This window comes from Hyaena hyaena, unplaced genomic scaffold, assembly GCF_003009895.1.
Source record: "Hyaena hyaena isolate Hyena2069 unplaced genomic scaffold, ASM300989v1 scaffold_909, whole genome shotgun sequence".
Lineage (NCBI taxonomy): Eukaryota > Metazoa > Chordata > Mammalia > Carnivora > Hyaenidae > Hyaena > Hyaena hyaena.
Genome location: NW_024081534.1, coordinates 23,205 through 84,152, shown reverse-complemented (window position 1 = coordinate 84,152; position 60,948 = coordinate 23,205). Strand labels below are relative to the sequence as shown.

Below are 60,948 nucleotides of genomic sequence, written 5' to 3'. Positions count from 1 at the left end.
TCTTTCATCTATTAAGAAGGGTATATAAGCTCCTAAGTCTAACAGCTACTTTGAGTTTTACTTTTCTGTGAACTCTCATACAAATAAATATTAATAAAACTGTATGCCTTTTCTCCTGTTTATTTTTTTGTTAGTTTAATTCACGGGCCCCCATTAAGAGAGTAAAAATTTTTCCTCAACAGTAAATTCATTAACTAAACTCATTAGCATATAAACTCATTAACTCAATTGTGAGTTAATAAAGATGTGATGTATGTTGAATAAAAAAATAGTGATTTAGACGCACTGGTGATGACAAAAATATATTGGGTTACCAAATATATTGGGTCATATATTATCTAATAATAATAGATCATACTATGTGTCTGATATTGTATGAAATAATTTATAAATATTGCATTTATTTCCAACAATGACTGGCTGTTATTCCCATTCTTCAAAAAGAAAATCAAGACTGAGAGAAGGTACATTATTTGCCCTAAATTGCATGCTAATGGTCTAAACTGGTGGATTCTATGTTATTGTCAACTTTATGCTACTCAAGGATGAGGGTGGGGGTGTATCCCTTTCTTTTGATGGAAATGCTCGATGGAATACTGAGCAAACTAATCAATATGGTAATTTAAAAAAATTTTTTAAGGCTTATTTATTTATTATTGAGAGACAGAGAAAGACAGAGCATGAGCATGGAGGGGCAGAGAGAGGCAGAGACACAGAATCTGAAGCAGCTCCAGGCTCTGAGCTGTCAGCACAGAGTCCTATGTGGGGCTTGAACTCACAAACCGAGAGATCATGACCTGGGCCAAAGTCTGACATTTAACAGATTGAGCCACTCAGGTGCCCCTCAATTTGGAGCTCTAATTTGTACTCTAAAGACAGGAAGTGGGGTGGGTGTACTAGAGGAAAAAGTTTTCTTTAACCCTTTTAGGGTTCCTGGCTGAGCCTGAAAATTAAATTGACATAGACAGATTAACAGGAGAAAAGCATACAAATTGTTTAAAAATGATTAAAGAGGTCACCTGGGTGATGGCTCACTCAGTTGAATGTTCAACTTTGGCTCAGGTCATATTCTCACAGTTTGTGGGTTCGAGCCCCATGTCGGCCTCTGTGCTGACAGCTCAGAGCCTGGAGTCTGCTTCAGGTTCTGTGTCTCCCTCTCTCTCTCTCTGCCCCTCCCCAATTCATACTTTCTGTACCCAACTCATACTCGTCTCTTTCTGTCTCCCCAAAATAAATAAGCGGTAAAGCAAAAAACAAAAAACGATTAAAGAAGACAATTTAGCTTATACAAACAAACTTTATTCAACACTTTACGAAAGTGGACAGTTTCCATTCAGAGAACTGCAAAATGCGGCAGAAGGCAGGAAGCTTTTAGAGGATAAAGAATAAAAGAACAAAGTGAGTATAGAGCCCACAGTTGGCTTAGTGTTTGGGGATTGGCTGATTGGATGTACTGAGTTTTTGGCCTAGGGAAGCATTTACAGGGCCATGAAATTTATCTAAAGTTTCAGTTTGCTGACCCAGCATTCCTGGGCAAGAAGAGACTCCATCTTGCCTAGAAATCTATTCCAACAAAAAAAATTTTTCTTTAATTTTTTTTAACTTTTTTAATTTATTTCTGAGAGAGAGAGACAGCATGAGCGGGGAGGGTCAGAGAGAGAGGGGGATACGGAATCTGAAATAGGCTCCAGGCTCTGAGCTGGCTGTCAGCACAGAGCCCGACGTGGGGCTTGAACCCACGAACTGTGAGATCATGACCTGAGCCAAAGTCGGACACTTACCCGACTGAGCCACCCAGGCGCCCCTATTCCAACAAAATTTATTTACTTAATGTAATTTCGATGTGACATGGGAGTCTTCATCCGAAAATGAAGATCCAAAGAAATAGAATGGTGTGTTTTTATCCGAGGTTTGATAAAGAGTGAACAGTTGTAGAGGAATATCCTAAGGAGTATGCGGTCCTTATTATACATTGGGAGAAATTTAGCAAGGCCTGTTTGTGAGGATTCTTCTTGGTGTCCTTTACTCTTCAGAGATATGGATACTCCTTTCGGCCCAGGGCACCTCTCACATGAGGGCTTTATGACCTGTTTTAGTGAAGGAAGAGGGAAGGTGTTTAGAATTACTTTCCTGCTCCCTCCATTTTCTCAAACTCCTTCAGTTTGAAAACTCAATATACCAGGTACTATATTTTGGGACAGTGTATCCTGAGAAGTCGATCATGGGTACTAGCAGTGAGGAATAAGAGGTATTTTTGTCTTTTAGTTTTGTATATATTTTTTTCAGTTGACAGAAGGGCAACATCTAGGAAATTAATTCAGTAAATCATTATTTATCTTCTATTTGGTAGGGATTATGAAATGTCCCTCTTCTACATTCAACTTCCAGCCTCCAATTTTCCCCAGTTAAAGTTGAGGGCCTTAGATAATGTTAAAGTTCTTTTTTGCTTTACAAATCTAAGAGTCATCAATCCTTTTAACCTTCATTTCATGTTCTCCCAATTAGACCGTATTTATCTATCTATCATCTATCTATCTATCTATCTATCTATCTATCTATCTATCTATCTATCTATCCATCCATCCATCCATCTATCTATTGCCTGTAGGTCACCAAGGGCCATTTATTTTGTCGCTTAGTAACATTTCCTGCAAATTAAAAAGAAAAGTCACATTGGACATGGTAAAAGCATTGGTCTCTGCCTTCTGACCTTTTTTTTCCTTTTCAAATTTTCATTTAAATTCTACTTAGTTAACCTATAATGTAATACTGGTTTCAGGAGTAGAATTTCATGATTCATCACTTACAACACCCAGTCCTCAACACAAGTGTCCTCCTTAATACCCATCACCCATCTAGCCCATCCGCCTTCTCCCAACTAGACCTTAAAAAATTGGCTGGGGGTGTGTGATGTGTATGGTGGTTCGCATCTAGTTGGTAGTGTTTAGAGTAAAAGTTATGATTTCCTTTTTCCCCTACTTCATCCAGTCCAGTTTTGCATAGAAGCTGATCACACCTGCTTACTCACCTGGTTTCTTGTAAATAGATACATTCCGATGATGCTAACACCTCTAGGGTTAAGGGCCTTCTCCTCCTCCACAATTCATCGTGCAAAGCTGGGCTTAGCAGGGCTGAAGAATGCTTATTCTAGGTTCAGTTGATATGCAAAATTAAACTGGCCTGCCGATTCTTCTATTCGCTTTAAGCTGCTGCCAAAGAGGTGAGCTCCTTTCAAAACCTGATTTTCCTTATTTAGGTGTGTTTTCAGGGGGAGGGCTTCGGCTTCTACACAACAGACACGACAGATAGAATGCATTTCCTTTTCACCTGTTTATGCTAATGACTTTCAATGTTATGCAGAGTAAAGAAATTATTTAGCCTCTATTCAGGAGAACGCTTTGGTTTGAAAAGGAAAACACTAATTCCAGCAGAATCATTAAATGAAAATGAGAAAGCTTAGCAAAATTCAAAAAAAAAAAGAAGAAAAAAAGAAAAGTCAGTTAAGGATTTTCTAGGGATTACAGACTGTTTTGCTCCGTTTAGATAGAGACAAATTCTTCAGTACCTGTTCCCAATCTGATTTAGTCCATGAGAATGATTTTCATATGGACGGAGGTTTTCCTAATACTTCACTTTATTATTAACACATTTCTTTTTTATCCTGAAATTTCCTTTGGAAAATTGCTTACACCCATAACTCTGGAAGACTGGCCTGTCTTAGAGGGAAAGGAAGCTGAAAACAATTGTTGTGAAATATGGGGTACAAGCCTTTACATCAGAAAATTAAACTACTAGTTCATAATCAAGAACACATGGTCTGTGATAAGAGTATATTCCAGGCTAGATTTATAGCATTCCCCAAAATTACACATCGTCACTACCTTATTCCCTAAGATCTTCGGAATGTTTAACTTTTAGTAGCTGTAGGGGCTGGTGACCAGGGAAGACAAAAAAACCTTTAGCGGCGGAATGCATCTATCAGTAGTAGTACTGATTCTGCTTCACTTCTAACGGTGAATATACTTGGCATATATCACAGGCCTTCTTTGGACACTTAAAGGCACCAGTTCGCGAGGGAACTCGCGGAAGCACATGACTAGGGTTTCTGGACCTGAACGTCGTATCATCTGAAAACTGTCTCTGGATACAACGTTTTCACTTGTGCGGGAGATTCAGCTCGGGCCCCACACATGCACCGTAAGCCTCCGCAAGAAAGCTTTAAACTTCTTGGACGTGCCAGAAACCCGAGGTTGAATTAAATGACTAACGCTTTACCTAGTTTTTACCACTAGTTCTCTGCCAGAATCTTTTCAATTCATCCTCCGCCAAAGCCTGTCGACCGCCGACAACACATCCTTTCTCACACACACACACACACACACACACACACACACACACACACACACACCCACCCCACGCCTCGCGTCTTTGCCGTCCCAGGCCTTTGGCTGCCCTCCGGTTTCTTCCCTCACGTACTTGCCTGGCTGGTTCCTAGAAGCCTGGCAGAGATTTCCCTCTGACCTGAATCTGGCGGCCACAGATCGAGCCTGGGTCCCAACACCCCGCCCTCGGCGCAGACCTACACGGATCTCCTTTACGAACAAAGAGGACACCTCTCGTTTTTCCTCTGAAAACAAATCCTGCGTTGGCTTTTAAAAGCGTGGGTGGACAGAAAAAATAACAGACGGGGACAGAGGCTGGGAAAAGCGAAGAGGTAAAAACTGTTACTGGATCAGGATAACGCCCGAGGAAGCGCCAGCCTCCCGGCCTCTGTAAAGGTAACCGAGGCCACTTATCTTTGTTCTGTGCCCCGAAGTAACCCAAGTTTCCCAAACCGGAGGTGGCACATAGTAGGTGCTCTATTAATAGTAGCTGAATGTTCCCAAAACTAGGAGCATTAAACACTGACAAGCGGCTCTCAGACGGAAAATGACAAAGGCCACCGCCTCCTCCAGTGTTTGGCACCCCCCCAATACAGCCCATTGTTCTACTCGTGTGTGCCTTCCCTTCATGCCTCTTCCCTGGTTTCCGTCGTCCGCCTTCGCATATACAGCTAAACACAAGACCACAGGCGCACACAAAACCCCTGAAACTACGCACTTAAATGGGTCGTTCAAAGCAAGTGTTATCGGGTTGCTGCTTTTAAATGAATGTCAACTCCTAATGGGTTCAGTTTCTGGGCAGCACTCTTTCCCGCCTTCCCGGAGCGAGGTGAGGGTTAAACAATCCCGGTTCTCTCTCCGGGTCCTCGATCGCTTTCTCCCCTCCCCTCCCCTCTCCTCGGCTCCATCTCCTCGCCCCGTCCGGCGGGTCTCGAGGGTTGCTGCTGCGCTCCCTCCCTCTGCCCGGTCGTCCCTTTGATCCTTTCTTTCTAGCCCCTATTCCCAGAAGCTCCAGAAAATACCTCCTTTTTCCCCCTCGGCACGTCACTTCCCTCCCTTCTCCCATCTCCCGGTCGGGAGAGCGAGAGCGGGTTCCCCGCTAGAGGCCAGCACTTCCTCAGTCTCGTCCCTCCCACCGCCGAGCAGAACCCCGAGAGAAAGAAGGGAAAAAAAGAGGAGAAAGAGAGCGAAAGAGGGGGGAAAAAAAACCCACGACAACCCCGGGGCCTGGAGCGCAGAGGCCCGGGAGCGGCGTCGCCATGGCAACGGGCGCCGGCAGGAAACGAGGGACTCGAGCGAGGGAGGGAGGAGGGGGAGGAGGGCGCCGAGGGGAGGGGAGGGGCGGGGGAGGGGTCCGGCTGCCCCGGAAGCACCTCCCCGTCAGCCCCCTCCTCCGGCCCGGCCCGCAGCCCCCGGCCTGCAGCCCCCACCCTCTCGGCCCGGCAGGAAGTGACAGGCCCGGAGCGAGCCCCGGAGGCCTGGCGGAGCCGCGGCCGGGCCCGCACCCGGAGCGGCGGGAGGGGCGGGGAGCCGCGGCCGCGCCGGGCACCTCCCACCCCGCCCTCGGCGCCCCCGCCCCTCCAGGAAGGGGAGGAGGCGAGGGGAGCCCGCCGCGGAGACCGAGCGAGCCCCCCGCCCAGCCCGGCGACTGGGGACCCCGGCACATGAGGTGGACGCCCCCCGGGAGCGCTTAGGTGCGGAGCCGGGCGCGAAGGTAACCGGGCGGCCGCGGGCTGGGGAGGGGCAGGACCTGCGGGGGCTTGGCCGCGCGGGGATGTTTCTGAGCCACCTCCGTGCGCGTACCGCCCCAGGTACCTCCCCCGCGTCTCGCCCTCCCTGCCGCCGGCGCTCCGCTCTGCGGTCCTTCGGCTTTGCGGGTCCAAGTCTCCGTGCTATTCATTCCGCCGCGCTTCACGCCGTCTGCCCGTCACCCCAGTTGCTTCTGACTGCTCGTTTTCTCATTCATTTTTCCTTCCCCGACTTTGCCTCTCCCAGCCGAGCACGCTGTCTGGTGACCTCCCTGCTTCGGATGGTCCGCTTGGTGCCTCATCCGATTCCTTGACTTCTGTCTGTCTGTCCCTCTCCTGCCCGGCTCGCCGCGATCCGCGAGCACGTTTCGCCGCTCACTTGGGTCACTTCACTCCTGGCTCCGCTCCATCCGTTCGCCGCCCTCGGGGTCTTTGACTCCTCGTTGGAACCTCATTTTCGTCGAGGTTCTGTGTACGGCGAGGACCCGTGGGCGCTGACCATCCCCGTTCTCCGGATCACTTCCATTTCTTTGGCACAGTCTTCCCGCAGCCACCCCTTCTCCTGCCGCCCTTCCGATGCCCGTACTTTCTGTAAGACAGAGTTTTATGTTTAGGGAACTTTATTCCCTCCAACTCTTGGCTCAATGGGCCCACCATCAGGTCCACTTCACTGTCTTTTCTGGCTCCCTGCTAGAGGTCGGTGCTCCCAACCCAACCAACCCAACCCACCCCACCCCACCCCAACCCACCCCACGCCATGCCACCCCAACCCAAACCAACCCACCCCAATCCAACCCACCCCAACCCAACCCAACCCGTGCACACTCAACTACTACCATTCAGGGCGATCTCAGTGTAGCTATTGTGGGGACCTCTCACTCTTTTCCTTTTGGCATAATTCTGAAAATTTAGATTCACTGTGCCTCCCAAACTTTTTGTCGTTTTCATTTTCCATATTGAATTTTGCCATCCCAACATTGATCACAAATGGATAGATTTACGTGGCTGAGATCCGGGAATCCTAGTTTTGATGTCAGTTTCTCCTGATTTTATTACTTACGCTGGTCCCTTTCCATCTCCATTTTCATCTCACAATCTGAAAGAAAAAACATCAATATGACTTCCATTTTGGGGGAGATGAGGGATCATGCAGTTTATTAGCATTTCCCCCTATGAATGTAGGAATTAATGTCCCCTCCAGCTAGTAAGAGGGTCTCCTGCCTCTGAAGTCCAGTGAACTAAGTCCGTTGATCTATACAACTATGCCTCTAATCTTTACCCACTTTTTTTCTTCACATGCTGATAATGAGGATTCATGGGTCTGTATCTGCTTAGTGCTTTGATATTTTGGTGAAAGATGTGGGAGAAGATAACTAGAGTTTAAGCTGATATGATTTCTCCTCTGTACTTTTTGGGTCATAGCCATGTTTGCAGTCTCATGTGCTATACCTGCAGAGATGGGTAGGGTACTTGCGGGGTAATGATGTGATCAGATGATGCCCGGAATGGAATCGTAAGAAATCTCCACCACTCTGTTTCCAGGGCCAAACAGTTTGATTTTATTTACTTTGTTTTGGATGTCATCATTGTGATCAGTCCATTTTAATAAAACTGTTGACAGACCTTAGCAGAAATTCTGGTTGGATGTTTACATTCCGAAACCAAATAGTGCTTTGCTGACCTAATATTTCCAGGGACCCCGCGTGCCTCAAAAGTAGAGAATATAGTGTCGAGACTTAACAAAAGAGAGAGAAAAAGAATGAACAACCCCCCCCCATTGTCATTTAGTGCTGTTTGGAGGCATATTTCTTATTCCTCATCCCGTGTCTTGTTGCTTAGTTCTTAGCACTGTTTTCATGTGTTTGCAGATTTTATTGTAGATCCCAGCGCATAAATTCTGACTGATTAAGTGAATCAAAAAATTGAGTCTTAGTTTCTTGAAGATGTTCATTGGTGTGTATATAATATGTTTAATACGTGGGAGTCCTTTGTTAAAATGATACAGTACATTCAGCTGTGAAGGTTTTTCTGCAAATGTGGAAACTGAGGCATAAGCATGGAAAGTGACATGCACAGCATGTTATTAGTAGTGGCCCGAGCTGGAACCAGGCAGCTATTTGGGCTGTAGACTAGCTCTTTTACCTCCTCGTTTGTTTTAAGGTTTATTTATTGAAAGTAATCTCTGCACCCAGCATAAGGCTCCGAACTCATGACTTGATGCATGATGATTCAGGAGTCGCATGCTCTTCTGAGTGAGCCAGCTAGGGGCCCCTCTACCTTCCAGTTTTCTGACCTTCCATGATGCATTTAACATATCTGTATCTTAAGCCCCTCCTCTGTAAAATGAGAACAATGAATAGTCAAACCAAATGACACCGTCTTCATCACAGAATTGTTTGAGGAAGTAGCAACGTGTTAATGTAAAGACTTGATACTTACCAGGACAACTTGAACCTCAGAAAACCTTTCTACAATGATAATATAGGGATAATCCTGTGAAAAGTAATGGGGATGAAGAGCCTAGTAGGCAAGAGGAGGCCCCTGGTGGCTCTCAGTGCCTAGTGCCCATTGTTAAGAAGATGCTGATAATGATGTTGCAGATGGAAACAAAAAGGAGATAACTTTTAAGTGGGACTATTTTAAACTGTTAAAGAATGTTATGGGAATGTGAGGTAGCCTTAGCATTATGAGGCTTAAATTCTAGCCATTTGATATTTAATGACAGTCCCAAGGGAAGATGTAAAGGTTTCTTTTGAGACACCGCGTAGCTTCAGAAGATGGTATGGGGAACATAGGGTTGTAAGCGTGTGTGGCGTATTTGGTAATTCTAAACAAACCCAAGGAATCATGGCTAATGGAAAGAAGAGGAAGGGTCTTAGATGACAGAATGGAAACATGAAATCCTAGGGTGAGATCAGGTGTACATCTTCATCCTTCGCTACTCTCCTTTAGGTCTTGAGTCAGAGCCCAGACTTTGGGGACCCTGGACCAGTATCATGGAGACGGAGAGTGAGCAGATCTCCGGGTCCACCAACGGGGGCTCCAGCTCTGGGGGTAGCTCGCGGCCCCAGATAGCCCAGATGTCGCTGTATGAACGGCAAGCAGTGCAGGTGAGGCTCGGCTCGGAGGGGCTGGGATCTGGGAGTCTGGGCTTGCGGGAGGCACAGGTGCTGGGGGAGACTTGCTTTCAGTTCCCTTCCAGCAGACTGGGGTGGTTGGATTAGGTGATGACTAACGCCCCTACCAGCCCTGAGAACCTTAGGAGTTTATAACAGTTTGACCAAGCAACCAGAGAATGAAATTCAGTCTTTAAATAAAAAAATTTTTTTTCGTGTTTATTTATTTTTGAGACAGAGAGACAGAACATGAGTGGGGGATGGGCAGAGAGAGAGAGAGAGAGAGAGACACAGAATCTGAAACAGGCTCCAGGCTCTGAGCTGCCAGCACAGAGCCCGATGCGGGGTTCGAACTCAACAAACCGTGCGATCACAACCTGAGCTGACGTCAGACGCTTAACCAACTGAGCCGCCCAGGTGCCCCGAGATTTCAGTCTTTAAACTGTGGATTGTTTTATGTCATTCAGCTCATGAAGCTAGATTCTTACTACCCATTTCTCTTCACGGATGGTCAGGTTTTTAATCTCTGGTCTTTCTTGTAAATCACCCCAAGTAGTGGAAGTATAAAACCCCTCAGAGTTTTATTTTTAGGCAGATAGTAAATTCCACATTAAAAAAAAATCTGCTTGGGAACGGGGCATTTTACTTAAAATATCTTGGTTGCTAGAACAACTATGCACTTTGTAAAAATAGTTGTAATTATTAAAGAATAAGAACACCGTAAAACCCTAAAGTTAATACTAAAACTGCATTACCAGTATCATCCTTATAATGCCAGTTATTTGAAAATCTTACCTAATAGAATCTTTCCCAAGCCACCATTTACTCTATTTTTCATCATTTTCAACTGCTTGGAGCTCTGGCACCTTTACTGTGTCCCTAGAATATGGACTTTTTTTGTTTCTTCTCTTTATGTTTTCTTCCTTATTTTTATTTTATTTATTTATTTTAAAGTGTATTTATTTATTTGGGGGGGGAGAGCCGGGAAAGGAGAGAGAGAGAGAGAGAGAGGGAATCCCAAGCAAGCTCTGCACTACCAGAGCAGAGCCTGAGGCGGGGCTCGATCTCACGAACTGTGAGATCACAACCTGAGCCGAAACCAAGCATTGGATGTTCAGGCGACTGCGCCACCAGGTGCCCCTTTATTATTTTTTTACAGTAAGCTCTACACCCAATGTGGGGCTTGAACTCACAACCCTGAGACCAAGAGTTGTGTGCTCCAGCTACTGAGCCAGCCTGGTGCCTCTTCTTCTCTTTATATTAATTGGCATCCCATTTGTCTTCAGCTTGTCTAGCCCTAGTTCTTTTCCTTACTGTAGTGTGCATCTCCCCATTCCATTCTGGGAATTAAGAGTTCAAGGGAGTTACAGTGCTTTGCCACACTCCCCCTCTTCCTTTGTGTCTCTCCTTTCCAAATGTCCCTTTCTCAGGGTCACAGTCATTTGCATAGAATAGGGGTTAGAAGGGGCGCCTAGGTGGCTCAGTCTGACTTTGGCTTGGGTCATGATCTCACAGCTCGTGGGTTCAAGCCCCGCGTCGGCCTCTGTGCTGACAGCTCAGAGCCTGGAGCCTGTTTCAGATTCTGTGTCTCCCTTTCTCTCTGTCCCTCTCCTGCTCACGCTCTCTCTCTCTCTCAGAAATAATAAATAAAACATTAAAAAAAAAAGTGATTCTCTCCAAGTGGGTTGATCCTCTCCTCTTCCCCACAGGCTCTGCAGGCCCTGCAGCGGCAGCCCAACGCAGCTCAGTACTTCCACCAGTTCATGCTCCAGCAGCAGCTCAGCAATGCCCAGCTGCATAGCCTGGCTGCCGTCCAGCAGGTGAGAGGTCAGCAGCCAGCTGGCCCGAGAGGGAGGGGTTAGGCGCTCCAGGTGGGCAGGATCGGACTGCCCCATCCCCTGAGTCCGGCCAGAAACTGTGTCTTTCCTGCCCCCTGCCCTCCTGGAGGAGGACGACAGGACCTTAGTGTCTGGGGTTGCGGTAGGAACCGGCACACAGGATGGCTGTGTTCTCTAGCCGCACTGTCCAATATGGTGGCCACTGGCCACGTGTAGCTGGCTGGCACTTAGAGTGCGGCCGGTCCAGGTTGTAACATGGTGGATTTCAGAGTCTTCATATTTAAAAAGATGTGAACACTCTGAGGAGGTCGTTTCCATCGGTTATATGTTGAAATGAGATACATGGGCTTAAATAAAATCAAAGCTAATTTCTCTCATTGCTTTTCACTTTGTAAAAAGCGTGCATGCTGGAATATTATGTATGTGGCTCGCCTTGTATTTGTGTGGGACAGCCCTGGACTAGACTTAACGAATGACTCATTATCAGAGGTTCTTCTTCCACCGAAAAGAAAGTAGGAGGAGGAGGAGAACAGATGACCCGATTGCCCCCGGGGTGGGGGGTGGGGGGAGGTACGTGGGAGTTACTAGGTTAGCATGTGTGGAAATGTCAGCATTACTGGGATAGTGAATATATATTTCCTTGCTCCGTGGTAGAGCCTCTGGCTTCTTATCTGAGATCTCATTTACATTTTGTGCTGAGAAGATTCAGGGTCTTTTCCTTCGTTGTCTCTGCTCTCTCTCGTTTCCTTGTGTCCCCGCCGCTCCCCCACCCCCCCCCCCCCCCCCCCCCCCCCCCCCCGAGCAGGCCACGATTGCTGCCAGTCGGCAGGCCAGCTCCCCAAACAGCAGTGCCACACCGCAGCAGACCACCACCACCCAGGCCTCGGTGAGTACTGCCTGAGTACTGTCTCTGCCTGCTGAGCGGCCCTCTGCCCGGGGTCTTTGTCTCCAGGTCACACAGCTCTGTGCGGCTAATTGGAGAGTGCTAATTATTGAGTTGTCAATGGTATTTATTGCTCTTATGTAGAGAATATTAGTAAAAGGGAAATAACTGCCTTGAATCTATATAGGAAACCTAACGAGGAGGTCTAGGATAGGAGGAAGACATTTGCTGGGGGGGCAGAGGAGATGACAAGGGAAGGAACTAATTTCTGGACGCTTTCCTGAGAAGTGAAGTCAGTTCCATTTTTTTTTTCAAAATTTTAATGTTTATTCATTTTCAAGGGAGGGGTAAGTGGTAGAGAGAGCGGGGAGGGGTAGAGAGAGAGGGAGACACAGAACCCGAAGCAGGCTCCAGGCTCTGAGCTGTCAGCACAGAGCCCAACACAGGGCTCGAGCCCACAAACTGTGAGATCATGACCTGAGCCGAAGTCAGATGCTTAACCGACTGAGCCACCCAGGCACCCCAAGTCTGTTCCATTTTTGTTCCTGTTCCCCTCTCAGCTGTTAATGCTGGTGGGTGGGGACTGGGTTCTTTACTTTGGTCATACCCTACAGTAGCCGGGATGACGGTTTTGGACAGGAAGGTATTATCCATTCCTCCTGGCTCTGAAAATGGGATATTCCGCTCTTGACCGTGTCACTGAATTTGTCCGTGATGTATAGTTCCTTTGACCTTTCCCAAGGCCTTAGTCCTGGTTCCTTTCTGTACCACACAGATCAATCTGGCCACCACGTCGGCCGCCCAGCTCATCAGCCGATCCCAGAGTGTGAGCTCTCCCAGTGCCACCACTTTGACCCAGTCTGTGCTCCTGGGGAACACCACCTCCCCACCTCTCAACCAGTCCCAGGCCCAGATGTATCTACGGGTAAGCCACAAACGCGACCACCGTTGTTGCAGGGGCATAATTGTTAATGGCCTTGGCAAAGCCTCGAGTGAAAGCTATTTTATTTAACCATGATTACCCCGATATGTTAAGACACGCTAATCTACTTCCTAGGCCTTTCTCACCTCTAGAACTATGCTCAGTATTCACAGGTGGCCTGCAGGTTACATTGAGATCCTAAGCTAGGTGTTCGCCTCAACATTTGCCTGGAGTAGTGTCACACATAGTCCAGTCTTTAACCCTGGGGCTCCAGGACCCAAGTTCTGAGTGTCCACTCTTAGCCTGCCTACTTACTGTGCACACGCATACGTGCTCTGCCATCCTCGTGGTCTCCGCTTCTTTGATGTTTGACTCTTCAATATCATTCTGTAGTTTTATATACATTTTAGGTTTCCTTCTGGATGATTCATCGCATACGGAGAATAAGGGTCTCCTGGGTTGGTGTGGCAAGGGGCAGGGCTTAGCAGTCTCCGATCTTCTGTTTATTTTGTCTTGTGGTCCTTCCCTTCCGTTTCTTCTGTCTTTCTTCTCTTCCTCTTGCTTTTTCCTCTGCTCCTCCTCCTCCTCCTCCTCCTCCCCTTGCCAGCCACAGCTGGGAAACCTATTGCAGGTAAACCGGACCCTGGGCCGGAATGTGCCCCTAGCCTCCCAGCTCATCCTGATGCCTAACGGGGCAGTGGCTGCAGTCCAGCAGGAGGTGCCATCTGCTCCGTCTCCAGGAGTTCATGCAGATGCAGATCAGGTCAGTGGCAACCACTTGACCTGGGGGTGGGCCCTGGGGAGGATGAAGGGAATCACCGCGCACCAGGGCTCACCCTGCTGCCCCATTACTGCTTCTCAGGATCCTTGTTTTTTTCTCCCCTTTTCTGAATTTCTATAGAGCCTGAATCCCTCATAGCTCGTGAGTTACTTGAGTGAGGAAGGGAGGCAGGTTGGACTGAAAGCAGCCAATCTGGGAGCCTGTAGATATCCTTACATTCCTTTAGCCCTCTGTGGCTCAGTTTTATTCAGGAAGTCTTCATTCTCTTTCTGTGCTGTGTTCTCTCTGAGAAGGGAATTCTACAGCGAGGTAGACGTCAGGCCGGCCTGGCTGAGTGGCCGGAAGGACGGTTGATTCCCTCTCTTCATGAGTTGCCGTAGCTGCCCACTCTCGACAGTGTGTTTCTGCTCACCGTGTGCCCAGCAAAGTCTTCCTCACCATTGCTTCCCGTGCCTTACCCCCAAAATATGTATAGATATTTCGAGCTTGAAGATTTTGCTTCTTACGGATAGAATATGAATTGGGATATCACAGTCACCTTTTTCATTCTCTTCGGTTGTCAGCAAGTAAATATTGAGCTTGAGCTCTTTCTACTGATGGGCTCAGATATATACCACATACTTTGGAAGATTGAAAAGAAACGTAAGTCAGGTCTTCAAAGGTCTTAGCGAACAAAGAAGTGCCAAGTCAATGGTACTAACTTGGGGTGACCCGTGAGTTTAGAGGCAACTTGGCTGCATTCCTTCCCAGGAGCTTTGGGGACACCCGAGCAGATTCTTGAAGGATGGGTAGGATTTGATTCAGGGTAAGAAGAAAACTGGATAGAGAACAGTGTGTGTGAAGGCATAACACCGTATGTGCCTGAGTGCATCAAGTGGTGACAGCGGACCTGCTGGCAGATAAGGTCGTTGGCCGGGACAAGGCTGAGAGCCGAGTCCCCCACAGACAGCAGGGCCGTGGCTGGCTGTTGAACTGCAGACTAATAGGAGAAGGAGAGCACTTTGGAAAGAATTATCTTCGAACATGTGCCTGGAGAAGAAAGAGAAATTAAGGAACCTCGTAAGAGATTCTCAGGAGTCATTTAGTTACTAGGGTGTGACTTTTGATTTAGGCTGTGGTAACAGCAGTGGGGTCTGAGGATGAGGTTGTGACGGGTTCTGTATCCAGTTCTTTCATTTATCCGTGTATTAATTCATCAGATGCGTGAGTGCCAGTACGTGGAGGGACAGAGCAGCGGCTGAAGGTGTGAATCTGGTATTTGGGTCAGATTGCAAGTCCACAACTTACCGTATGACCTTGGCAAATGGCCTAGCATCTTTTTGCCAGTATAGAATAGCTATTGTTAGATTCCCACGTCAGATTGTGTTGAGGGTTAAGTGAGCTGCAGGGGGTGAGTGCTCGAACAGTGCCTGGACATGGTTGAGTGTTTAGGAGTGCTGGCTATCGTTACTGTGCATCAGACATTCCCTGCCGTGTGTCCCCAGGAAAGTCAGGAACACTGGATTACTTGGGGAAGCGCCAGACATTAAACAAAAAATCACCTGGATGGTTTAATCACTGCTTCGTGAGAAAAGTACGGAGTGCTCTGAGAACACAGAAAGAGACCTCATTTATTTAGCCTTGGGACTGGGGTGGAAAGCAAGAAAGCCGCCCTTGAGGAGGGACATTTAAATTGGACGTCCAGCAAAGACCTGGAAGGACAGTGGTGAAGACTCATGAAAAACCTTGTGTCCAAAGACCCTTTAAATCCAAAGAGGAGGGAAGGAGCTTTATATACGGGAGACTCTAAGAGAAGACCTGCGTTCGTCGAGTTTGGCGAAGGCGGATGGAGACCGCACTGGAGAGGCAGGGGCCTTGGGGACAGTGTTTAGGGCTTGGGGCTTTATGTGAAGGGCGAGGGGACGCCGTGGAAGGTTTGAAACCTGAAAGTGACGCGGAGAGATTTGAGGTTTGTTCATTTGTGTGTTTAAAGATTCCGTTGTCTCCTTGGTGGAGAAATGTGGAACTGGCGTCAGTGTGAGTACAGGGAGAACAGCCGTAGGATGCTTTAGGGAGCGATGGCGTTTGGATTAGGCAGTAGCAAGGGAGATGGACAGAAATGAATTGATTTGAGAAAAACTTAGAAGATCATTGAAAAAGGAAAACGGACTCAGTGGTTGGGGTGGGCGGGTTGAGGGAGGTGCCAGAGATGAGTTCTGACACTGCAGTGTGGTGGCTGCTCGTGTTACTTAGGAGATGAAGACCGGTGGAGAAGCGGATTGAGCGTGAAGTTCACTTGGCTGTGTTTGTGAGTCACTGGGTCACAAGGAGGTCAGCCGTTTTATTATATTTGGTGCTTGAGCTGAGAGGGGAGGTCTGTGAGTTGGAGATAAACATTCAGGAGTAGTAGGCACAGAGAGCTTTTGGGATCACTTAGGGAAAGATACGGGTTGGCAAGAGAAAAGCCTTTAAGGATGAGCCCTGAGGGTTAGGCCGGTTCCTTGGAAAATGGAGCCGTTCAAGGTCAAGTAGAGGGTGACGGATTGGAAAGGGGAGAAGGAAAGAGTGACAGAGAAACAGGAAAATTTGGGTTGTGTAGCGTCATGAGGACAAGGGAGCACAGCGTTAGGAGGAGGACGAGGGGTCTTCCGTCACATGCAGTGGAAAGGGCCAGAAAGATAGAATCACTAACACAGATAGAGAACCGCTTTAGTGGAGTTGGGGGCCTGGAAGTCAGAGCCGTGTGCCTTAAGGGATGGCCGGACAGTGAGAATAAAAGCGGTGTCTGTAAACAGTTACTGCCAGTTTAGCACTCACAGGAAAGGAAGATGAAGCTGGAGTTGGGAGAGTGGGGTTCAGTTGTGGTGGGGGGGCTCCGTTAGTGGAAAGGTTGAAGAGACGGGGAGGAACTCTGTGAGAAGGACGAGGAGTGGGGCCCCGAGTGAAGCGAAGGACTTGGTAGGAGCGAGAGCAGGGAAGAGGGCGGGCGGGTGTTTGTGAGGGGGATGCACAGATTTGGTGATGGAACTCATGAAGTGTGCTCATAGAATGGTTTTATTGTCTCTGCAGGGGTGATGAGGGAGAGGGGGAAGAGCAGGTGGTTCTGAGGTATATAGGAAGACCAGGACAGTTTTAAATACCCATCTGTTATGGAAAAATGGAAAAAAAATTAGAAAAAAAATTGTAAAATTGCCAGATCATAGTAAGTGCCCCAGAACCCAATCCTGATGATTCTTGTACATCTCTTAACATCTGTCTCTACTTTACTGCTTGCCTGAATTCAGGTTCTTATTATTTTTTTATCTGAATTACTTACTGGTTTTCTTTTTTTTTTTTTTTTTTTTANAGAGAGAGAGACAGTGTGAGCAAGGGAGCGTCAGAGAGAGAGGGAGACACAGAATGTGAAGCAGGCTCCAGGCTCTGAGCTAGCTGTCAGCACAGAGCCCGATGCGGGGCTCGAACCCACGAACCATGAGATCATGACCTGAGCCGAAGTCGGACGCTTATCCGACTGAGCCACTCAGGCGCCCCATGAATTACTTACTGGTTTTCTAATTGTCTCTTGACTTCAGCCTTATCTACCTCTAAGCATCTTCCATATTACATCAGAATAAGTTTTTTTTTTTTCTTTCTTTTTTTTTTTTCTGAGAGAGAGAGCATGCATGTGCGTGGGGAGGGGCAGAGGGAAAGCGGGAGAGAGAATCTTAAGCAGCCTCCATACCCAGCGCAGAGCTTGATGCGGGGCTCCATCTCATGACCCTGAGATCATGACCTGAGCCAAAGTCAAGAGTAGAATGCTTAACCGACTGAGCAACCCATATGTATGCCCCCAGAATGAGGTATTTTTTTTTAAATTTATTTATTTATTTTGAGACTGACTTACTTAGCACAAGCAGGTGAGGGACAGAGAGAAGGAGAGACAGAATCCCGAGCAGGCTCCGTGCCATCAGCACAGAGCCCAGTTGCAGGGCTTGAACTCATCAGTGTGAGGTCATGACCTGAGCCGAGATCAAGAGTCAGTTGTTTAACCTATTGAGCCACCCAGGTGCCCCAGAAGAAGATTTTTAAATAAGAAAATATATGTGGTTACAAACGTTATTTTAAATGGTACTTCTGGTGTACCAGATATGTTCAGTCATAACCCTTGGTTCAAGGCGTCCCAACAACAGTCCATTCATGGCCACTTTTATGTACTTACTCAGTAGGTTTTAATGCTGTGATAAGCAATGCCCAGTCCCACCCAGTGCCTGCCCCACCCATGGCAACAGTCATTCTGATTCCTAGGTTCATCCTTCCCTGTGCTCCCCTTTTTATAGTTTTATTGTGCTTAGATATATTTCTAAAAAGTACTTTTTATTATGGAAAATTTCAAACTTATGCAACAGGAAAAAATATGAATCCCAACCACCTACAGCATTTATTAACATATGACTTCTAGCCAGGACCCTTCCCTCCACGTGTGGATTATTTAGAAGCAAATTCCAGATGCCATATTTGAGATATATATACATCTGTATATTAATTTATTTTGCATTTAATGTAGAAAGTCTGTGTTGTATATAATTTTGGGGGACTGGTTTCTTTTTTTTTTTTAATTTTTTCTTTTTATTTTTTTTATTTATTTCTAGGAGAGAGAGAGAGAGAGAGAGATTGAGCGTGAGCAGGGGAGGGTCAGAGAGAGAGGGAGTCACAGACTGAAACAGGCTCCAGGCTCCGAGCTGGCAGTCAGCACAGAGCCCGACGCGGGGCTCGAACCCACGAACCGCGAGATCATGACCTAAGTGAAAGTCGGACGCTTAACCGACTAAGCCACCCAGGCGCCCCAGGGGACTGCTTTCTTAATAGCTTATTGACAAGATCCGTCTGTGTTGTTGCATGTCATCGTATTTTGATTTCTATGTAGTATTCCATTGTGTGAATATATGACAGTTCATTCATCTTCTGATAACGGTCATTTAGGTTGTGTCCAGGCTTTTGTCACCTGTGAATAGTGCTGCTGTGAACATTCTTAGACATGCCTCCTGGGGTACTCAGCAAGGGTTTCTTTTGTGGAATTCCTAGATTACAGGCTGTGTAAATAGTCAACTTTATTTATTTATTTATTCATTCATTCATTATTTATTTCCAAATTTTAATTTAAATTTTGGCTAATTAACATTTAGTGTAATACTGGTTTCGGGAGTAGAAGAATGTTCAACTATAGGATATGATGCCAAACTGTTTTCCCAAGTGGCTGTACTGATTCACACTTCTGTCAGCACCATTTAAAAGAATGATCTCAACTGTAGATTTGTGTCTCTTTATTCTGATTCACGTTCTTCAGTGGCTTCCTGTAATCTGTTAGGTACTTGTCATTCCTCTCTTCATATTTTGGAGGCACTGTGCTAGGTGCTGGAAAGAGAGCAACAGAGAAGACAGATAAACCTTGTTTCCAAACTGAAGTTCAGACTCTCCCAGTTGTAATACACGAAGCCCTTCCTGATCTGGTACCTTTCTACCTCCCCAGCCTAAGTCTACCTTCTGAGCTTCATTTCTTGGCACTCGCTCTACCTCACCCCAAACATAATGAAATATTTAAAATTCAAACGCTCTGCTCTTTCTTGGCTTGATGTTCTTCCAGATGTTGTTACCTATATCTTCAAACCTCTGCCTTCACTCTTACCCATTGAGTTCTCAGATCAAACAAGTGACTGTTTTAGGAAGTCTTCCCTAATCTCCCTGGTCTGACTCCGTCTTCCTCCTCTGTGTTCCCGTGGCAGTTTGTGCATTATCTCTGCATCATGTGATAAGGCTATTGGTGATTTTCTGGTCTTTTCTGGTGGGAAGTATTCATGAAGAGGAGGGATAGTGTGTCTTTCATCCCCACATTTCCAGTCTCCAGGGTACGACCTGAGGCATAGTAGGTATTTGGTAGATGCTGAAGGAATGACTGCAGAGGAAAGGGAAAGTCCGAGACCTTTTGAAGGAATAAATGAGTGAACTTCGTGATAGGTTTGATAGCGACTGAAGGAGACTGAAAATCAAATGTGATTCAAGTCCCTCCCTGGATGACTGGAAGGACTTTAATGTCTGTAATTGTAAAGGTGGGGGGTACGGGTTCTGAGGGGGGCTGGGGAATATCTGTGACTCTGTTCAGTGCTACTAAGTCATCATGGAAGTCTTTGACCTTAGTGCTTCCTGTTCCTTTTTTTTCAGTATACCTCTTTCTTCTTATCTTTCAGGTGCAGAATTTGGCAGTGAGGAATCAACAGGCCTCAGCCCAAGGACCCCAGATGCAAGGCTCTGCTCAGAAGGCCATTCCTCCTGGAGCCTCCCCTGTCTCTAGCCTCTCCCAGGCCTCTAGCCAGACCCTAGCTGTGGCTCAGGCATCGTCTGGGGCCTCAGGCCAGTCCCTGAACCTCAGTCAAGCTGGGGGAGGCAGCGGAAGTAGCCTCCCAGGGTCCATGGGTCCAGGTGGTGGCGGCCAGGCGCCCGGGGGTTTGGGTCAGTTGCCTTCCTCAGGAATGGGTGGTGGTGGGAGCTGTCCCAGGAAGGGCACAGGAGTGGTGCAGCCCTTGCCTGCAGCCCAGACAGTGACTGTGAGTCAGGGAAGCCAGACGGAAGCAGAAAGTGCGGCGGCCAAGAAGGCAGAAGCAGATGGGGCCAGTCAGCAGAACGTGGGCATGAACCTGACACGGACAGCTACCCCCGCTCCCAGCCAGACCCTTATTAGCTCAGGTAAGTGGGTCACCTCAGTCTTCCCAGTACATTTCTTTGCCTTTTTTCGTGCTTCTCTTGGTCCTGGAGTAGTGGAAGGAAAGAACGTCCCTGGAGCCTTGATCATATTAGTCAGGGAGAGAGGAGGACCAGTGATAGAGCTAGGTCGTGCCTGTTTCCACCAGGCAGCAATCAGTTTGCAAACAATTGCTCTGTCCCCTTCTTAAGCCCTGAGTTTGTCAGTTTACCCACCCTGCCCATTTGTTTGCCCAGGTCTTAATGAATTGCCTACTGTGTTGTAGGAGGCATTAGAGATGTGTCTTTTTTTTTTTTAAGTTTATTTTGAGAGAGAGAGAGCGAGAGTGCTAGGAGGGGAGGGGCAGAGAGAAGGGAAGGAGGAGGACCCCAAGCAGGCTCCACACCTGCCAGCGCAGAGCCCGATGTAGGGCTTAGTCTTGTGAACCGTGAGATCATGACCGAGTTGTACGCTTAACCGGCTGGGCCACCCAGGCGCTTCTGGGATGCATCTCTGAAAAACAGATTCCTTGTCCTCATGGCACTTACGGTTCCACTTCAGGGATGACTTCTCTTCTCACTATTGAATGATGATTAGTTGGACCAGGGTAGACAGAGACAGTGCAGGGACCTTAGAGCCCCTCGGACCAGTGAGCAGAGCCACAGTCTGGTGCAGTCACCATGTGATCATCTGTGTCAGTGATAAGGGTAAAATAAGAATAAATAAGATTAACCCCAAATGGTTTAGACTTCTTTGATTTTTAAGATTTTTTTCAAGTTATTTGAGATAGTGTGCAAGCATGTGCACACTAGTGGGGGAGTGGCCGAGAGAGAGAGAGAATCCCAAGCAGGCTCTGCTCAGCTTGGAGCCCGACGTGGGGTTCGATCTCCTGACAGTGAGATCACGATCTGAGCCGACATCAAGAGTCGGACACTTAACTGAGCCACGCAGCTGCGCTGTACTTGCTTTTAGACTGTGGTTAGATACCGTTAGATGTGTGCACCTTACTTGGGAGTGTTTATGTTCGTCTGCCTCATTTCTAGCACTTTAGTTGTTGCTGTATTTGAATAATTTACAAGAAGTTAGATGTTAATTATCAGCTCTGTTACTACTAACCTAGTATTTATATACCATAGCACGTCTCTTTCCAAAGGGCTTTTGTCTCACAAACGCTCTCTGGACAATCTGGGAGAATACGGGGGTGGGGGGGGGGGAGATCGTCACCCTCACTCGCAGTGAGGGAAACTGGGAAAAGTCGGAGCTTACAGCTGCTGACTCTTAAAGACTCGTAGGTGGGGACCTAAACTGACGAGTCTGAAAAACCGAGGCATTCACGGGAAAATGTTGGTATCTTTACCACTGAGGACATTTATTCTTTCAGGTGACTGGCTATTAAGTCTTTCTCATGTGCCAGGCACTGGGCTCGGTTCTGGGGATGTAAAAAAATGAAAAAAGCGGGGACTCACCCCTTGAGGAATTCAGTCAAATCACACAGAAGATGGGCCATCCTTTGCTGGGTCGCACTAACAGGATTTAGCATAGCAAAGAAGCTAGAAGTTAGATGGATGTAAGAAATGACCACGGGCTTTTAAACGATTGGGCAAGCGAGTTCTTTCCTGGAGGTCCTTGGTTCTGGATGGAGACCGTCATGTCCGCCCCAGAGGAAGGAGTATGAATGAAGTGATCTCTTGGGTCCTTCCCTAGTGCATTTCCATTCACCCTGGGATCCCGAGACCAAGTGCACTTTGGAAAGTTGATGTTTTAATTTGTGACGAGGATTCTCTTCTGCTCCTCCCCTCTGTCCCGTGCCGGGCGCGTCCCCGCAGCCACCTACACGCAGATCCAGCCCCATTCCCTGATTCAGCAGCAGCAGCAGATCCACCTCCAGCAGAAGCAGGTGGTGATCCAGCAGCAGATCGCCATCCACCACCAGCAGCAGTTTCAGCACCGCCAGTCCCAGCTCCTGCACACCGCCACGCACCTCCAGCTGGCCCAGCAGCAGCAGCAGCAGCAGCAGCCGCCTCCGCCGCCGCCGCCGCCGCCGCCGGCCACCACTCTCACTGCCCCTCCGCCGCCGCAGGTCCCGCCCACGCAGCAGGTCCCGCCCTCCCAGTCCCAGCAGCAAGCCCAGACCCTGGTGGTTCAGCCCATGCTTCAGTCTTCATCCTTGTCCCTCCCGTCCGACCCAAGCCCCAAGCCCCCCATCCCCATCCAGTCTAAGCCGCCGGTGGCGCCTCTCAAGCCTCCTCAGTTAGGGGCCGCCAAGATGTCCGCCACCCAGCAACCGCCGCCCCACATCCCGGTGCAGGTCGTGGGTGCCCGGCAGCCGGGGACGGCCCAGGCGCAGGCCCTGGGGTTGGCGCAGCTGGCGGCAGCCGTACCTACTTCCCGGGGGCTGCCCGGCTCAGGGCAGCCCGGCCAAGCCCATCTGGCCTCCTCGCCACCGTCGTCCCAGGCTCCTGGTGCGCTGCAAGAGTGCCCTCCCGCCTTGGCGTCTGGGATGACCCTCGCCCCTGTGCAGGGCACAGCGCACGTGGTCAAGGGCGGGGCTGCCGCCGCCTCGCCTGCTGTAGCCCCGGTACCTACAGCCTTCTACATGCAGTCCGTGCACCTGCCGGTGAGTGCCGGCTGGCGGCTTTGCGGGCCCTGGCGCCTTTCAGCGGGCCTGGGGCTCACTGCAAGTAGAGCTTCACGGAGGAGGGGAATAGGGGGAAGAGGGGCGCCTGGGTGACTCAGTCGGTTGAGCATCTGATTCTTGTTTCGGCGCAGGTCTTGATCCTGGGATGGTGGGGTCGAGCCCCGAGATGGCCTCTGCACTGAGCGTGGAGCCTGCTTGGGACTCTCTCCCTCTCGCTCTGCCCCTCTCCCCTATTCGCACTCTGTCTCCAAAAAATCAAAAAGTTGGGAAGGTTAAGATACTGATACTGATCATTTAACCTTCATTTCCTCCTTGGAAGCCCATCTCCTAGCACAGCCACGCTGGGGTGAGGACTTCTGAATTGGGAAGGAGGAGACCAGATTCAGTCCATAACAGATGCATAATGTGTGGGATGCAGTGGCATGTGTGAATATGGTCCTGCATCAGTTCTCTTAGTCCTTGTGTCGTTTCATCTGTGACAATTATTTGTTACAAACCCTAAAACTTAAAAGGATACAGGTATTTGCTTCTTTGGTAAGAGAGGCATTACCAGAAGGTGAAGATACTGGTATTAATTTGTTCCTTTTGTAAGAGAGAGACATTCATGTATATAATAATCTGTACTTCATACTCCTGAGTTTGCTACCTGAATTCATTCCGGGTTTGTGGATCTGTATTAAGTTAGATCAGTTGCTTAAATGATCTTTGGAAAAACAGTGGTTCTCCGTTGGGCCATGACGAATCCAGGGTTCTGAGGTCCAGGTCAGGACTAAACGTGACATTTTCTTTTGTCCTGATGTAGAAGATACACGTCTGGGAATGACCAGGAATTCTCGTGTACCGTGGGGAATATACACGTTGGGGAGTCTGGAAATCAGGAAATTGTCATTGACATCATGGGAGTAATTGAGGTTCTTTATTCCCCTTCACTCATCAATCTTGGTTTCTTTCCTGTTCTTAACTCTCTAGAGCAAACCCCAGACATTGGCTGTCAAGCGAAAGGCAGAATCTGAGGAGGAGAGAGACGATGTCTCCTCACTGGGTTCAATGCTTCCTGCCAAGTCATCTCCAGTAGCAGAGAGCCCAAAGGCCGTGGAGGAGAAGAGCAGTCTCGGAGGTGAGTGACCGGCTGGTGCAGTGCAGAGATTAGGGAACTGTTCGGAGTGAGCTTTGAAGATAAACCTGGTTCTGTAGAGTATGGGACTGGGGGCCTGAACTTGGACAAATGAGTAGATCTGACCCCGGGAACCCCGGGGTGAAGGCCCAGAGGCAAACGCGTGTTGTTGTGGAAGGCCACACTGGTGTGGCTAACAGACAGCTCAGGTCCGTCATCCCCCATCTGCTTCTTAGTCTGTGTGTGTTTTCCAGAGAAAGCTGAGCCGGTGACCGCTGTGAATGCCAGTCCTCCAGGTGGCGAGCTAGTAGCCTTGGCTCCGGCCCCGTCCGCACCCCCTCCCACACTAGCCCTGGTGTCCAGACAAATGGGCGACTCGAAACCCCCACAGGCCATCGTCAAGCCCCAGATTCTCACCCACATCATCGAAGGTTTCGTCATCCAGGAAGGAGCCGAGCCTTTCCCGGTGAGGGCAGGGCCAGAAGGTGGGACTTTCAAGTGGGGACTTGGCCTGAGTATCATCTTTCTGAAGCCCACTCAAATCCAAAGTCTCAGAACTATTTAATTATTAGAGAATGGTTTGGTTCTCTTGTTTGTATGGTTAAGCTGGAAAGAAAAAGAAAGAAGGGAAGCATCAAGGAAAGGATATGTGTAGACCAGGAAAAATGAAAATGTTGGGGAGAGGAGGAGAAAAGGGAAAAGCTGAACGTTGAGCTCTGCAAACTGGTTTGTGTCGTGCTGAAGCAGTCTGTGGTGGAGAAGTCACCGGACTTTTCTAGATGCATGTACTTACAGACCCAGGCCTAGAACACAGATATCTGCAGCTTTGGAAGGAAAAGGAGAGCCAAGGTCGAAACCTGTTTTCCGGGGGCTTATTGGAAAAGAGCCAGTCAGGCAATCTTGATCGTCGTGTTGAAAACGTTTCCCTAGGGGCGCCTGGGTGGCTTAGTCGGTTAAGCGTCCGACTTTTGCTTAGGTCATGATCTTGCGGTTTGTGGGTTCGAGCCCCACATCGGGCTCTATGCTGACTGCCAGCTCAGAGCCTGGAGCCTGTTTCAGTCTGTGACTCCCTCTCTCTCTGACCCTCCCCTGCTCACGCTGTCTCTCTCTCTCTCCTAGAAATAAATTAAAAACATAAAAAAAAAAAAAAAAAAAAAGAAAATGTTTCCCTAAACCGGACTTGGCCGTTAACTCAGAGAACCAGGCAAAGACGACTGGGAAATGCGGGGGGAGGCTTCTGAGAAGCAGGAAGGAAAGCAGCCAACTTAACTGTAAACTTGTCTGCCACAGGTGGGCTGCTCTCAGTTACTGAAAGAGTCTGAGAAGCCGCTGCAGACCGGCCTCCCGACAGGGCTGAATGAGAATCAGTCAGGTGGCCCCTTGGGAGGGGACAGCCCGTCTGCTGGTAAGTGTTAATGTGGAGGCCCATCTGGGGAACGAGGCTCATGGAGATGCGTTTGGCTCAGTGTACAATAGGAATTATTTGAAGTGGGAATTCTGTGAAGTCCATTCATACCCAGGAACTATAATTAAATACCACAATGTGTAGAATCACACAAAAGGAGTTCCGTAGGATTAGACTGATATCTTCCAAGCTAGCCTCTTGAATTATTTAATTTTTTTCAAAAGATCAAAAATAGGATACTTCTCCGACTTTGGCTCAGGTCATGAGCTCATGGTTCATGAACTCAAGCCCCACATCGGGCTCTGTGTTGACAGCTCAGAGCCTGGAGCCTGCTTCAGATTCTGTGTCTCCCTCTCTGCTTCTCCCCTGCTTGCTCTCTCTCTCTCTCAATCACTCTCTCAGAAATAAATAATAAAAACATTTAAAAAAATAGGATACTTAAGAAAAACTTTTTATATTTCTTTTTGAGACACAGAGAGTGTGAGTGTGGAGTGGGGGAAGGGCAGAGAGAGAGGGAGAGAGAATCTGAATCAGGCTGTGTACTGAGAGCAGAGAGCCCGATGTGGGGCTCAGACTTGAACTATAACGTCGTGACCTGAACTGAAGTTGGACGCTTAACCGACTGAGTCACTCAGGCGCCCCAAGTTCTCGTTATTCTAGATTTTATAATATGCATTAAGCACTGTTGACGTTTCCCTCACTGCCGTCGTAAACTTTTGTTGGGAGAGGGATCTTGTATCTCTGAGTAATTAGTTCCTCCGTCTTGTTCTCTAATGCAGTCTTGTCTGAAATCTGAGAGTATATGAATTAGGATGATGTTAAGTCTTCGGGGCGCCTAGGTGACTCAGTTGGTTAAGTGTCCGATTCTTGGTTTAGGCTCAGGTCACGATCTCACGGCTAGTGAGTTCGAGCCCCGAATCAGGCTCTGCGCTGATGCTGTGGATCCTGCTTGCGAGTCTCCCTCTCCCCTCTCTGCTTCTCCCCCACTCAATGCGCATGTCTGCTCTTCTGTCTTAAAATACACACACATAAAACAAAATTAAAAAGAGGCTAAAGCCAGTCATCTAAAATGGAAACAGTCTGTCCTAAGTCCGAAGACCGGGTCATCCCTGAGGGACACATCTTTATGATTTTGGCTTCTAGACGTTAGGCTGTAGGGCCTGTGACTTAGGTCGTGCGGTCCCTTGGGGGTGACCCCTGGGAGTGATGAGAGTGAGCCCGGTCGGCAACAGAACCGGTGCCCCTCTGCAGCCGTGCCTTGTTTTCCAGAGCTCGAGAAGAAGGCCAACCTCCTGAAGTGTGAGTACTGTGGGAAGTACGCGCCTGCAGAGCAGTTTCGCGGCTCCAAGAGGTTCTGCTCCATGACTTGCGCCAAGAGGTACCACACCCCCTGCCCCCACCTCCGGCACCGGCTCTTCCGTCAGCCAGGGCACGCCCCCGTTCCTTCCTTCCCTGGGATCCCCTCGCCGATCGCTTCCCGTGTCTTTGCCTGTCTGCTTACCCGGCCGCCCCCGAGTCAGTTCTGACGCCAGCTTGGCCCTCGCAGCCCTTGGCCATCCCGCAGCCCTTGGCCATCCCGCGCGTGTCCTGACCCGCAGGTATAACGTGAGCTGTAGCCACCAGTTCCGGCTGAAGAGGAAAAAAATGAAAGAGTTTCAAGAAGCCAACTATGCCCGCGTTCGTCGGCGCGGACCCCGCCGCAGTTCCTCTGACATCGCCCGCGCCAAGATCCAGGGCAAGCGCCACCGGGTGAGCTGCTGGTGGCCGGCCAGCTCCCTCCCAAGCGGCCCCTTCCCTGCGTCCTCCCTTCCCCGGTGATCCCTTCGGGGGTGAAAGGGAGCGGGGGACCGGACCTCATGGTGGTCTTGATTGTTTTACCTCGCATCCCAACACATCCCGACCTCTCGTCTCCTTTCACCTGGTGACCGGCTCGTGTCTCCGTTAATCTTTACATTACATTTGGGAAAACCCAAATTGTTGGAAGAAGGGAGCCTCAGGAAAGCCATAGGACATACTTGAAAGTTACGTGGGAGTGGACTGGTGGCTCCGGGCGTTTGCAAGCCAAGTACAGTTTTTTCACTCATCTGCTACTAGTTTCCCCTCCGTGCCCAGGATTAGCTTACAGCCAATGGCCAGGGAGGGGAGAGGGAGGCCTCACGACCCATGTTCACGACCTCACTGCTTCGTGCTGCTCTCCGCAGGGCCAAGAGGACTCTAGCAGGGGTTCAGATAATTCCAGTTACGATGAAGCACTCTCTCCAACGTCCCCTGGGCCTCTGTCGGTGAGAACTGGGCACGGAGAACGTGACCTGGGGAACCCCAATACAGCGCCACCGACGCCGGAATTACACGGCATCAACCCAGTGTTCCTGTCCAGCAATCCTAGCCGTTGGAGCGTGGAGGAGGTGTATGAATTCATCGCCTCTCTACAAGGTATTGAGGATGTGACCAGTAGAATGCGGATCCCATACGGGGCTCGTTTCCTTAGGTCGCCCCACATGGGCCTTTGTGACAGGGAACAGGGTGGACTCTGAAATCAGTGGGGACTTAAGTACCATGTGATGAAGGCGCTACCCTTGATCTTTATCCAAGTTACTTGTCCACAGCCTGGTTTCTTAATTTCCTTCTGGGGTGATGGTCCTCGACTGTGTCAGCAGTCTTGCAGCGTTTGATGCTCACCTTCCTGTTTCTTGCTGATCATTTTTGGATAACGTGTATTTTTTACGTGTGATTAGGATCGCTGTCATGGATAGAAGACTTTTCCCACTAGAGGGACTAGGAATTAAGGGGCCGTTGTCAACTCCACACTCTTTAAGCAGGATTGTTTAAAAGCTACTCTGGAAAAAGGATTGTTTTCTTCAGAAAACAAAATCATCATACCTGACTTGCCATTTGTCTGAATTCTGGGCCTTTCAACAGAAATGCCTCAAAGGCTCTGAACTTTGTTTTTGTGCTAGTATAAAAGAAAACCTAGATTTTGCTCCTTCCTTTTCTTCCCTCCTCAAGCTGTTTGAATGAAGTTATTTCTATGATTGGAAATAACTTCATCTCAGGTTTCTTAAATGTTTATTTTTGAGAGAGAAAGAGAGAATGCGAATGGTGGACAGGCAGAGAGGGAGAGAGAGAATCCCAAGCAGTTTCCATGCTGTGTGCGCAGAGTCAGATATGGGGCTTGAACTCACAAACCGTGAGATCTTGACCTGAGCTGAAATTGAGCTGACACTTGACTGAGCCACCCAGATGCCCCAAGGCTTTTTGTTTTTGTCTTTATTTTTTATTTAAAAATCTTTTAACGTTTATTTTTGAGAGAGAGCATAAGCAGGGGAGGGGCAGAGAGCGAGGGAGACACAGACCCTAAAGCAGGCTCCAGGCTCTGAGCTGTCAGCAGAGTCCGATGTGGGGCTCGAACCCATGAACCGTGAGATCATGACCTCAGCCGAAGTCGGATGCTTAACTGACTGAGCCCTCCAGGTGCCCCCGTTTTCATCTTTAGTTCCTCCCTCCTGACCTCTGGTGCTGGTTTCTCATACACGTTCCCACCGTTCCTCCTAGGCTGCCAGGAGATTGCAGAGGAGTTTCGTTCCCAGGAGATCGATGGACAGGCCCTTTTATTACTTAAAGAGGAACATCTCATGAGTGCCATGAACATCAAGTTGGGCCCTGCCCTCAAGATCTGCGCCAAGATAAACGTCCTCAAGGAGACCTAAGGTGGCCCTCTTGCACAAACAAGCCGACGGCAGACACTCCCTACTGTCCGGGTTCTACCCTGGTGCCAGCAGACTTAACAGGGAAGAGAGAGCTGTTCCATAGAGAGCCCTTCTGTAGAGGGGTCACCGGGGCAGTGAAGGGAAGTGCAGGGACTGCTTGCTGGTGCTACGTGGCCGCAGCTGTGACGTTTCCTCCACGTTCTACCTTCATTTTTAAAGATTACGGTTCTCGCTTTTCTCATTCCCCCCCCCCCCCCCCCATCCCGTCTTTATACAAGAGGCAGTCCAGAGGGGTAGGACTGCTCCGCCTTATCCTGGAGTGGAGGGTCTAGCCAGGGTCTCAGCTCCCTGAGGGGAGGAGCGGACGGGAGGGCAGGAAACGTGGGACACTGGTGTGCCCCCTGCTCCAGGAGGGGGAGCCGGGCTTTTCCCAGCGGATGGGACGCAAGCAGCAAAATCTGGCACCCCTTCCCTGTGGACCGCCCAGCCGTGGCCCCGGGTCTCTGTCGTCGCCCCCTTGGTGCCCAACACTTTCTCCTGTGTTCAAGGCAGGGTCACGGGCCCGTGCAGAGGCTTGGTTGGTGCCATCTGACATGCCTGGGGTGGGGGGTAGGGGCGAAAGTGTTGGGCACACGCGTGGCCGTCATTCGTTCCGCATCTCCGTGCTCCCTTCAGTTTCTGTGTGTCTCCTCCCCTCCCTTTCTTTTTGGTTCCAGCTCTGCTCTGTCCTATAGCTTTATTCACACAGGAGTGTGTGGGGCTGAGGCCAGGAGTATAAGTACCTGCCTTGGGCGCTATTCCTTATACAACAAAAAATATTAAATATTTTTTTCCTCCTCAGTAAAAGGATAAAAATTGGTCTCAGTTGTCTCTTACTCCATTCCGGGTCTCTGCCCTTCTCTCGTACAAAAGACTAGGGCAAGTTGTTTGGTTTTTTTTTTTTTTAATCTTTTAAGTGTTTTTGTACAAAAGAATGTAGTCCCCCCCCCCTTTTTTTGCATTTTTAAAACACCAGTGGGGGAGGGATGCAACAAGTAACAAAAAAGATATTTTTATAACATTATTTTCCCTGTTTAGAAAGAAGGAAAAAAAAAATCATTCCAAAAGTACTTAAAAGTCCAAAGATGAAACAGTTCCATTTTCTTGCCTAAAAGGCTAGCCGTGTTACTCTTCACTGGCCCAAGTTCACGGTTACAGAAAGATTGGGCCAGGCTTGTGGGCACGTGGCCTAAACAAAAAAGTAGAAGCATCAGAGGCTTCCAACCCCCGCGCCACAGAGCTGCTGTGGCCAAGGAGGTCCTTCCCTGAGCCGGAAGGGATGGGCGCAGCAGCGTTCCACACCCAGGGCACAGGCTGGCAGGGCCCTGGACGCCCCACCTCTGCTTTCATTCCCTTTCCAGAAGGTTTTAGGGGGGGTAGGGCTGGGTGGGGGATGGTCGACATGCCTGGGAAGAAAGTGCAACATACTTAGAAGTACCAGTAGTGGGAAACACCTTGGAAGAAAAGCTCTGGCTTTTACTGCGAGCGGGAGAAGACAGCCCTGGGGGAGGCCTCTCTACAAGTGAGCAGACTTCCTCTCCTGGAGCCCCTGTGACACATGCGGTCCCAGTCACTTTCCCTTTTCGACGGACGAGACTTCCCACCACGTGCGGACTAATGACCAGGAGGCCCCAGTCCGGGGCCCAGTTCCAGCCATAAGGTCACTCCCATGCCACAACGTTCCTCTAAGCGAGAAGGAAACTCTCCCCACCCTCAGTCCCGGAGGTGGGAGAAGGGCTGCAACCTCTCCAGGCTCAGAGCAAATGGCAACAATACTTGGACTGCAGGGTAGTTCCAAGCAGCAAGGAATCCCATCCAGATTCTCACGGAGACCCCTGCAGGGTGCAGAGTCACGGCAGGAAAGCAATCAAACCTTGTATAAATAATGTTTCTTGCCTTTTTTTTTTTTTTAATTAAAGAAATCCAGTGTCTCAAAAACTTGTGAAAATGTGTTTAAAAATGTCAGGGAGCCTGCCACACTTTTTTGCTCACTGTAACTATCCTATTCGTACCTTCTGACACCAAGAGATAGTGTGACGGCCTCCTTTGCGCAGGCCCCGTTATTTTACCTCTGTCGTGTAGCTGTACCTCTCTAGAGGAAAAACAATAGGAGAAAAAGGAAAGGCCTTTCTGCTAGTGAGAAGAGAATGCAAATCCAAAGCAAACTGGAAAGCAAGAGCAATAGAAGGGCGGGCTGAGAGACTGGAGTGGGCACTGCTTTAAGAAATCTGGCTGAGTACGCTTTGGTTTGGGGGACTGAAGGAGCGGCTGGGCATTTAAAGTGCAATCACATTGGCAATAAGTGATCGTCCCTTTCTTCTGACTCGTCCCCCAGCTGATCATCCCCCACACCACGATATGCAGCAGGCACATTTCGGGGTTTAGAACGGCACACAAAGTCACAACCGTCCTGTAGAGAGAAGCAAAGGAAGCAAATGATGATCGGGAACAACCAACTTAAAGGCGAGGCAAAATGTACCCACGGGCCAAGAACGTGGCAAGAACTAGGTTTCTTCAGGGACGATGATGAGAAAATCTACAGGCTCTAAGGCCCAGCCTAAACAGAATTTAGTGCTCAGCGGAGGAAAATCCTAACTGCGTCTCATCTTCTCACCATGTAGGCCCCTGAAAGGCTTTACCAGACAGGATCCTAAGTCTAAGCAGCAGTGTTCTTCCAGCCACGTCTTTGGCAAAGGCCAGGCCCTGAGATGCTACGCCACTCACGACTTTACCTAGGGCCAGCGGGTATGCTGGGCTTGCTTTGCTGGGGCTGTTATGGCTTTAGCACCTGAAGTCCCGGGTCCAAGAAACCCCTCAGTCTGGCTAAACTGAGTTGGCTGGTTACTCAGTCTTGTCCGTGGGCTAAAGACTCAGCCAGCAGCCCTGGTACTTACTGCAACCAGGTTGCCAAGATCTTGCCAGAAGGCGAGGTGAGGAAACTGCTCCATTCCCTTGGCGCCCACCACCAGGCGCTGGTACAGGAACCCCCCGATGACATAGACTGCGACCAGGGACGCAAACCTGTTGAGGAACAAAGACCTCTCTACTTCAAGGCCAAGGAAGAGTAAAACCCCAGTATTAGAGATGACCTTTATATTCCTTAGCTGTTTCCTAGTCTCTACTCTGTAAAAATCAGGGGGGGGGGGAAGAGAGAGCAGCTAGCTTCTTTAAAAAGCCAATTAGCAGTGTCTAAAAATAAAAGGCTCAGGAAAAAAGACGACCTTGGTGCATGACTCTCACTTAAGGCCTAGAGTAGTTACAGATCTACAGCTCCATTTCTGTCAAAGTTCTGCTCATCTAATGGGATCGACTTAGAAACTGTCCAGGCCTCCTGTAAGGGAGCTAAAAAAGCACCTCCAAATGCTAATACTCAGTAGGTGCGAAACATTAAATCTCATTTTTTAAGGTACTTGCACAGTCCGAGTTTAAAGAGGAATTTCATGCAGAGCTTCCCCCCTCTAATCATAATACAGTGCGTGCTCGCCCGTGTGCCTGTGCGCGCGCACACAATTTGTGTCTAAACAGCACCAAGTGATTGAGTCGAAAGGGAAAAAGGTGCCGTTTGGAAGGACAAAGGAAAAGGCACTCACGTGACTAGTAAGATGGAGCCCACGCTGAGGCGGGAGATCTCTGGGGAGCAGGCCAGGCTGCTGTCCATCTCAAAGAGGTAGAAACAGTCTTGGACTTTGCTGCGCTCCTCCGACACAGGGGTAAAGCTGTCCTGATGAAGAAAGGCCAGAACACAACACGTATGTGGTGAACTGTTTCCTTCAGACTATGGTTTAAAAAAAAACAACAAACCCCACACGCCAAGACAACTGCTCGCTCTCGGTTCAATAACCTATGTTCCACCCACGACAGGGGAAGGCAGGTGTCTGCAAAGCAAGGAAAAACCGCACTTCCAACCCATCCCAGCGTATCCTGTCCCCTCTGGAGAACAACCCCCACCCTCAGCTTAGGTCAGTCCCATCCCCGGCTCTCTAGGCCCGCGTGCCCTGGACGCCTCACCGCCAGGGTGTGTCGATTGCAGGAGATCATCACCACCGCACGGCGCTGCTCCATGCCGCAGTGCCTGTCGTATTCATCGCCCCCTTTATAGATGAGCATGATCCAATTACCTGCGAGAGATAAGGAAAGTGGAGCTTTGCGGCGGGGGGGGGGGGGGGGGGGGGGGAAGCAGAGGCGGGCCTAGGTACTACGGGAGGAAGGAGACAAGAAGTTCAGTGATACTGGTGTTAATGGGAATAACCCTTATCGCTGTGGGCTCTGAGCACCAAATACCAAGCTACAGCCTGCTTCTTGCTAACAGCTTGGTGTTCCCTTAAGACAGCTGAGAATCAGATAGTCGTATAATAACCTTAGTTTCCCACAATTAAAGGCAGGCGACTGATAGTGCAAAAACACGTACGACCCACGCTGTAGCAATGATTCACAGTTTCTGAACACCTGCTAACACTGAAAGAAGTGGTTCCATAAAATTGTTAGGTGGCAGGGGAAGCCTAAGATTTAAAATTAGCCACAGATAAATTCAAATGGATGATTTATGGAAAGAGCCTAAATGTCCACAACTGACAAATGGATCAAGAAGATGTGGTTTATCTATACAATGCAATACTACATGGCAATGAGAAAGAATGAAATCTGGCCATGTGTGGCAGCATGGATGGAACTCAAGGATGTTATGCTGAGCGAAATAAGTCAGGCAGAGAAGGACAGATACCATATGTTTTCACTTATAGGTGGAACAGGCGTAACTTAACAGAAGACCTAGGGGGAAGAGAAGGGGAAAAAATAGTTGGGGAGAGGGAGAGAGGCAAACCATGAGAGACTCTTGAAAGCTGAGAAAAAACTGAGGGCTGATGGGGGTGGGGGAGAGGGAGGGGTGATGGGCATGGAGGAGGGCACTTATTGGAATGAGCACTGGAAACCAAGTTGACAATAAACTATGAAAGAAAACAAAAACAAAAACGTTAAATGGATGATTTAAAAACAATTTTTTAAAATGTTTATTTATGAGAGAGAGAGAGACAGACAGACAGAGTGTGAGCAGGGGAGGGACAGAGACAGAGAGGGAGACACAGCTCCACGCTCCAGGCTGTCAGCACAGAGCCCAATGTGGGGCTTGGAACTCCTAAACCACGAGATCATGACCTGAGCTAGAGTCAGACATTTAATCGACTGAGCCACCGAGGTGCCCCTATTTTTTAAAGTTTAGTTATTTATTTTGAGAGGGAAAGAAAGGCACCACAAGTGAGGGAGGGGCAGAGAGAGATAATCTGAAGCAAGGTCCGCACTGTCAGTGCCGACCCCTATGCTGGGCTCAAACTCATGAACTGTGAGATCATGACCTGAGCCGAAATCAAGAGTTGGACACTTAATGGACTGAGCCACCTGGGCGCCCTGCCATTTCTTCTTTAATATTTACTACGGTCAAATTTCTTTTGCAAAACATCCTCTGATTTATCAGGTGAACAAGGTAAAAGATTCTGCTTCCAATTTTGCATACAAAAACCACAAGAAGATGAAATAACTTTTCAAAGTCACAGGATAAGTAAACATGAGCTGGATCGAAAATCCAGTCGTCCAGCCACTAGCCCCAAACTCTTGATGTTATTTTACCATATTACTGATAGGAGCAAATACCTGCACTGGAAAATACAGTCATCTGCTTAAGGGAGGGACTCAGACTACGTGCTCAAAGAGCCCTTTGCAGCAATATGATTATATAACTTTTGAGAAACATTATCACAAGTTGGTGGGCAAGTTTTTGTACACTGGTTCACCAAAAGGCTTAACTTAATCTCTTTAACTGGCAAAGTTGGACTATTTCTTTCTTTTTTTTTTTTTTAAATGTCTTTATTTTGAGAGACAGAGACAGAGAGGAAGCAGGGAAGGGTCAGAGAGATTGGGGACACAAAATCTGAAGCAGGTTCCAGGCTCTGAGCTGTCAGCACAGAGCCCGACGCGGGGCTCAAACCCACGAACCGTGAGATTATGACCTGAGCCGAAGTCGAACACTTAACTGACTGAGCCACCTAGGCGCCCCAAAGTTGGACTATTTCAATGAGGAATGGTCATGGTTGGTATTTTCATGCCGAGCATGAAAAACGCATTAAGCTACAGAATCCCAGCTAGATTCTTCTTTTTGCATAAGCTTTTCATTAATGTTAAACAAACACCAAATGGTCCCGAGACAGGGCTCCGGGGGGGCCGGGGAACTGGGTATCCTGTGCTTTACAGTCTTGGGTGAGCTGAAGCCCACATGCCGCAGGACACCCTGAAGACGCTGGTAAGGACTGACATGTACATACAGGACTGTCAGAGGGACTGACTTGGGGTCAATGAATCAACAGGGAGACTTACTTCCATTGAAGATGTGGGTCTCGTTGAGTCTCCCTACCACCATCTCCTTCCCGTTACTTTTATTGATCTGCACCAGGCCTGCCCCAGAGGTACGGTTGCCAGCTTCTCGGCACACCCTGAACATGTAGATATACGTGTCGGGGCCCTGGCCCACGGTGCTCTCAAAGCTGCAAGGCCGAGTGCGGAGACAGAAGAGGAACGTTACTGGCTATCAGCCATAGGACAAGCAGCCCGTCCCCCTGAAAGTATGATCAGCTTATTTATTTCATGTCACAACTAAACATAATAGAGAATAGCATTTGTTGCATCGTGAGATATCCATGGATCATGAAATATCCACGTAATAGTGAATTATATTTACCGAATCATGAAACAGTTCTAATTGTTGAGGATGACTGATTAAAACACAACACCCAAGACAGCTAGCTAGTCTAGAACACCTGTTCTAGATTATGCTAGAGTGTTAGTTGCTATCTCCCTGTGAATAAAGATCTGTGTTTGTAGGAAGTATCCCTTGGTCCCTTGTTCCTTGAAGATCATTTTCAGATTTATATACCTGAAGATTCCTAACACTTAAGACGATGTGTATAGGCCTCAAGGTTCATCTGATTCTTCCAAAGTCCCATTAAACAGAGATATCAAATAATGCTTTTTAATTCCTACAAGCTGGTCTCTTGGATCCAGTCTTGGAAACAGCTACTCTTCTGCATAAGAGAACTGCACCTTGCCAGTAAAACCTTGGCTGAGAATTTGCTTTCTATCATTAAAAAATAAAAGGGCAAGCTATCATAGCCAGATGATTCTACTGAAGTGCAAGTTAGAACTGTCTCCTAAAGGAGGTTATTATACACGTATTCACTCCACACAGAGTAGTGATTCGGTAATAAAGTCGGTAAGTGGAGGGGACGATTCTTTACCTTTTGTTATACAGCGGCTGCAGCCTCTTCAGCAGTGCTAACTCTGTCTCTGACTCTTTACCCTTTGCTCCTACCAGGTCGCAGGTTTTTTCTTCCGTCTGCCAGGATTCTCTTACCGCCACGGCCAGGAGCAGTGGCAGGAGCAGTGCGGTCCTCCAGCAGTGGGAGAAGGGGAACATCCTTCCGGGAGAGGGTGTGTGAGGGTGTGTGCGTCGAGGAAGCGGGATAGGGTCAGGAGAGAAGGGAAGAGGTAAAGCACAGGAATGTATAATAAGTGCATGTGGTTTTGTTTTCACCCTTTTATCTCCCATCCATCGCTTATTTTACACTAGTCGGTCTTCCTCATTACCAGGAAACTGGGGTTTATTTTCTTGTGTCTGTTTCAAGTTTTTGGCCTCTATCCACTATTTTTCCCTGTCCTTTAATATTGAGAATTGGATTCTTAATCTCTAGGTTTTTTTCTCTTTTTAAAACTTATTCTGAAAGTCTGTTCCAAGCTGACTCCCTTGCCTGACCCCATAGCTCACCTCCTGTCCTGCCTGGGTGCCTTCAGGAAAGGGGTACACCGTGCACTCAGCAAAGAGGACGGCACTGGCCTTGGGGAAGAGTCAGTGTCTACAGATCGCTGTTGAGGATTTCTGCAAGGTATGCAGAAAACAAGACTGTCTCAATTTCCTAGGCAATTTTACCAACTCCTCAGCTCTACAGAGAAAGGCATATTTTCCATCCTAGAAGCCGTCAGAAAGACCAACCAATGGCCTAGGGAATACCTAGCCAGCACTGAGGCATGGTGGTGTGATTATTCGGAATGTACGAGATTCTTTGGCATTTGTAACCAATAGTACATCTCAATATCTTTGGGCCAAGAGCACCTGTAACAGGAAATGCATACATACATGTAATGCATACATACATGTAACTTTCTGTTTCTTTCACAGCTGAGTCCTTCACAACAAACTTTGGGGGTCAGAAGATGGAAAGGAAGGAACAAAAAGGAGTTACTTAATCATGACAACCTAGGTGGAGACACCCTTGCTTCCTTACTATTTTGTGAAAAGTGAGATTGCGATATCTCATATTTAAACTTTAATACTGGTTCATAAACACTGCTTCCGGGGCGCCTGGGTGGCTTAGCTGGTTAAGTGTGCAACTCTTGCTCTTGGCTCAGGTCATGATCTTGCAGTCATGAGAGGGAGCCCCATGCCGGGCTCTGCACTGATGTGGAGCCTGCTTGGGATTCTTGCTCTCTCTCTCTCAAAATAAACAAACAAAAACTTAAAAAAAAAACAAAAAACAAAAAACAAAACAAACCTGCTTTAACTTGCGGGCCTCCCTAAGATAACACTCAAATTTTAACTTAACATTCGATAAAGTCCAGTTGAAAGTTATTGAGAAAGATGTAAAAACAAAGAAAGAGTCTTAAATAGTTTGAGTCCTAACTTCTCCTAACAATAGTCAGGAGCATTCAATAGTCTTTGTTCATATTCACCGGAAGAATGATGAATGGAGATCAACACAGCCAGAGCACCTAAAACTTGACATTTACCTGCTTTGATGTCTCATGTCTGAAAAAATATTTAGTCATGTGAATTATAGGAAGAAGAAAATTCACTAGGTCAGAGAGAGAGAGTGGTTTGAAGAAGTCTTCCAAAACCCACCACAGGCTCCGCATGTCACAAATCCCAAGATTTTCTAAATATCCAGTATACTTGTCTTTGTATACTCCAAATTGCTGGCCATTCTTGGGAATCACTGAGTCACTTGCCAATTCACCTGCTCCTTGTACTGTTCTGGGAATGGAAACACATGGCTTCATTTCCCAGCCTCCTTTTCTCAAATCCATCCTCACACTCAGGACATTCGGATTTACCCCCGCAGACGACTTCACTCTGGTATTCATTACGAGTTAATGATCGTTCAGGCCATTGCTACTTGTTAATTTCCTGTCACTGTTGTGATGGAAAGATTTAATTCTTCCACACTTTACTCACTTATAATAGCAGGCTTCCATACCACAAGTCTGAACTTTGGTTAATACTAGGCAGAATTTAATGGGTACCAAGTAGTTTAAAAAGAGGAAAATGGAAGCTCTGAGTCCTGAATTCTCTCCACTCCCCGAAACAAACTTCCATTTGGCCTTCTGTTCTCTACATTCCACCCGGGCAACAAATGCTGGGGAAGTTGTCTTCTCTCTCTGACTCTGTATTATTTCCAACATCAACTCACTATAGTAATATTAATAAAATGTTTCCATAGAATAATTATCACCAGCCATAAAGTCTGAGGCCCCCATAAACGCATTTAAAGCACCAATCAGAAACTTTGAACAGAGTGCTGGCCTTCCATGGTCAAAAGTATTATCACGCATTAACTAATTATTCCTTACAAAAACTCTATGCAGTGAATACCATTATTGTCTTTATTTTACAGATGACACACAGCTAGTGGAGTGAACCAGAAAGTCTGACTCCAGAGCTCATGGCTGACACTTGACCACATGTTCACAGTATCTGCTTTCACAGTAGTTTTGGGGGGATCAGAATAGGCAGCCAAAGCTTTGCTTTCTTTCTGACAAAGCAGGGGGAAGTGACTCCTCACACAGCTCAGAGGATGGACTAAAGAACCCAAACCTCAAGCTCCTGCTTTCCCTAAGTTCATTGCTCAACACACTCAGTGACCAGCTGAGTTCTTAAAAAGCGATTAAGAGACTTTTTATGGGACTGACTCCACAGGCCATTTTCCTTATATGGTCTCAGGATCTAATTTCAAATTTCAACATTTTGGACTTGGGAGACTTTTTTCCCCAGGACCAGTTTTCTGGAGGGATGCTCACACAGAAAGAAGGCTGTGTTCTTTGGCCTCCAAGTCAGTTCCTTATCTGTTAACAGTTAATGATTTCTTTTCTCAAATTAGGACAAAGAGTCTTACAAAACTGGTAGAGGATACAGGGTTAAACACCCTGGGGTCTGCAACAGTTGAGTTGAACTGTCTTTCATTTGCTCATTGGTTTCAGAAATTAGGGTGGCACTAAACGTTTATTATTCTCTTTTCTGCTCAACGTTTATCTGTGTGTTTGAGCTGCTTCTCTTCGATTCAGTGGCAAGGTGTTTTATCGAGATTATGTTTCTTCTTCTTCACAACCCAGAAAAGCAGGTATAATTTCTCCCATTGTACAGATGAGGAAACGGATGTTTGCAGAGGTTACATGATCTGTGCTAGGTTGTACAAGTATTAAACATGCGTGAAACTGGTGGGACAACTTGGAGAATTCATGGCACAAAGCTATTTGCTGGTACAGACGTGAAAAAATTTATTAGGAAGAGTATAAAATCCAAGGGCTGCAAAGTTCCCTTTTAATGTGCTATGATTAAATTCTCAAGGCACGCTAGTTTGCCTAGAGACTTGGGAAATAAAGAACAGGACTTTAAGACTTTGAAAAAAACCCTTTGGTTCTCTTGTTTTAGGACAGATCTATTTCGGTAATGCTGAAAAATCCTCTTCAGTGGGATGACCAATGACTAAAGCAGGAACTGGGAAGCAGTTCACTTCACTGGCCTCTGAACCGCTCTTTCCCACCCTTCAACACCGGCCACGAGCATTTTCCATCGTTCAGTGGAATCTCTACTTTCGGCTGGCCCACTCCTGAGGTGGCGGCCCTTATCTCCCGTCTCCAGCAGCTCACACTGTTATAGAAGGGCAGCCCTCATGCGCTAAGAGGCCCAATGCTGAAAAGCCTTAGAGAAGTCGCTCTGTGTCCCAAGGGCGGAAGCTCTCTACAAACAGAAACACCAGCTAAAGCACGTAGGAGCTTCTCCAGATCCTACTGGCATCCCCTTCAAACTTCTTCCAGCCTTCTAGAAATCCTCGTTCCGTCTTAGTCTCCCGACTTGCCACTGCTCAGGGCCATCTCCTCTCCAAATGATGCCACTTTTAGCTTCCTTCTCGATGTGGGCCAAAAACTCCTCCTACAGGTATCCTGAACCACCTCAAACGGCTCCGTACCTATCGTCCTTCCCTTCCCTGCTTTCCAAACACACGTCAGTTCCCTCTCCGGGCTTGGTGGGTCCTCTCTCCCTCGCTCCCTTCGGGACTCGAACTCCCCGCCCGCACGCCTACGCCTGCGCCTCCTTCCTACACTGGGGCTCCTTAGCTGCATCTCGGGCTGGAAGCTCGGCCAGAGCGGACTTCGCGACCCCGGTCCCGGTCCCGGACGCCGCGGTGCGAGCGCGCACCAGCGCCTGTCCTCCTCCACGCCCCTCGTACTCACGTGTCGCGGGCAAAGCGGGTGGTCAGGGCGCAGAATCCCCGGCTGGACCTCTGTCTGGGGCTGCGAGACAGGGCCCGCGAGCGGCCGGCAGCACACCCCGACCCACCACTCGTGTCAAAGGCCAGCGTCCCCCAAGGCGCCTCGCTGTGCACCACTCCGGGAACCGGAAACAGGAAGCACCAGGCGTCCTCTGGGCAGCTGCTCCTCCCACCAAACCCAGCGGCATGTGACCGCAGAACCATTTCGCCCCTTTCCCCTTCCCGGTCTCCCGGCCGATCCCAGACTCTGATTGGCCAGGCTCCGGGCATTTAGCTCCGCCTTTGTCTTATCAGCTCCAATCCCCACCGAGATTTTCAAGTTGGGGGGGTCCACCTTTTTGGGTCGCCTTTCTACCAATGGGGTCCCAGAGTCCGGCCTCCCGGCCTCTCGGCTCGCGGAGCCACGCGCGGTCACGCGGGGTCACGCGCCAGGCCCGCTCCCCAGGAGGGCCCCACGCGGACAGTACGTGAGAGCGGCGGCGGAAGCGGAAGTCCGGGAAGGGGGCTGTCGGGCGGGCCTCGGCGGGAGCTGTAGTTCCCACCGCAGGTGTCTGCCTCCCCGCCCTTCCCCCGCTCGCTTGCCGCCGGCGAGGGGCGCTGTTTCGCCGTCTGCCGACCCCGCGTCGCGTGAGACCCCGCTCAGCGCCTGGAAAAGAGCGGACCGCGCTTGGGTCGCCAGGGTCCTGGCATTCTTAACGACGCCTTTGTTCTTTATTTCCTTTCCTCAGCTTAGTCCCTTGGGGTCTCGGGTTACCGATACTGTTTTGTGAACAGTGTCATCCCGGCCTCGTGGCATGTGGCGTGAACCCCTGCAACCTGTTCAGTTCACCAAGAGGTCTCTGGGCAGTTTGCGGTCTCGTGGCTCTTTGCGCGATGAACCCTCTGTAACCAGCTCTGCTCTCCTCGTGTCCCGCGTCCCCGGTGTCCTGGGGAAGGAGCAAGTCCGTGTCAGTCTCCGTGCCATCGCCAAGGTCCCCGGTGGTTTCCCTCTTGTCCGTAGGACGCGTCGCTTGTGAGGCCCTGCGCGTTCCCATGCTGTTCTCTCCTGTGACTTCCCGGATCGACGGTCTTCGGGATAAACCATTCCTTCTAAGTGCACACCTGTTGCCCCTCCCTGGTTATAGCGCGTTTTCATTCTACGTTGACTCCTCCCTTGCTTTTGTGTGTCACCCCCCCCCCCCGCCCCCCTTAGCGGATAGACTGGATTTTGGTTCGTCATTCTGCTCTCTAGAGTTAGCACAATGTTTTGAATCCAGTCGTAATAGAAGCTAGTACGTGTGTAGTTCTCTGTTCTAAGTGCTTCCCAACCCCCCCCCCCCCCAAAGCATTTATTTATTTTTGAGAGACCGAGCAAGAGCCGGGGCGGGGCAGAGAGAGAGAGACAGAATCTGAAACAGGCTCCAGGCTCTGAGCTGTCAGCACAGAGCCCGATGCGGGGCTCAAACCCACCAACCGTAAGATCATGACCTGAGCCGAAGTCGGACGCTTAAACGACTGAGCCACCCAGGTACCCCTGTTGTAAGTGCTTTAAGTGGGTACTGAGTCACTTAGTCTTCACAGTAACCTTGAATCTTAAAGCTTGCAGAGGCCAAGTAACTTATCCTGGGTCCCACAGCTATCTGAGTTATGGTGTCAGTATTCAGGTTCCATAATTTAGTCATTAGTTATATATGCATATAATCTTCAGAGTCATGCTCTCAAGTGGTACATTGACTATGTAGGATCCTGTGTTTGTTTATAAATGAGCACATTCAGTTCAGGCAAGGTGGTTATCATGTCTGGGTTGGGTTCAGATAGATGGGTTCTCAAGAAAAAACTAAAAAGGTGAGTTTCTTTTTAATAATAAAAGTAATTTGTAATCAGAAAATACAGAGAACCGCAGAACAAAAACCTATAAATCCACCAAGCAGTTGTGTATCTATCTCCCTCAGGAACGTGTTCTCCATTTCCTTTTTAAAAAACTTTAATATCCTTAAATGTTTCTCCATATCACTAACTTTATAAATAAACCCTTTACCGGTTGTGTAATACTTAGGTGTATGTATTGCTGCTTAAGGTATTTATTTCTATTGAATTGCTTTTATAAATTCATTCAGCAAATATTTACCTAACAATTACACTGTTACAGATTTTGGGGGTGCACCAGAGGGGGAAGAAAGACAGAAATCCTTTTTATAATAACCTTTCATTCTGGAACTGATGTTCATATGTTGGTGAATTTAGAAATCTTGCCTCTTGGTCATTACCTAGAGTGGCATTGGGCTGGAGGGAGGGGAGGGTGCATGTTGGAGGTCAGGAAAGGTCCAGCAATGCAGTTGAGTAGGGCGAATAACTTGTCTTCTGAAGGAGTGAGAAGGAGGGAGAGGCTTCCCTTTCTATCCACTCACAACTAACCTGGGTCACTTCCCTGCTTCTCACACTTTAGTGCCCATTGTGGAAATGATCTATGCCAGGGACAAAAACTGAATGTAGCAGTTCTTTTTTGCCTTTCTGCTCTGCCTCTCTCTAGCCTCATCTTTACCAAGGACACCCTGCACAGAATACCCACACCCACACCCCTCTCCCACATACAAAGTAAATTGCTCACTTTGTTTAGAAAGCAGTTCTTTAGCAGTTTTCTGCTGAAATCAAAGCTCAAAATGCCTCCTGTTTAGTAAAAACAGAAGAAGGGAAGGTACTTGAGAAATCTAGTCCCCCCTCATCCAGGGGGATATATTCCAAGACCCCTAGAAACTGCATGTAGTACTGAATCCTGTGTTTTTTCTTATACATACATACTTACGATAAAGTGTAATTTGTAAGTGAGGCACAGTATGAGGCTAGGACAATAACTAATAAAATAGAACAATTATAACAATATGTGAAGGTAGTCTGTCAAAAAACCTTACTGGACTGTATTCACTCTTCCTCTCGTGATGGTATGAGATGATAACATGCCTACATGATAGACAAAGTGAGGTCAGTGACATAGGTATTGTGATTTAACGGTAGATTGCTATTGATCTGCTGATAAGACAGAAGAGGATCATCTGCTTCCACGATGTGGTTGATCTTGAGTAACTGAAACCATAGAAAGTGAAACCATGGCTTTTACTGTATTCTACATTCTTCCTTCAAAGTGTTGCTTTGAGAATTTCCTCAGGTGTTCTTTTTTGTTATCTCTGAGCTGGAAGATTGGCTGGGAATGGCTTTTTAAATCTCTCAACAGCTTCCTTCAGTATGAGTTTTGTGTTACAGGTTTTGCTCTGGTTTCACTATCAAATAAATCCTCCCCGCTCACAATTTCTGATCTACTCAGGGATCCTTTTTTTTTTTTTTTTAGTTTATTTATTTATTTTGAGAGAGAGAGAGCAGAGGAAGGGAAGAGAGAGAAGAAGAGAATCCCAAGCAGGTTCCGCGCTATCAGCACAGAGCCTGACGTGGGGCTCAAACCAACGAATCGTGAGATCATGACCTGAGCGGAAACCAAGAGGTGGACGTTTAACTCACTGAGCCACCCAGGTGCCCTTGCTCAGGGATCTTTGAAATTTGTTCGGTAGTTTCTCAATCCTGTTATGCACGTATTCAATTTGCCATCTTGAACTAGATTTCAGTTTTGAATTTTTATTGATGCCTTCCTTTTAAAATACTTAACATATTTCAAGGACTTAATGTATTTTTTGGATACTTTTCATTTTTTTAAGTGTTCATTTATTTTTGAGAGAGAAGGGGGCAGAGAGGGAGAGGTAGAGAATTGCAAGCAGGGTCCACTGCCCAATTTGGGGCTCAAACCCACCAACTCAAACCATGGGATTATGACTTGAGCTGAAGTCAAGAGTCAGATGCTTAACCAACTGAGCCAGCCAGGTGCCCCTTGTCTCTGGTAATTTTCAACTTTAATATAACTTAAAATTTGTAGAATAGTTGCAAGAATAGTAAATAGAACTCTTGTATTCACTTTGCTGTGATTTGCCAGTCCTTTACAAGTTGCCCCATTTGCTTTATTAGTCTCTCCCCACCCTGCACGCTCAAGCACTGGTTTATTTTGAACAATTTGAAAGTTCACCATTACCATTAAGTACATCAGTGTGTCTTTCCTAAGAATAAAGACATTCTTTTACTTTCTCACTGTGTCATTATCAAAATTAGAAACTAGACCCCCTGATACAATATTATTATCTAATCCATGGTCCATATTCACATTTCATCAGTTGTCTCAGTCAATATGTTTTATAATTATTTCCCATTCCCCAACCATAGAAGCCAAGCAGGAGTCAGACTGAAGTCATTTGTCATTTTTATCTTATTTGACCGTGAGCTTTTGAAACGTACAGGTCACTTGATTTGTAGAAGGTCTCTTATTTTGGGTATATCTGGTATTTCCTCATAATTATACTTAGGAATGAATCTTTTTGATAGGGCTAAGAGAGAAGGGATGTGTTCTTGTACCAATCAGGATCCAATTAGAAGACAAACGCCACACCAGTGATTTTAAGGAAAACTTTCATATAGACTGGTTTTCTAGTAAATCATTACTAAAGGGGGCAAATAAGAACTCAAAGTTACACAGGAGTTACACAGAAGTAGCAGTCACAAGATGCAGCTACTGCCTCTGGGCTGAAGAAGAGTTAACAAGGAAGCACCTTAGAGACTTAAAGGAAGTGCTCCCTTCCCCAACCACAAGGTGGAGATTCAGACCGATGAAGAGAGGGTGTGGTTCCTGCCACAGGACGTGTGGCCCACTGATAAGGTAACATGAATCGCTGGAGGGTGTGGGTTGATTTTGAACTGGCAGTGGGAGCCTCTTTATAGTGGCTCCTTGTGTCATTTTGACATCTCCCCATCATTTTTTGAGCAAATTCTTTACTTTGGGGTACCCAGATGTTCCACATTTATCTTGTATTTTAATTACCATAGAATCAGTCATTTCTTCAGGGCAGCCTTGTTCCTTTCAGTGGAGAATGGTCTTGAGAAAGCAAGATCTGATTACAAGGTGTGCTTCTTGCTACTTGCGGGTCACTGCTTCAGTGCCCCTCGGCAGACAGAGTTAGGAAATCCATATATCTTTCCAAGAGTGAGAAACCAGGCTCCCATCGTAGTGAATATATGTATACACTTGTTCACACGTAAGAAAACACAGAAAGTAGTTAAGCATTTTTTGAATGTTTATTTTTTGAGAGAGAGAAAGAGAGAGAGCATGAGCAGAGGAGGGGCAGAGAGAGAGGGAGACTCAGAATCCTTAGCAGGCTCCAGGCTCTGAGCTGTCAGCGCAGAGCCCAACTAGGGGCTTGAACCCATGAACTGTCAGATCATGACCTGAGCTGAAGTCAGATGCTTAACAGACTGAGCCACCCAGGCGCCCCACAGAAAGTAGTTTTATAATTGATAAATCATACTGTTGTGTAAAGCAGGCCTACTAATTAGAGTTCAATATCTGTTTAAAGTTTCATTTTTGTTGTTGAGGTAAGATTTACAAATAATGAAATACACAACTCTTTTTTTGGGGGGGGGTTCTTCATAGTGTATTGTCAAGTTGGTTTCCATATAACACCCCGTGCTCATCCCAACAAGTGCCCTCCTCCATGCCCATCACCCCCTTCCCCTCTCCCCCACCCCCATCAGCCCTTAGTTTGTTCTCAGTATTCAAGAGTCTCTCATGGTTTGCCTCCCTCCCTCTCCCCAACTATTTTCTCTCCTTCTGTTAAGTCCTCTGTTAAGTTTCCACTTATAAGTGAAAACATGTGGGGAATACACAACTCTTAAGTATACAATTCACTGAATCTTGACAAATGCATCATAACTGTAACCACCGTGTAATCCAGATTTGTAGATTTTCATGACCTAGGAATGTTTCCAGTCCTGTCTAGGATTTTCAGCACCGTGTTGAATAGAAATGGTAAAATTAGAAATTCTCCCCTTGCTCCTGGGTAAACTACACTTTGTCATGATGAATTGTCTCTTTATATGTTTTTCTGAATTTTATTTGCTGATAGTTTTTTTTTTTAATTCTAAAGATAGTGGTGTCTGTATTTATGAGAGTTAGATCCTGTAATTTTTTTTAATTGTAATTCTTTGTCAGTTTTGGTATCAGAGTCTTTTTTTTCCTTGACCCATATGTTTATTTTTTAAGTTAAAGTATAATGAACATACAGTGTAATAAGAGTTTCAGATGTACACTAGGATTCAGCAATTCTATGCATTTCTCAGTGCATATCACGAGAAGTGTACTCTTAATCTCCTTCACTTCTTTCACCCATCCCCCCACCAACCTCCCCTCTAATCCATGTTAGAAACTTGTTGCATCTCTTCTGTTTTTCTCATTTCCCAGCTATCTTTCTGTTCTTGAAGTCTAGTTTGAGTCTTTTGTGGTCTGAGAACATACTTCCTATGATTTTGTTTACTTTGTTCCAGTGTATCTTATGGCCCTGAATATGGTGCATCTCAGTGAATGTTCTATGTGAGCTTGAGAGGAATGTATATTCTTTGTTGGATGAAATATTGTACCAATGGCAATGGATCCGGTTGATTGGCAGTGATGTTCAGTTCATCTGTGATCTTTTTTTTTTTCAGTTTTTTCTTTTTCCTTTTTTAAATTTTATTTATCTATTTTTATTTTTATTAAAAAAAAATAGTTTATTGTCAAGTTGGTTTCCATATAACACCCAGTGCTCATCCCGACAAGTGCCCTCCTCCATGCCCATCACCCCCTTCCCCTCACTCCCACCCCCATCAGCCCTCAGTTTGTTCTCAGCATTCCAGAGTCTCTCATGGTTTGCCTCCCTCCCTCTCCCCCACTATTTTTCCCCTTCTTCTCCCCCATGGCCTTCCGTTAAGTTCCTCCTAATCCTCCTATACATGCAAACATATGATATTTGTCCTTCTCTGCCTGACTTATTTCGCTCAGCATAACACCCTCAAGGTCCATCCATGTTGCTACACATGGCCAGATCTCATTCTTTCTCATTGCCATGTAGTTTTCCATTGTATAGATGAACTATATCTTCTTGATCCATTAGTCAGTTGAGGGACACTTAGGCTCTTTCCATGTTTTGGCTATTGTTGAGAGTGCTGTTATGAACATTGGGGTACATGTGCCACTTTGGTATCAGAGACTTGATGGCTGCCTAAAGTTAGTTGGAGAGGATACTTTTACTTTCTATTTTCTGAAGGAATTGTGTTTTTTATCTCTTAAAGTTTGAGAGACTGTGCTATTGAAATCATCTGAGCATGGAGCTTTGTTATGGGAAGGTTTGTATTACCAAATTCAAATTCTTTAGGAGCACCTTGGGTGGCTTGGTTGGTTAAGCATCCAACTTCGGCTCAGGTCATGATCTCACAGTTTGTGGGTTTAAGCCCCGTGTCAGGTTCTGTGCTGACAGCTCATACCCTGGAGCCTACTTCAGATTCTGTGGCTCTCTCTCTATCTGCCCCTTCCCTGCTCATGCTCTGTCTCTCTCTTTCTCAAAAATAAATAAATATTAAAAATATTTTTTCATTAAGTTCAATTCCTTTAGTAGAAAGAGAACTATTCAGAAATTTCTATTTCTTCTTGTGTCAGTTTTGGTAAATTGTGTTTTTCAAGGAATTTTTCCATTTTATCTAAATTGTTAAATTTATTGGCACACAGATATAATATTTCCTTATTATCCTTTTAATGCCTTTAAAATCTCGGGGCGCCTGGGCAGCTTAGTCGGTTAAGCGTCTGACTTTCGCTTAGGTCATGATCTCGCAGTTCGTGGGTTTGAGCCCCACGTCAGGCTCTGTGCTGACTGCCAGCTCAGAGCCTGGAGCCTGTTTCAGAGTCCGTGACTCGCTCTCTCTCTGACCCTCCGCTGCTCACGCTGTCTCTCTCTCTCCTAGAAATAAATAAAACATTAAAAAATAAAATAAAATAAAATAAAATAAAATCTCTAGTGATATACCTTCTTCGTTCTTGGTATTCATACTTTGTCTTCTCTCTTTGTTTATTGGTAAGTTTATCAGTCAGTAATCTTACCAAATAATCAATTTTTTGTGGTTAATTTTTCTACTGCTTACTGCTTTTTAAAAAATTTATTGATTTAGGATTTGAAATTTCTGACCTTTCTTCTGCTTGCTTCGGTTTTAATTCTTCTTTTTATGTCTTCCTTAATTAGAAACATTATTTATTTAAAATCTTTCTACTTTTGTGTTCACCTAAAGCCCTGACCTTCCCTCTAAGCCACTGTTTTAGCTGTAGTCTACAAAATTTTCATGTTGCATTTTCATAATTATTTAGTTTGATATAATTTCTAATTTTGCTTATTATTTCTTCTTTGGCCATGGATGATTTAGAATGTGTGTGTGTGTGTGTGTGTGTGTGTGTGCGCGCGCGCGCGCGCACACATGCACATTTGTATGTTTTGGCTGTCCAAAAAGCATGTTAATTATTCCAACAGAACTTTTTTCCTCCCCTTTCTAATTATCTTTATGATTATGTCAATGAAAAAGTCTCAAGTAAGTCCCAGTGGGTTTTTAACACCTCTCATCTCTCTAATACTTTCTTTTTTATTTGTATTTTATTTTTAAAAATTGAGGTATAATTGACACATAAGTTTTAGTTTTGAGTATACAGTGTAATGATTTGATATATGTATACATTTCAGAATGATTAGTTAGCATCCATCACAACACAGTTACCAGTTTGTAGTGAGAACTTTTAAGATCTACTTTCTTAGCAACTTTCTTTTTTTTTTAAACTTTTTTTTTTTAAAGTTTGTTTATGTTTGAGAGAGAGAACAAGTGGTGGAAGGGCGGAGAGGGAGAGAGAGAAAATCCCAAGCAGATTCTGCACAGTCAGTATGGAGTTGGATGCGGGGCTTGAACACAGGAACCAGGAGATCATGACCTGGGCCAAAGTCAGATGCTTCACCAACTGAGCCACCCAGGTGCCCCGCAACTTTCAAATGTGTAATTCAGTATTGCTAACTATAGTCACAACGCTATACATCACATCCCCATAACTTACTTATCTTGTAATTGGAAGTTTATGCCTTTTAACCACAGTTACTGATCTCCCTTGCTCCCACCCCCTAGGTCTGGCAACCACCAACGTCTTCTCTGTATCTGTGCATTCGGGGTTTGGTTTGGTTTTTTAGATTCCATATATAAATGATTATACAGTATTTGTTTTTCTCCCTTTGACTTATTTACCCTCAAGCTCAATCCATGTTGTCACAAATGACAAGATTTTCTTCTTTTATGGCCAAATAGTATTCCATTATGTATGTGTACCGCATTTTCTTTATTCATTCATCTATCAGCAGATACTTTGTTTCCATGTGTCCGCTATTGTGAATAATGCTGCCATGAACATGAAAATGCAAATATGTTTTGATATAAAAGATATAAATGATAGTGATTTTGTTTTCTTCAGCTGCATACCTAGCAGTGGAATTGTTGGACCACATGGTAGTTCTGTTTTTTGAGGCCACTTCATACTGTTTTCCATAATGGCTGCACCAGTTTCATTCCCACCAACAGCATGCAGGGTCCCCTTTTCCTCACGTCTTCTTCAGTACTCCAGTACTCTAGTACCACTTGTTATTTCTTGTTCTTTTGGGCTGTTTTTAGAAATAGTCATTCTAACAGGTGTGAGGTAATATCTCACTGGGTTTTGATTTGTATTTCTCTGATACTATAAGTGCGTTTTAAAATTTTTAAATATTGAGGAACCTTCTAGACCTTTTCCTTGCTATGGATTCCACTGTGGTCATGGAACACATCTTTTAAGATTTTAACATACTGAAATTTATTAAAATTTGTACTATTACACAATGTGTAACTTGGCAAATATTCCACTTAATACTTGAAAGCCATCTGTATTCTGTAGTTCAGTGTCATTTTGCTGGGTAAATTTCAATTAGATCAAGATGGTTGATAGTATTGTTTAGATCTTTTATACTCTTACTGATTTTTTTTGTCTAATTGTTTTATCAGTTATTGTAAAAGGGCTGTTTAAATGTTCAGCTTTGGTTATGGATTTATTTCTTTTCTTAACTCAGAGAAGTTTTGCTTCATATTATTAGTTCCTACATATTCATTTATGGTTCTTGCATATACTTGAGGCTGTGATTCATGTAACTATGAAATGTACCTCTTCATACTGGTAAATTTTGTTTTATATTAATATAACCGCTTGTGGTGGCTGAAAAATGTCCCCCACTCCCACCTCCAAAGATGTCTATGTCCTAATCCCTGGAACCTGTGACTAGATTTCCTTGCACAGCAAAAGAAACATTGTAGATATGATTAACTTGAGAATTTTACAAAGGAGAGATTATGGTGGATTATCCAGGTAGGTCCAGTATAATCACAGTGAGGCAGAGAGTCAACGTTAGAAAAAGATGTGATGATGGAAACAGAGGTGGGGTGATGCACTTTGAAATGGAGGAAGAGGCTACAGGCCAAGGGATTCAGGCAGCCTGTAGTAGCAGGCAGAATCAAGGAAACAAATTCTTCTCTGAAGCCTCTAGAAGTAAAGCAGTCTTCTGACACCTTCATTTTATTTATTTATTTAAAAAAATTTTTAATTTATTTTTGAGAGAGAGAGTCAGAGTATGATGAGGGGAGGGGCAGAGAGGGAGACACAGAATCAGAAGCAGGTTCCAAGCTCTGAGCCATCAGCACAGAGCCCGACACGGGGCTTGAACTCGTGAACCATGAGCTCATGACTTGAGGTGAAATCGGATGCTTACCTGACTGAGCCACCCAGGTGCCCCTGACACCTTCATTTTAAACATGTGACACCCAGAACTGTGAAAAAATAAATGTACATACTCTCAAGCCACTGTGTTTGTGGCATTTGTTATAGTAACAATAAGAAACGAATACACCTCTTCAGGTTTCTTTTGTTTACTGTTTACATGTACCTTCTCCTGAACTTTCCTCCACCCTGTTTGTGTCATCGTGTCTAAAGTGCATGTTTATACACAACATATAGTTGTGTGGGGGTTTTTTGCTTTATTTCCTCCTTGTGTCACAATCTCTGCCATTTGTTTGATGTGTTAATCCATTTATGATGAATTCACTTACTGATGTGGTTGGCTTTACGTCTGTCATTTTCTATTTGTGGGCAGTCTGTCATACATGTTTTATTTTCCTTTGTTTCTGCTTTCCTTTAAAGAAATTAAGGGGGAAAAAAGAACACCATCTTTTATATGTACCTGTATATTTACTGATTCTGTTCTTCAGTCTCATGGGTCTGAGTTTTCATCTCGTGACATTTTTTCTAAGCATGAAGAGCTTCGTTTAGCATTTCTCGTGGCGCTGGGCTGCTCACGACAATTCTGTTTTCTTTATATGAAAGTGTTTTTGGGGGGCGCCTGGGTGGCTGAGTGGGTTAAGTGTCCAGCCCTTAATTTCTACTCAGGCTGTGATCTTGCCATTCCTGGAATTGAACCTCAAGTCGACCTGCTTGAGATTCTTTCCTTCCCTTTCTCTCTGCCCATCCCCTGCTAGTGTGCGCACTCTCTCTCAAAATAAATAAATTTAAAAATAAATTGAATTTAAAAAAAGTGTTTTTCCCTTCTTTATTTTTGATGGATGTGTTTGCTAGATATAGAATTCTGGTTTGGTAGTAGTATTCACCTCATAACCCAGATTTATTGAGATGTAATTGACATATAACATTGTGTAAATTTAAGTTGTCAAATGTGATGATTTGACATATATGTATATTGTAAAATGATTCCCACAATAAGTTTAGTTACTATATCCAACACCTCACTAAGTTATTTTTTTTTTCTTTTTTGCTGGTAAGAACGTTTAATATTTACTCATAGCAGATTTCAAGTATACAGTCCAGCATTGTTAACTGTAATCACTGTGTGGTACATTACATCCCCAGAACTCATTCATCTTATAACTGGAAGTTTATACCTTTTGACCAACATCTCATTTCTCCCACCCCTAAGCCCCTGGCAGCCACCATTCTACTCTCTGTTTCTATGAGTTTGGGGTTTTTTAAAGATTCTACATATAAATGAGATCAGGGGCACCTGGATGGCTCAGTCCATTAAGCGTCTGACTTTGGCTCAGGTCATCGTCTCACAGTTCATGAGTTCAAGCCCCGCATCAGGCTCTGTGCTGACAGCTCAGAGCCTGGAGCCTCCTACAGATTCTGTGTCTCCCTCTGTCTGCCCCTTCCCTGCTCATACCCTGTCTCTCTCTGTCTCTCAAAAATAAACGTTAAAAATACATATAAATGAGATCATATAACATTTGTTTTTCTCTGACTTATTTCCCTTGGCATTATGCCCTCGAGGTCCATCCATATTGTCACAAATAGCAGAATTTCCTTCATTTATATGGCTTAATAATATTCCACTGTATCTATATACCACAATTTCCTTGTGCACTCATTCATTGAGGGGACCTAGGTTGTTTCTATGTCTTGACTATTGTGAATAATGCTTCAGTGAACAAGGGGGTACAGATACCTCTTTGACATTGTGATTTAATTTCCTTCAGCTGCATACCCAGAAATGGAATTGCTAGATCATATAGTAGTTCTCTTGTTAATATTTTGAGGAACCTCCATATTTTCCATTGTGGCTGTACCAATGGTATTACTATTTTTCCTTTAAAAAAAATGGCAGGGGTCCTGGGTGGCTCCGTCGGTTTAGTGTCCAACTTCGGCTCAGGTCATGATCTCACGGTTTGTGAGCTTGAGTCCTGCGTTGGGCTTTGCTTTGATGGTGCGGAGCCTGCTTCAGATTCTCTGTCTCCCCTTCTCTCTACCCCTCCCCCACGCATGTGTGCACCATGCACACACTCTCAAAGATAAATAAACATTAAAAAATATTAAAAATTGCATTCCACTGTCTTTCTCCTTCTTGGTTTCTGATGAGAATTCAGCTATCATTCATGTCATTGTTCCTTTTAATATGTTGGTTTTTTCTATCTGCTTGCACTATTTTCTTTTTATCTGGTTTTCAGCAGTTTTATTATGATGTCCGTAGGTATGACTTTCCTTATATTTATCCTGATTGGGGTTTATTGAATTTCTCATATCTGGACATTTTGCACAAAATTTGGGAAGTATTTGATCATCGATTCTTCAAGTTCTTTTTCTGCTCCACTATTTTCTCCTGTATTTCTGGGGCTTCACGTTGATATTGTCCTACAGCTCACTGAGGCTCTGTTTATGTTCTTTTTTTCTGCTCAGAAAGAGGAAATATGATAAACAGTAAAACCTTGGATTGTGAGTGACTTGTTCTGTATGTTTTCTGTAAGATAAGCAAACATTTCTAATAATTTTTAACTTGATAATTGCTTGGTAAACGAGCAATGTCTGCAATATGAGTAGTACATGAGGCTGGATGTCATATGATCACCACTGAGCATCGGTTTTTCTCTGTCTCTCTCTTGCTGAGGGATTGTGGGTGATCATCTCCCAAGCTCGGATGCTCGGTCTCAGGCCGAGGCATTCGGCAGAAAGCAGTGATTTTTCAGAACGTTGGGAGGTACCCACAACTGGCACTAGTGTATTTTTTGTCACTGCAAAGCACCTGTGGACAGTCCTTTGCTTTTCCATACAAGAGTAAGCTTAGGAATGCTTTGCTTCATTCTAGGTCATTGGATGGGTCCCTTGTTAAAGTTGCATGAAAAGAAAAAGATTCCATCTAGCCAATAGATAGCAGTGATTCCATTAGTGACAGTGAAAGTTGTCCTACACAATAATCCTCCTCTCTCATCTCCGTCACACCATCCATGAAGATTTTCAAAGGTAAGTTCAGGTTAATGTGTTTATTTTTCTTTATATTTTATATTTTATTTGTTATTTTGTATTCTATTACAGTATTGTAATCATTTGTATATGAATATTTTTCTGGTTGTGGAATGAAATCATCTGAGTTTCCATTATTTCTTATGGGGAAATTCTCTTTGATATACAAGTGCTTTGGATTACAAGCGTGTTTCTGGAACGAATTATCCTCGCAAACCAAAGTTTTTACACATATATACACACACATATGTATATAAATCGTTCAGCCTTAAAAAAAAGGAATCTGCCATTTTCAACAACTTAGACGAAACTAGAGGACATTATCTATGTGAAATAAGCCAGACCAGAAATTTCTCATGATCTCAGTATGTGGAATCTAAAAAAAAAAAAAAAAAGTCGAATTCATAGTAACAGAGTAGAATGGTCATCAGCAGAGGCTAGTGGATGGGGGAAAAGGAGAGACATTGATCAAAGGGTATGAACTTTCAGTTATAAGATGACTAAGTTCTGGAGACCTTCAGTACATACAGCACGGTGACTACAGTTAACAATAATGTATTAAGAAGAGAATGGTTAAGCAAACGGGTCTATCCGTATAGTGGAATATATTCAGCAATAAAAAGGAATGAATTATTGATATACACTGCAACATGGATGAGTCCCCTTTTGTGTAAAACTTGGGAAACATGCAAACTAATCTACAGTGATAAAAGGCAGGTTAGTAGGTGCCTGGGTGGCGCAGTCAGTTAAGCACCGATTGGATTTCAGCTTGGGTCATGATTTCACGGTTTGTGAGCTCGAGCCCTAAATCAGCCTTTGTGCTGATGGTGTAGAACCTGCTTGGGATTCTCTCTCTCTCTTTCTCTGTCTCTTCCCCCCTCGTCTCAAAATCAATACATAAACTTTTGTTTTTATAAAAAAGGCAGATCAGTAGATGCCTAGAGAAAGGTGAATGGGAGGGGCAGAGGAATGATACAGAGCACACAAGTGAACTTTTGGGGGTGATGAATATGTACATTTCCTAGATCGTGGTGATGGTTTCACTGGTGTATGCATGTACGTTATTTATACATCAATAAAGCTGTTAAAGGGGCACCTGGGTGGCTCAGTTGGTTAAGTCTTTGACTCTTGATTTTGGCTCAGGTCATGATCTCACCAACCGTGAGATGGAGCCCTGCACAGGGCTTCGAGCTGACAGTGTGGAGCTTGGTTAGAATTCTCTTTCCCTCTTTCTCTGCCCCTCCTTCTCTCTCTGTCTCTCTGTCTCTCTCTCTCTCTCTTTCTCAAAATAAATAAACATTAAAAAAAAATAAGTGCACCTGGGTGGCTCAGTCAGTTAAGTGTCCAACTTTGGCTCAGGTCAAGATCTCATGGCTTGTGAGTTCAAGCCCTGCGTCAGGCTCTGTGCTGACAGCTTGGAGCCTGGAGCCTGCATCAGATTTTTTGTCTCCCTCTCTTTCTGCCCCTCTTCTGCTTGTGCTCTGTCTCTCTGTCTCTCAAAAATAAATAAACATTTAAAAAATTAAAAAAATAAAGCTATTAAGAAAATAACATAGGGGTGCCTGGGTAGCTCAGTCAGTTAAGTGCCTACCTCTTGATTTCAGCTCAGGTCATGATCTCACAGTTCGTGGGTTCTAGCCCCACATTGGGCTCTGTGCTGGCACTGGGGAGCCTGCTTGGGATTCTCTCTCCCTCTCTGTTTGCCCCTCCCCTCCTCTTGCTCTGTTTCTCTCTCTCAAAATAAAAAAATATACTTGAAAAAATTATAAAAGAAATAAATGAATAAAAATAAAAAATAACACATACTTGAGGGATGCCTGGCTGGCTCAGTCAGTAGAACATGCAACTCTTGATCTTGGGGTCGTGAGTTCAATCCCCATGTACAGTGTGGAGCCTACTTAAAAAAATAATAAAAATGAGATTAAATTTAAAAAAATGTATACTTGAAATTTGCTAAGAGAGTAGATTTCTTTTCTTTCTTTTATTTATTTCTAGGAGAGAGAGAGACAGCATGAGCAGGGGAGGGTCAGAGAGAGAGGGAGATACAGACTCTGAAATAGGCCCCAGGCTCCGAGCTGTCAGTCAGCACAGAGCCCGACGCAGGGCTCGAACCCACGAACGGCGAGACCATGACCTAAGCGAAAGTCGGACGCTTAACCGACTAAGCCACCCAGGCGCCCCTAAGAGAGTAGATTTCAAGTGTTCTCACCACCGCCTGCCTCCCCACACAAATGGTAACTGTTGGAAGTGTTGGGCATGTTAATTACTTTGTGGTAATCATTTCACAATGTTTATATCAAAAGTTCCACATTATATGCTTTAAGCATATACAATTTAAATTCAAAATACATGCAGATTAAAAAATCAGTCAGTATGAATTCATAGCTACCCCCCCCAACCCTCCGCCACCCCAGAGTTATAATCCAATACGTTACTCATTTTCTTGCTCTAATTATTTCATTTTTGGCCATTGGGACCTTTGTCAGTTTGGTTCCGTGTCCTTCTGACATGACCTCATCTTTCTTTTGTTTGTTTTAAGCTTTGAGTACCTCTTCATTTGCTAGCATTAAAAGACTAAGATGTGCCAGGCTCATCTTGGATTTTCTGTGCCCTGACCCTAGAATTAGTCATTTCCTCAAGAAACCTGTTCCTATGTTGCCACCACGGCCACCTCCTCCTCCTCCTCTCTCTTCTTTGTCTTTAACCATCTTAACCATTATTTTAAACGTTTATTTATTTTTGAGAGACAAAGAGAGACAGAGCACGAGCAGTGAAGGGGCAGAGAGAAAGGGAGACACAGAATCCAAAGCAGGCTCCAGGCTCTGAGCTGTCCTCACAGAGCCCAACGTGGGGCTCAAACTCCTGGACTGCGAGATCATGACCTGAGCTGAAGTCAGATGCTTAACTGACTGAGCCACCCAGGTGCCCCCCATCTTAACCATTTTTAAGGGTACGGTTTAGTAGTATTAAAATGTTAAGTTGTTATGGACTTAATATTTGTTCCCCTTACACCCCTGAAGTCCTATGTTGAAGCCTTAAATCTCCAGTCTTTATTTTGTGATGGGGCCTCTAAGGAAGTAATCAAAGTTAAATGGGGTCGTTATGGGGGGGCCCTGCTAATCTGACGGAATTAGCATCCTTATAAGAAGAGCCACCAGAAAGCTTACATGCTTTCTCACACGTGCATTGAGGAAAGGTCATGTAAGACCTGCTTTCTCACACGTGCATTGAGGAAAGGTCATGTAATACCGTAGTTAAGAAGGACATTGCCGCTGGGGATGGGGGTGGGGGAGTTCTCACCAGATTCCAACCCTGCAGGCACCATAATCTTGGACTTCCTGTGTCCAGAACTGTGAGCAAATAAATGTCTGTTGTTTTCAGCTATGTGGTCTGGGGCATTTTGTTATGGGAGCCTAGGCAGATTAACACAAGTATGTTCACATCGTTGTACAACAGATCTCCAGAAGTTTCTCATCTTGCAGCACTGAAACTCTAGAGCCATTAAACAATTCCCCATTTCTCCCTCCCCCAGTCGCAGAACTATATTAGCTTTTTTTTTTTTTTTTTTTTTTTTTTTTTTTTTTTTTTTTTTTTTTTTTTTTTTTTTTTTTTTTTTTTCTCAACGTGGGGCTCAAACTCATGATCAAGAGTCGCATGCTCTATCATTTGAGCCGGCCAGGCGCCCCACAGCTATCCTAGTTTTTATTAGTATGCTCTCCCTGTTTCTCTTCTGTTTCCTCTCTTCTATCTTTATACATTGTGTTTCAGTGAACTTACGTAGAGTTTCAATTCCGTTTCTGTTTTCCTTACTTTCACCTTTTATTATTAATGTTTAACCTATTAGAAATGCATTATTCATACTTTAGTATATATTTATTTAATTCATTCCCCCTTTATAGTTGTTTTTGAAAATAGAAATAAGAGAACAAGGAGAGAAAATTTAATGGAATTTCTGATGCTGTGAAGCGTAAAGATTAGAGCACAAATGGGAAAGATGTTTGGGGGCCCCTGAAGGTACAGCATATTCACAAAACATGTATCTGGTCCTTGGTCATTTTCCCCAGGATGCCCGGCACAGACACCCGACAGTCTATTTCTTTTGTCATATGCCACTAACCAAAAGCTCCAAAAGCAATGAAATCGGTCCCACGTGACATGCATCTATTTTCTCAAAAGGAAACAAAGCAAATACAAAATCTGAGATAAATTCGTAACTAAGAACCGCCCTCGTTTTTATTTCAGTTTCCATAATTGAAATTGCTGGCCCTCAGGGCGACTTTTCTTGCTGAATAGAATTATGTGAGATGGGAATCTATTTAATATGTATTTAATGAGTATCTAGGGAGTATGGTAAGGGGAAACAAAAAAACCCAGAGTTTAGAATATTAAAATCCTCAGGCAGCCTCCAGACTTTGAGTCATTTCCTGAAAAATTACTTCTTTTATGTCATGCTGGACCTTTTTTTTTTTTTCTTGAAAAAAAAAAAAAAGCAACAACTTGAAAACCTTCAAATTTCCTGCTAGCAGTTTAGACATTGGGCTGTTTCCTCACTGACACGTGTCTCTTCATACGTCTCTAATTTTACTCTCTCGGCTGAATGTGGATGACATTTGAGGAAGATGATTGACAATGATATTTATTCTCTATCACAGTCTTCTGAACCTCCAGCCCAGAATGACTACAGACCACAGCAAAAAGGTGAGTTAATCAAGTCAGTGTGCAAAACTGTGCAAGTGACCTTAGGCTAAGGAGTGAATGGGAAGTAGAAGTTTGGAGGAGAGGATGCAGAACAATTGAGGGCAATTTGAAGCGTACTTATGGTTCAGTTTGAAGTGCCAGCTTGGAGTATGAAAATCTGGTCTATGGTCAAAGATCGGATCTTAGCTGGGTCTCAGGTACATTCTTTTTTTTCCTTACTGTTCACATCTATAGTCTCATCTCTGAAAACCAAACTAAGGCGATTCTGTTAGTCTTTCTTGCTCCTGAACTAAAGCGAGAACTTTGTGGGAGAACTTCATCTCTTTAGTAATGTTTGTAGTAACCTTGGACCAGCTGTTTAAATTCTAAGCATCTCTGTTTTTTCTCCTGACTACAAAGTCAAGAGAAAGACACCAATAATAATTCTAATGGATAGTAGTGTTTGTTAGGAAAGAAACTGACTCCCATGTCTAGATCCCCACCCACCCCCAGTATTCCACCAGAGTGGTCACTGGGGTAGGACGAAGGTATCAAGAATACTACCGATAAATATTCAGTGACTCTTTGAGGGATTTGAGGATGAAAAAGACATTATGACATGGAGCCCTGTGAGAACACTTTCTGAGACAGGCAGATAATAGTATAAGAGCCAAAATTAATATTTGACTTTATATCTTAGGCAATAAACTCCCACAATGTAGGCTCCTTAGTAGGGCTTCATAAACTTTCTCTCTTTTAGCTACATAGTCTTATTATTTTTAGTGTGGTTCTTTGAAAGCATTGCTATAATTTGCTAAATCATTCCAGTGTACTTGGACATTTAAGTTTATTTCTATTACTATCAATTATATGGCATTGAACTTTACATTTATAGATATAATTCTTTCTTTTGGATATATGTACCAATTTCTAAGGAATAAAAATGGTAAGTCAAAGGAATCTGTATACTAAAGTGTAAGCGCAAGGTCACACAGTGGTAAGTGGAACTTGAATAAAATTATCTTGATATCTAGACAAGTGGCTGTTTATTTATATACAGTACATATTGCACATTCCTATTTACTGTCAGCATGTCCCTTCCCACCCTAGCTTTCCAGGGTGCTCTACTTGGGCATAGGATAATTAGGAGCTTTAAAATTATGTTAAAAATCTCTGTACAAAATTATTATATGTTTATTATAGAAAACAGGGAAACTATGAAAGCAGATACAAGAAAATAAAAATCACTAATAATTTTACAGTGTGGCGATTGTTACCATTACTATTTTGATCTATTTTTGTGTTTCTATGCTGAGTCTACTGTATGTACTCTACTAAGAGGCTCTTACTATGTATATTTTTAAAGTAAATTAAAACAGATTTTAAATTTCGCTTAATTTCTTGAATTGGCTTGTGGTTACACAAATACAATTATGTTTGAATGCCATTTTTCATTCTGCATAACATCTAAAAGCAACATTTATTTTATTAAGTATTCTACTATAACACAAATGTATTTTGTAGTGTTTTGGGGTGTGCCAGTCCAAATATTTATCATGCAGAACTCTCTCATTTTATTTTTATTTATTTATTTGAAAATATTTTTAGGTATTTATTTATTAGAGAGAGAAAGAGAGAGCAGAAGAGGGGCAGATAGAAAGAGGGAGAGAGAGAGAATCCCAAGCAGGCCCTGCGC

At 45.6% G+C, this 60,948-nt stretch overlaps 3 protein-coding genes and 1 long non-coding RNA gene across 9 annotated transcripts in view; 2 read left to right on the top strand and 2 right to left on the bottom strand.

Annotated features, from left to right (window-relative positions):
• The first annotated feature begins 5,832 nt into the window (after positions 1-5,832).
• PHC1 (polyhomeotic homolog 1) lies at positions 5,833-30,069 on the top strand. Of its 5 annotated transcripts, XM_039220653.1 has the most exons (16): positions 7,305-7,449; positions 9,083-9,240; positions 10,956-11,066; positions 11,890-11,970; positions 12,743-12,892; positions 13,497-13,652; positions 19,871-20,132; positions 20,214-20,366; positions 22,188-22,978; positions 23,969-24,116; positions 24,368-24,579; positions 25,404-25,518; positions 26,788-26,896; positions 27,117-27,267; positions 27,720-27,951; positions 29,071-30,069. In XM_039220653.1, the coding sequence occupies exons 1-16, from the start codon at positions 7,446-7,448 to the stop codon at positions 29,223-29,225; spliced, it is 2,988 nt and encodes a 995-aa protein (XP_039076584.1). In that variant the 5' UTR covers positions 7,305-7,445; the 3' UTR covers positions 29,226-30,069. The 5 variants fall into 5 exon arrangements, with proteins under 5 accessions (XP_039076583.1, XP_039076584.1, XP_039076582.1 ...); XM_039220652.1 differs by lacking the exon at positions 7,305-7,449 and adding an exon at positions 5,833-6,096 and having other exon boundaries at positions 19,871-20,366; XM_039220651.1 differs by having other exon boundaries at positions 13,521-13,652; positions 19,871-20,366.
• LOC120222714 lies at positions 18,933-22,807 on the bottom strand. The gene is made up of 3 exons (XR_005526105.1): positions 22,743-22,807; positions 20,910-21,051; positions 18,933-19,040 (listed from the first exon to the last, which is right to left on the bottom strand). It is a non-coding gene; the product is annotated as an uncharacterized LOC120222714 (long non-coding RNA).
• Positions 30,070-30,628: 559 nt separating the features above from the next.
• M6PR (mannose-6-phosphate receptor, cation dependent) lies at positions 30,629-41,007 on the bottom strand. 2 transcript variants are annotated; one of them, XM_039220643.1, is made up of 8 exons: positions 40,812-41,007; positions 37,072-37,182; positions 36,545-36,724; positions 35,628-35,794; positions 33,273-33,382; positions 32,855-32,985; positions 32,159-32,285; positions 30,629-31,674 (listed from the first exon to the last, which is right to left on the bottom strand). In XM_039220643.1, the coding sequence occupies exons 3-8, from the start codon at positions 36,721-36,723 to the stop codon at positions 31,552-31,554; spliced, it is 837 nt and encodes a 278-aa protein (XP_039076574.1). In that variant the 5' UTR covers position 36,724; positions 37,072-37,182; positions 40,812-41,007; the 3' UTR covers positions 30,629-31,551. The 2 variants fall into 2 exon arrangements, with proteins under 2 accessions (XP_039076574.1, XP_039076575.1); XM_039220644.1 differs by lacking the exon at positions 37,072-37,182 and having other exon boundaries at positions 40,812-41,006.
• Positions 41,008-59,065: 18,058 nt separating this feature from the next.
• Positions 59,066-60,948, top strand: part of KLRG1 (killer cell lectin like receptor G1) — a 24,558-nt gene continuing 22,675 nt past the window's right edge. Inside the window, exon 1 of the mRNA XM_039220669.1 lies at positions 59,066-59,273. Coding sequence (XP_039076600.1) covers positions 59,195-59,273 — 79 coding nt within the window. The 5' untranslated portion in view covers positions 59,066-59,194. The remainder of the gene's footprint in view (positions 59,274-60,948) is intronic.

What these genes read in the sequence shown, in the direction of transcription:
- PHC1 (XM_039220649.1), top strand. An exon ending in ATGAACGGCAAGCAGTGCAG is followed by an intron (nt 9,241 to 10,955) that starts GTGAGGCTCGGC and finishes TCTTCCCCACAG; the next exon opens with GCTCTGCAGGCCCTGCAGCG. An exon ending in ATTCATCGCCTCTCTACAAG is followed by an intron (nt 27,952 to 29,070) that starts GTATTGAGGATG and finishes CGTTCCTCCTAG; the next exon opens with GCTGCCAGGAGATTGCAGAG.
- M6PR (XM_039220643.1), bottom strand. Translation starts at nt 36,723, where the DNA reads ATGTTCCCCTTCTCCCACTGCTGGAGGACCGCACTGCTCCTGCCACTG. An exon ending in GCAATCGACACACCCTGGCG is followed by an intron (nt 32,986 to 33,272) that starts GTGAGGCGTCCA and finishes TTTCTTCATCAG; the next exon opens with GACAGCTTTACCCCTGTGTC. An exon ending in GGCTCCATCTTACTAGTCAC is followed by an intron (nt 32,286 to 32,854) that starts GTGAGTGCCTTT and finishes GTTCCTCAACAG; the next exon opens with GTTTGCGTCCCTGGTCGCAG.